A 72089-nucleotide genomic window follows, 5' to 3' on the forward strand; every position below is an offset into this window, starting at 1 on the left:
TGGAAGAGGATTGGCATGGCGGCACTTGTGAGAGTGCCTCGTGGGGAGGAGACATGTACTGCGAAAAACACAGAAGGTACACATTATTTACCTAAAAATACAGTGTATTAATACAAACAACCATATTTTCTGTGGATAGTGGTAATAGGTATGTCATTTCCTTTCCTGAGTCCTTGAGTACATGTAGGAGCTACAAAACAGAGCGTGTACTTTAGAGATAGCAATAAAATGCAGAAATAATACTCCATGTGGACTTGAAAGATCTAGTGGTTTAATCCAAACAAATAAAGCCCAAGACTACATGTGAAATACTTCGGTCTTAGTTTTGTAGGCCTTCCATAACAAAAACACAACAAAACAGGAGGCTTTAAAGAAGAGAAATTAATTTTCTCACAGGTATGGAGGGTGGAAGTCCAAATTCAGGATGTCAGCAGAATCATGCTTTCTCTCTGTCTGCTCTGGGGGAAGCCCCTTCTTGCCTCCACCAGCCTCTGGTAGCACTGGGTGTTTCCTGACTTGTAGATGTATCTTGACGTGGCATCTGTCTCCTCACTGTGTGTGACTCTCTGTCCATTTCTGTTTCCCCTTTTATAAGACACCCTCACAAGGCATTAGGACCCACCCTACTCTGGCACGATCTCATAACTGACAACAAAAGAAAGATGCTATTTCCAGACAAGGTCACATTTATTGGTATAGGGGTAAAGAACTTCAACATCCTCTGGGGCGGACACGGTTCAATCCATAACACCCTCCAAACCTAACCCAACTCGGGAAGCGATTTAAAAAATGGTAACTGAGAAAGAGGACTTTACATGTTAACTTGCAAAAGCATCACAGAAGCCAGATTAGAACCCAACAATCCCGACGTGTGGTATGTTCTCCACACGCTCTGAAGAATGTCACATTGCGGGAGGTATGGGTGGTGCTCTAATCAATTTCTAGGGGACAGTGTGCTTTAATGATGTGCCCTTTTATGCAGTAAAAATTATGCTTCTGGAGCTGTAATGGAAGTTTAGTCACTTGGACCCCTGGGGTCGAGGGCTACAAGTACATGTGGCTCCTGTGGAATTATTGTGAGATCCCCACCAGCAATGATGACAGAGAGTAGGAGGAAGAGAAGGAGGAGGAGAAATTAACGGCAGTATTTGCCCCCTGCTGGGAAATGGGCTGTCTTAGAGGGCAAAAAGACCCAAATAGACCTTCATCCATGACTCAGAACTGGCCTTGCCCTGGCTGCAGTGGCTTAATTTGCCTGCAGAAAGGTACGGTGTCCGGCACTCTGAGCTTGATGTTGTTGTCCGCTCCTCCTGTTGAGTTGATCCCATGTGTTACAAAGTAGAACTGGTCCATACGGTTTTCTTGGACTTCATGGCACACAATAACAACACAACAAATCTTTTCTGAGGGAGCTTTGATGGCACAAATGGTTAAGTCCTCAACTGCTTACTGAAAGGTTGGTGGTGGAGCCCACCCAGTGGCTCCATGGGAGAAAGAATTGGTGACCTACCCCTGTAAAAATTACAGCCTAGAAAATCCCATGGATCAGTTCTGCTCTGTTACATACAGTTGCTATGAGCTGGAATCGACTAGACGACCTAACAACAACACAACCACCATCTTTATGGAAGCAGATTGCCAGGACTTTCTTCCTGGGTATAAACCACCAACCTTTCAGTTACCAGCCCAGCACAAACTATTCCTGCCACCCAGGGATCCGGTGATCCGAGCCCCTTAATAGGTGGAGGCCGAAGCCCTCAAAAAGTCCACTCTACTTTGCCAAGCAATTGTGGCGCCTGCATATCCTTCCCTTTTTCCTCGTGCACTTTGCCAGTGGGCGGCGAACAACAGACTTGTGTCTTATCTCAGGGCATCCACTCATAGCATGGCGGGGGTGGGGACCGGCAGCCTACACCCTGGGGGAGCCCGAACAGGGGCACCAGGACCCCTGATGCGTGCGCTTCTCACGGCAGCTCCCTCCGCATTTCGAGCCTATACGTTCCCAAGCGCCAGGCGACAAAGTTATTATTTTTTTCACATTAGAAACGTCAAGCTGATCAAAGAAACAAACACTTTTAATGAAACATATGTGGGACACTTAGAAGGAGAAGATTTACAATGTGTCTGCTGTGAAACCAGAAGGCTTATGGAAAGTGTGAAGGAGGAGGAGAAAGATAACTGGGCTCTGATGCCAGAGGAGACATGGCCTAAATATTAAACAGAAGGAAAAATAATCCCCTTTCATAAAATCACAATTCATTTCCGTATCTAACATAAATCATCAATACACGTCTATGATATTTTCATCAAACTGCAGTCAGTCCTTTCTACATGGACCACAATATTGTACACTTTGATCTTGTGGAAGGAAATGAAACTCAGACATTTAGATATAAAATTGCCAGCATTGTTCCAAACCAACCTCTAAGACCCTCCTCCATTACAGTGGAATTTTGAGAGTTAATAATAATATTTGTCTAGTTTTTTTTTTTTTTTTTTTAACGAGACGATGTCTTAATTCCCTTTTGCCACAACTGCGGGTCTAAGAAGAAATTCTGCCTAAAGACAGGCTGTTACTGTATGGAAAGTCAGTGAAGGACTCCACTGTGCAATGCTTGCACAACCAACATTGCACTGTGCATGACCATGTATTTCAAATAGCATGAAAAATGGTTTTTGACTAAATAGTAAATTAATGTTAATTGTATTTCTATAATGTTAATTATATTTCTACAGGCTCTCACAAAATATGTGTGAGATTTGTCAACCTGGGTTTCTGGGGGGTAATAAATGCATTTTTATTGTATATGGATATGAACAGTACGTTATTCCACTAGTAATATTTGTAAAAATCTTGCCAGGCATGCTTTAAAGTTAACTTGGAAATACCCCCAAAACTGTTGTCTGTCTTCTTAAACATTTAGATATTGCTTTTCTGTTGGCACGTTCAAAGCTTGGAGTGAACTCTAGGAATTAAAGGAAGGGCAAAGCCTGGCCTGGCTCTCCTCTCCATTCTTTTTCCTCTCTCTCAGGTGGATCCCCAGGAGAGGAGTCTCTAATCTTCTCCAAGAAGAAACTTTTCCTTTTTTCTTCCTAAAAGGAGTCCTTGGGGCGTACAAAAAGTGAACGCACTCAACTGTTAACCAAAAGGTTGATAGGTCCATTCTACCCAGAGGAAACTTGGAAGAAAGGCCTGGTAACCTACTTCAGGAAAATCAGCCGTTGAAAATCCTATGGAGCCCACTTCTACTCTGACACACATGGGGTTGCTATGAGTCAGAACTGACTTGACAGCAGTTGGTTTTATAAAAGGACTAAGATCACCAGAGAGTAGGGTCCTGAGTGTAGAGCCAAAGATGAAGTAGTGTGTGTGTTTGTGTGTGTTGGGGAAAGGATGGAAAAGAGGCACAGGAAGAATTCATTGTCCTTCTCTGTGGGCCCAGATGAGGACAGGTTGGAGGTCAGATGGGAAGGGAGGCTGAAACGTTGGTGTCTCATGATTCCTGCCCAACCAGCAGCCCTGTGAAGGAGCAACCTCAGGTACAATGACAGTCTGCCTACCCCAGCCAAGTCAACCCTTCTTTCTTAACATCTTTATTTTTACTTGAAACTATCAATGTCAGTTATTCCCAGCTTGTGGTCCTCATATCTCTAGGGTCACAGACATACTTAAAAAAGGCTGTTCAGCTGTCAAGGCACTAAGTGTGATTCTTCAGCAGAAAAAGCTGACCTGGACACATGCTTGAATTTGTCAAATGTATGTGGGCCCTTCTTATGATAAAATGGAATTTATTGTAAAGCGTTGCTAAATTCAGGGTAATTTTTTTGGCCATTATCTATTTTCCAATTAACATGTACTAAAACATAACTACTATAATTTGGAAGTCTGGAATTTCATTTTATTTTTTTAGCTTCAGAAGAGACCTCTTGACTCAAGGGATTATCTCAGATTCTTTCCAGACACGACGTGCTTTACTCTGCTTGTAAAATTTTGGTTTTGTGATTACAACTTCAAACCCAGCTAGCCTCTGGTTTACCGTTTAATGAGAACATGACCAGTGTCAGAGACATGATGCACTGGACAATTGAGGGAATGATTTTATCCAGGTTACTGTAATAGGGAAAAGTTCATTAATAAAGACTCTGCCCCAAAAATAAATAAATAAGAATGGGGGTCTAGGGTTTTAGAAACCAGTTGCTGTGGAGTTGGTTCTGAGGTAAGGCCACCCCATGTGTGTCAGCGTAGACCTGTGCTCCGTAGTGTGTTCAACAGCTAATTTTTCGGAAGTAGATCACCAAGTCTTTCTTCCGAGGCACCTCTGTATGGACTCAAACTGCCAACCTGTCAGTTAGTAGCCAAACGTGTTAACTGTGTGCACAAGCCGGGGACTCTGTGAGGTTCTGTAGAGGCAGGAAAACAAGAGAGAAAACAAGGCAGGCCTTATGGGAATCATGAGGAAGGACAGGGTTGAGTCTTACCTGGAACATGTAAGAGCAGAGTGGTCCTTCGCAGTTAGTCGTTTCCAGAAACACAGAAGTGTTGGGTGAATTTCTTAACAATCGTTGTTGTTGTGGTGCACAGGGCTCAGGGAAAATCCAGCATTGTCACCAGCAAGGTGTTAAGTTGAGTTGGCCCAGCTACTTTGGCAGAATATTCTCTTTGATCCATTTCCTAGGCCTCACTTTTACAGTCATTAGCTAATCAGCTGTGCAAAGATTAGCCTTTTTCTGTAGCTGAATTAAACTTAGATCTCAATCCCTTCCTTCCCACTGATGTTGGGAAACTAAATGTCGGTTGCTTCCACATCAACTTAATCATTTTAAGATATTGGTCATGTCAGTGTTTAAGCTCATTCAATTCAGAGGTCTTCCATCCTTCTCTCCTCCTTGGGTCTTGATCAAAGTACCCAGAGTGTCTTAGTCATCTAGGGCTGCCATAACAGAAATACCACAAGAGGACGTCTTTAACAAAGATAAGTTTATTTTCTCACAGTCTAGTAGGCTAGAAGTCCAAATTCAAGGTGTCAGCTCCAGGGGAAGGCTTTCTCTGTCAGCTCTGGAGGAAGGTCCTTCTCTTCAATCCTCCCCTGAACTAGGAGCTTCTCTGCACAGGAACCTTGGGTCCAAAGGATGTGCTCTGTTCCTGACACAGCTTTCTTGGTGGTATGAGTTCCTCCCCTCTCTGCTCACTTACTCTTCCTTTTATCTCTTGTAACATAAAAGGTGGAGCAGACCACACCCCAGGGAAACTCCCTTTACATTGGATCAAGGATGTAACCTGAATAAGGGTGTTACATCCCACCCTAATCCTCTTTAACATAGTCTAACCTTTTTTTTTTTTAACCTTGCCTCATTAACCACAGGCAGAGATCAGGATTTACAACACATAGGAAAAGTATATCAATCACAAAATGGGGGACAACCACACAATACTGGGAATCTTAGCCTAACCAAGTTGACACATATTTTGGGGGGATGCAATTCAGCCTGTGACACAGAGGTTAGAGATTGTTCTGTAATTGAGGGAGGTATTTGGTCCTTCTGACCTTTAATCATCAGTGTCTGTCTGAATTAATGTTTTCTAGCTTCTGTAAGATGATGTTTTGATATCCACATCAAGTAACTTTTCTCCACTCATGTCTGCTATACCTAGATAAGAGGTCCCTCAGTTTCCCCTTTGGTAAATGTCTCATGCCCCAAAGTGTGTATTTCAAATACAGCTGCTGAATAAAATCCCAGTGTGCCCTCACATCTCCCTGCCACATTTCTCATTAAAACCACAATAAAAGTGTTTGCCCACAGTCCTGCTCCATCTGTACATTGTGAAAGTTCCCTGTATTTTCCCTGTCTATCCTTGCTGGTTGTGATCATTAAGGTTGTGTGTCAACTTGGCTGGGCTATGATTATAAGTGATTTGGTAGTTATGATTTAGTTTGGCAGTTGTATGTTGATGTGATCACTTCCATGATAAGATTTGATATGGTGTGATCACCTCCATGATAGGATCTACTGTGAATAGCCAGTCAGTTGAAAGGGAATTTCCTTGGGGGTGTGGCCTCCAACCAATATAAATGGACTTTCTGGCAAGGCTCCTGGGCTTTTGCTCGCTCTGTTTGTCTGACCTCCAGATCTTGGGACTTGAGCTAGTAGCTTACCTGCCATCTTGCCTGCCGATCTTGGGATTTGTCGATCTTTGCAGCCTATAAGAGCCCTGCTGTCTGACCTGCTGATCTTGGGTTCACCAAGCCCTTTTAGCTATGTGAATCAGGAAAGGCTTCTATCCTGACCCACAAACTTGGGACATTCCAGTCTCTGTAATCATGAGAGAATTTCCTTGATATAAATCTGTCTATATGTATATTTATATGCTCTAACTGGTTTTGTTTCTCTAGAGACCCCAGCCTAAGACACTGAGTGTCATGAATTCTATTATGTCCCCCCAAAAATATGTGTATCATTTGGGCTGGGCCATGATTCCCAGTATAGTGTGATTTTCCTATATGTTGTAAATTCTGCCTCTATGATGTTAATGAGGCAGGATGGGTGGCAGTTGTGTTAGTAAGGCAAGTCTCAACCTACAAGATTGGATTGTGGCTTGAGGTAATCTCTTGAGCTAGCAGCTTACCTGTCCATCTTGGGATTCACTGATCTTCATGGTCTGTGAGCAAGAGTCCTGCTCCCTGACGTGCCTATCTTGGGTTCCCCAGCCCCTGCAGCTAAGTGACTCAGGAGAAACCTTGTGGTCTTGCCTGCTAACCTTGGGGATTTCCTTGACCTTCACTACCTGCGAGTGAGATCCCTGCTATCCAACCTGCTCACCTTCGGTTCACCGGCATCTGCAGCTCCATGAATTGGAAAAGGACTCTATTCTGATCCAAGGACTTGGGACGTTCCAGTCCCTACAATCGCATGAACTGTTTACTTAATATAAATCTCTCTATATATACCAAAAAGAATTAGTCGCTATTCAACCATTTCAAGAGGTAGCATATGATCAGGAACCGATGGTACTGAAGGAAGAAGTCCAAGCTGCTCTGAAGCCATTGGTGAAAAACAAGACTTCAGGAATTGTTGGACTATCAACTGAGATGTTTCAACAAACAGATGCAGTGCTGGAGGTGCTCACTTGTCTATGCCAAGAAATATGAAAGACAGCTTCCTGGCCAACTGATTGGAAGAGATCAGTATTTATGCCTATTCCCAAGAAAGGTGATCCAACTGAATGAGGAAATTATAGAACAATATCATTAATATCACACGCAAGCAAAATTTTGCTGAAGATCATTCAAATCGGCTGCAGCAGTGTATCGACAGGGAACAGCCAGAAATTCAGGCCAGTTTCAGAAGAGAACGTGGAACTAGGGATATCATGGCCGATGTCAGATGGATCCTGGCTGAAAGCAGAGGATACCAGAAGAATGTTTACCTGTGTTTTATTGACCATGCAAAGGCATCCGACTGTGTGGATCATAACAAATTATGGACAACATTATGAAGAATAAGAATTCCAGAACGCTTGCTCATGAGGAACCTTTACATAGATCAAGAGGCAGTTGTTCAGACAGAACAAAGGGATACTGATGGTTTTAAAGTCAGGAGAGGTGTGGATCAGGGTCGTATTCTTTCACCATACCTATTCAATCTGTATGCTGAGCGAATAATACGAGAAGCTGGACTACATGAAGAAGAATGGGGCATCAGGATTGAAGGAAGACTCATTAACAACCTGCATTATGCAGATGACACAACCTTGCTTGCCGAAAGTAAAGAGGACTTGAAGCACTTACTAATGAAGATCAAAGACCACAGCCTTCAGTATGGATTGCACCTCAACATAAAGAAAACAAAAATCCTCACAACTGGACCAATGAGCAACATCATGATAAACAGAGAAAAGATTGAAGTTGTCAAGGATTTCATTTTACTTGGATCCACAATCAACAGCCATGGAAGCAGCAGTCAAGAAATCAAAAGATGCATTGCATTGGGTAAATCTGCTGCAAAGGACCTCTTTAAAGTGTTGAAGAGCAAAAATGTCACCTTGAAGACTAACGTATACCTGACCCAAGCCATGGTATTTTCAATCACATCATATGCATGTGAAAGCTGGACAGTGAATAAGGAAGTCCAAAGAAGAATTGATGCCTTTGAATTGTGGTGTTGGTGAAGAATATTGACTATACCAGGGACTGCCAAAAGAATGAACAAATCTGTCTTAGAAGAAGTACAACCAGAATGCTCCTTAGAAGCAAGGGTGGTGAGACTGCATCTTAGATGCTTTGGACATGTTGTTAGGAGGGATCAGTCCCTGGAGAAGGACATCATGGCTGGCAGAGTACAGGGTCAGCTGAAAAGAGAAAGACCCTGAACGAAGTGGATTGACACAGTGGCTGCAACAATGAACTCAAGCATAACAGCGATTGTAAGGATGGCTCAGGACTGGGCAGTGTTTCGTTCTGTTGTGCATAGGATCGCTATGAGCTGGAACCGACTGGACAGCACCTAACAACAACAACATATATATTTATATGCATAACTGGTTTTGCTTCTCTAGAGAACCCAGCCTAAGGCACTGAGTATGCAGAAAATACCAGGGACTGTGAGTATAACACATCCTTAAATGTTTCCAGCCTCCCTCTCTTGATTTGCATTAAACCTTACCATATCTACGCATTACTGTTATGTCATGTTAAAACGCTCTCTTTTCTGTGTTTATGGCTGACACGTGTTAAGGACCCACCTTCTCTCTGTCCAAGGAGCCCTGGTGGTGCAGTGTTAACTGAAAGGTTGGTGGTTGGAACCCACCAGCTGCTCCACAGGAGAAAGATGTGGCAGTCTGCTTCCATAAAGACTGCAGCCTTGGAAACTCTATGGGGCAGTTCTACTCTGTACTATAGGGTCACTGTGAGTCGGTATCGACTTGACAGCAATGGTCTGTGGATAGAAAGTTAGTTTAATTTGTGGAGAGCTACCTTTAAGAAACAGAATATAAAATTATGATTTTGTTAAGTTGAGTTTTTTACTCAGTCTATTTCCTGACAAGAACAAACTTCCTTTTTGACTAGGCATCAATGAAAATGAAATGCTTCACTTACAGTTTCACACTTCTAATGACTGGAAGAATTTTCCATGGGCCAGCATCTGGCTCCATACTTTGAAAACTTTTTTCCTCCACTCTCCATGTAGCTCTGCTTTTTGGTGCTGTAGGATATGTTCATGTCATATTACAACTCCTGGATTTGCAACTTTGTGTCATGACTCTGGATGAGCTGGCACAGCGGATGCTAGAAAGATTTTTGGAACCCATTTCTATACTTGAATGGCTAGCAAAAACAACTATTCACAGAAGTAGCTGGGAACCATGTGAATATACCCACTAACTGAAATATAGATGTATTCTCAAATCCACTTTCCCTTTCCTGTATCTCAAATATGCCCATGACTACTCCAACACCATGTGATACAGAGAAAAGTGTAACAGAAAGGAAGATGGAATGGAAAGACAGATCTCAACCAATTGTTGTTAATTTTGCAAAACCATGAGACCATGTGAAGACATTGCCAGGGTCCCTCCTGGGGCCTTAGAAGGGGGCCATGCAAAGGAGGGTCCCAAAGCTTAAACTGTGATAAATCCTCCTCTTTGTGCATGGGAAAATTCCAATGGTCTTCCTGCCTCATGGATGCCATGGAAGACTCAGGGTATTGTCTTAAATCCTCTCTGTAAACATGGCCCACTGCCTTCTCCACTTGGTGGTTGCAAAGCTATGTTGGAACAAGGGTTTTCTCCATAAGACTTGCTGATTACATGAGCTTCAGCCTCTGCTTTGAGAATACCTAAACCAATTTGGAGTTCCTAGAACTTTTCCCCATCCCTAGGTGTCTTAGTTATCTAGGGCTGCTGTAACAGAAATACCACAAGTGGATGGCTTTAATAAAGAAAAATTTATTCTCTCATTGTCTAGTAGGTTACAAGTCCAGATTCAGGGCATCGGCTCCAGGGGAAGGCTTTGTGTCTCTTTCGGCTCTGGACGAAGGTCCTTGTCCTCAATCTTCCTCTGGTCGAGGAGTTTCTCAGGCCCAGGGACCCCAGGTCCAAAGGACATGCTCTGCTCCTGTGCTGCTTTCTTGGTGGTATGAGATCCACAACTCTCTGCTTGCTTCCCTTTCCTTTTTATCTCTTGAGTAAAAGGTGATGCAGGCCACACCCCAGGGAAACTCCCTTCACATTGGATCAGGGAGATGACCTGGGTAAGGGTGGCGTTACAACCCCACTCTGATCCTTTTAACATAAAATTACAATCACAAAATTACAATCACAAAATGGAGGACAACCACACAATACTGGGAATCATGGCCTAACCAAGTTGATACACATGTTTTTGGGGAGACATAATTCAATCCATGACACACTAGGGTTTTTTCAAAATAATATTCATGCCATCTAAACATACCAGCATCTAAACCCCTGAGCATCTAAACTCTTCTTGTGTTTTCTTTTGCTTTCCTCTTTGTTGCATCATCAGGCATTCTCCCCTTCTCTCTGGTTTAGGTGTACATTCTATGTCCTGAGATCTTCAGACTGTTCTCTTTGAGAAGGTCAAGACCACTTTTTTTTGTTCCAAAAAGCTGATTCTTGCAAAGGAAAGTCTCAATTTTCAAGACTCATGTCTCCTTGGTGAATTCAAAACATCTCTTTCTATACCTAGTTGAATTTGTTTTTAGCTGATTTATTGAATGCCGCTGATTCAATGAGTGGAAGACTTCGGGGCAATAAGAGAATGATGGGAAAAAGAAAACTCAGTTATCATCTTTATGTTTTATCCTGTGACATTCATTTTGGTGCTTTAGAATGTCCAATTCTTGATTAATAATTTTCTTAAGAAAACATGGTAGATGGGATTATCAAAATCTTATCAGGTATGGCATTAGTGACTAAATTTTGAAATGATATATAGGGTGTTTTCTGTTTGTTAATTTATTCAAAAATAATTTACCAATTACATACTACATTGGAGGTACATATATTACTGTTTGGGGATACAGGTGTGAAAAGACAGCATGGTTTCTATCCTCGTTTGGCTTACCATTGAGTTGATAATTTCCAGAATATATACGTGTAATATATGCTGCAAAGGGAAGTACAAGTTGCCATGAAGGAGAGTACAGAGAGATTTAACTGACATAATCTCAAAAAAGTAGTTCGATACTTAGTATTTGTGCAATAATTATTTGTTGAATGCCCAGTTAGATGAATGGATAATAGAAGGGAATGGGGTCTCTAAGTCTTTCCTTCATGCTTTCCAGAGCTTTTTCTATTTCTTGCTTAAGAGACAGATTATTTTTGCTTTCTTAACCTAAATACCCACTTGATAGGAACATGGGTTTGAGGATATGCTGTTAAAATGTGTTTTGAGAGATACAATGTCAAGATTTATGCCAAGGAGAGACTATGGCTTCCAGAACAGCTTTGTAAGTGATACTATAATTCCTAGTAAGCCCAACTCAACCAAAACGTTTTCATTTCCCCAAACAGAAACTCTACCCATTAAGTGTTAACTCCTCATTCCCTTCTCTCAGCCCATGGTAACCACAAACCTATTTTCTGTCTCTATGCATTTGCCTATTCTATATATTTTATATAAGTTTGATCATATAATATTTGTCCTTTTATATGTCCTTGGCATAATGTTCTCAGGATTCATTCATGTGGTAGCATGTACGAGAACGTTATTCCTTTTTATGGTCGAATAATATTTCATTGTATGGATAGATCATATTTTGTTTGTCCATTCATCTGTTGATGGACATTTGGGTTGTTTCCAATTTTGGCTATTGTAAATAATGCTGTGATGAACACTGGCTTACATGTATCTGTTTGAGTCCTTGCTTTCAAGTTTTGGGGTATATGCCCAGGAGTGGAATTGCTGGGTCACATGGGGATTCTATGTTTATCTTTTCAAGGAATTGCCAAACTGTCTTCCATAGTGGCTGTGCCATTTTACATTCCCATCCCCAATGGTAGTAGTTGCCGAGAGAGATGGTAAGGTCCTGGAATAGGACATGGTTTTGGCGAAAGGAAAAATGTCCTAATTGCAAGGTTGGACCCAGGCCTAGAAAGTCTCCCACTATACGTAATTCAAAATAACGACAATGTAAAACCATAAAACACAAAGAAATGCACACTGAAATTAAAGTGTGTCTTTTCAGATATTTTGGTTATAACATTCTGGATAAGTTCTTTGAAGTTGATGTTTTCTCCTTTTCTGGTTGCTCCTCTTCTCTGGTGCTCTTGGCATGAGTTACCGTGCCCTTTGGGTAATCCAGTGTAAAAATGACTTGAGGGCAGTGTCTGACCTTCTCCAACCCCACAAGGGGGAAGGGAGAACCAAGATCATATGAGGCAGAATTCAGACATGCCTCCACTCTTGGCCATCTTTACCAATTCTGATACCAACTGTCTCTCCCACAGCATTCTCTACTTCTCTGCTGAGTTTGATAATTCATTGCAATGGCCATATGGAACTCACAGACCATACTCACAATTATGGGGTTTATTATGGAAGTACCAGGTTACAATTCAGGCTCCGGAACACTCAAGGATACAGTTCTTTTATCAGGACAGCCTCCCCCCAGCCATGCCTCTCCCTGGCCTTAGGCCTCTGCCCAAAGCACTCAGCTTTCTCTGTTCATGGGCCAGGAAGCCCACCTCCCCATCTCCTGCTGCTGGGTCTCTCCTGCTACTCCTTACCATCTTCAGGGTTACAGGTTTCTCTCTCTCTGTCTCCTGGTCCCAGGAGCCTCCCAGTGCAGGGATCCCAGGTCTAAAGGATGTGCGGGCTCCTGGCTGGTCTTCCTTGGTGGTGGTGAGATCTTCCTCTTTGCTCTGGAACTGGCTCACTTTGAAGGCAAAACTGACCAGTTCCCTTGTTGGGCCACAATTACCTTATCATGTAGTCCTGCCCAATTGCTTGGGTGGGAGTTACAAGACCCTGGCTAGAAAGGCCACACGCAAAAGTAGTTAATCCACTGCATCCAGCTTTGCATGTCAGCAGTGACTGCTGGTGGCAGTTCCAGTACTCCAACTAAAGGCCTCATCATTGAGGAGCTGACCTCATTGTCATCTATAACATTGATTACAGTATTCTGACACCAGTCTCCCAAATTACAAGGACACATCTCTACAAACTAGGCCCCAGAAGCAGAGTGTGTGTTGTAGCGATCAAGGAATTTGAAGCCAGACTGCCTCAGTTTGTGTTCCAGCTGTACCACTTACTATCTTCGTGAACTTGGACAAGATATATAACCTCTCTGTGCCTCAGTTTCTCTGTCTGTAAAACGAGTTCAATGACAGTATCTGCCTCCTGTTTGGTTGTAAGGATTAAGGGATTAATGCGTGTACAGTAATGCATGGTGCCTGGCACATAGTAAGGATTCAATAAATAGTAGCTCCACCCTCTTTTCTTCTCCATCCTAGAACTCAACCAATCCCCAGGCTTTAATGTTGATGATTCCCAAATATTTATCTCCAACCCTCATGCTCCTCTGAGTTCCAGACTCAAATGTCTAGGATGTCTAATTGTTTACTTAACACCTGCCAATTTCATGACGACCTTGAAAGACGATAAAATGAGATAACGGCGTAGGGAAAGAACTATGGGTCATGACCTCAGTTCTCATCCGGCTTTGCCACTCATTGGAAGTGTGACTCAGGCCATCTTAGTTTTGTCACTTTGACTGGATTGTCTATGAACTACCTCCCAATTCTGCACTTCTAAAGGTAAAAATTGTTTGCAAAGAATTGGAAGAATGATACAAAGACATTTGGTATTTTTACTCTGCCCAATCATCCCTTCACTGGTGCTCCGAGTCCTAACCAGTTTTGCCCAGTTGGTGAGCACTGTCATGATGGCTTACTGGTACAGCAATAAAAGCTGAAGTTTTACAGTCAGATGGGGTTTCAGTTCTAGTTCTACCACCTATCTGACTCACATAGGTATTTAAGCTTTCTAACCCTCCATTTCCTCATATTAAATAATCCTGTGTTGTTTGGCTACAAGTAACTGACTGAAGTGGCTTAAAGAGTAAGGACATTTCTTATCTCAACACAACACTTGATGAGAAGCTTGGGCATAGTTGGTTCCAGGGCTGGTCAGAGAAACCAGCTTGGCTTCTCTGTAATTCTCTTGGCTTTTTCCTTTTGTTTACAAGACAACTGCTGTGAAATGATGTCAGAAGACAGGAAGAAAGGAAGGGAGTTTCTCCTTGTCCAACTGCTTCCTCATTCCTAAAGCAAGAAAATCTTCCCAAAAGACCCCAACAAAAATGTTCTCAGATTCTGTTGGCCGGAATTGGATCACATGTTCATGCCTCAGCTGCAAGGAATGCTGGGAATGCCAGCATATGGCATTTGCAGCCTCTATCGAGTGGAGGTGGGAAGACCCACAAGGATGTGGGAGAAGGAGTGGCTTTTGAGGAGGCAACCAATGAGGTCAAAGGATTATGAGGATCAAATGGAATTGTTTATTTATTTATATTGTTTATTTTTTTAGACTTACCAAAGGCTTAAATAAAGGCTTACATCAGGCTTATTATATGCCAGGGCCTACTTAATATCAACTCATGTTCTCCTCTCAGCTCCATGAGGGAGGTGCTATATTGATTCCCATTTCACAGATGAGGAAACTGAGGCACTGAGTGATTAAAATAATTTGCTAAGGGCTCAGAGTAAGTGGTTGAGGCAGCATCAAACCAGGGTCAAGAGCCTGTGCTCTTAACCCCTGCACTCCATCACACTGCCTTTCCAAAATGTATGTTAGAGTGTTGCACACAGCACGCTGTGTGGGGATGCTGGTTCTCCATCCCTTCTCTCATTCTGCCACAAAAAAAGATATCGATGGAAAGGGCAACAGTAAAGGCAGAATACACCATTCAGATGCCCTCCTTCCCTCACCTACCCTTGTTTCCTGGTTTTGGTTTTTCTTCTTTGGTGGGTTTCCATCCGTTTCAAAAGATCTTATAAAATCTGGGCCAAAATTCTGTATCCTACTTATTTTATTAGTTTCAAGATATATATTTAAAGGGTGATTTTGTTTTCCACACTTGATTTTTGAAAGTCAAGACCAGTGGAGAACAAATACTAGTTGCTTCTAAGAAAGAGTAGAAATGGGTTGATTGAGAGCCATTTGGACATGTGGGGAGTGGCCTTTGAGCATTCTGTTCTCCTGGGAAGAGGCAGCTCAGGGTCAAGGAAGACAATGACATTGTCTTATGGCGAGACTGACAGTTAACAATGTAGTTAACAATTGTTAACTATCCTGATTTGGATGGAATTCTTGTGAAGGCTTCCGCCTTCACACAATTAGGGAGGCAGAGTGGAGACTTATTTTGGAAGCTCTCCAGTCCTAAGGGCAAGAAGGATGTGAGCCAAACACTTGTGACACAAGGCAGTGACTCAAGAAGGAACAGGAAAGGACCATCACAAGTTTCCTAGCTTGTGACACTGAAAACACAAAGACAAGATCACGTGTCTGCACAACGAAGAAAGGGGCCTCTGGAAAGGGAGGAAAAAACAACCAAATATAACTCCACATAGAGAGGATCAGAAAAACATCCTCACTAGTTTGACAATCAACCAAGAATAACATATGAGTTCATCAAGCCCCAAAAGGAGGAAGAAAGATAGAAGCATTAGCCAGCTAATTTAAAAATTAAGAAGTGTATTTCTCATCTTCATGCGGAAGAATGTTCCCGGAGCAGATTCTCAGCGTAGAGCTAGTCCCCCTAAAGCGGGGTTTCCTGTAGAGACGAAGCAGCTGCACCTTTGATGACTCCTTGGATATTAGCAAAACACTTGCTAAATATAGATGAATGTCAACAAGTCATAAATAAGGGAACAGGAGTGGGGAACTCCATACAAAAGGTGAGTGGGCAAGAACAAAGACATTCTTTTCTGCCAAGGCAATTATCACGTGCAGTATCTGAAGCACTAATCACTGAGTCATTTAAAAATACAAATGCCAAATAAGAATAAAAGTCCCATGCAGGAAATTGTCATGTAACAGGGCACTGGAAGCAAACTACTCCGGAGTATCTGTTTCCAGTACTTTATTCCATGGAGTAGAAAGAAAGCATGACATTGGCAGGAACTCCAAGGGTGTTATGATGGCCAGGTGGCAAAGTGCTGCTCAGGCTGCCAGGCTGGTGTTTTATCTACGTTCTTTCCTTCTCTGTCAAATTTTCCTTCACTGTAAGGGAGGCTGTAAAAATCATTATCTTGATTTCCCTTATGGGTGTGGGTGACCAGCTGTCTAGGCCTTGAGTGTAAGCAAGTTGGACCACATCAGTCTGGACCAGGCTGGGTCAGATAAACCTTGTTTTCTCAAAATAAAGCCAAACCTGGGCTGATCGATTTCTGCTCTTTCCCTCTACTCAGATTAAATCCGTTTAAACTCTGAACAGTCTGTACTTACTAGGTGCCGTGTGTACATGATATTGGGCTTGGCTCTACATACAATATGTCAAACTAAATAAGCATGACCTGCCTTCCAGCGGGAGGCCCTGGCTGGTGCAAACGACTAACATGCGCAGCTGCTAACCAAGAGGTTGGAGGTTGGAGTCCACCCAGAGACACCTCGGAACAAAGGCCTGGTGATCTACTTCTGAAAAATCAGCCACTGAAAACCCTATGGAGCAGTTTTACTCTGACACACATGGGGTTGCTGTGAGTTCGAATTGACTTGATGGCGGCTGGCTGCTGGTTGCCTTCTAGTGAGTCTTTGTCTAAGGAGACTTTGACAAGGGCAGATGAAAAACTGTTGATGTACTCCCACAAGTTTAGGTAATCCCTGCTGAAGACAGAAAGAATCTCATCTTGTTATTCCAAAGAAAATGTGCTCAGCACCGCAGATACAGCACATAACACCTAAACTGCAACCCATCACAGAGCTCTTTAAAGCTCAAAGGCCCTGTAGAAACAAATAACTTTTTAAGAAAGCTTACATATAAACAAATATATTCATATCTTTTGATGAATCCTCTATCTAGTGACTAAGTTACTGAAATGAAACAATTAAGCCAAGGTAGTATTAGCTAAACCCGTTGCCACTGAGTTGATTCCAACTCATAGAGACCCTATAAGACAGAGAAGAACTGCCCTATAGGGTTTCCGAGGCTGTAACCTTTATGGGGAAACTCTGGTGACATTGCGATTAAGAGCTACGGCTGCTAACGAAAAGGTCAACAGTTTGAATCCACCAGATTTCTTGGAAATCCTATGGGTCGCTATGAGTCAGAATCGACTTGACGGCAATGGGTTATGGGTTAATCTTTACGGAAGCAGACCGCCACATCTTTCTCCTGTGGAGCAGCTGGTGGGTTTGAGCCGATGACCTTTCTGTTAGCAGCCGAGTGCTTTAGCCACTGTGCCACCAGGGTTTCTTTCTATATATACAGACTTTCCTAAACAATATATTATTTAGTTTTGTCTGTTTAGAACTTTAGGTAAAAAAAATCATGCTGCATGTATTTTTCTAAAACTTGCTTTTTTATTGTTCAATGTTACATTTTTTAGATTCAACCATGTTCATGCATGCAGCCATATTGGATTTCACTGTATGACTGTCATAATTAATTCATACATTCTCCTATTTATGGATAGCTGGGTTGTTTTGCTCTGAAGAACAATGCTGCCATGAATATTCCTATACACGTTGCCTGGTAAACACGCGTACTAGTTTCTCTGGGCCCTGTATCTGGGAGTGAAATTGCTGGGTTGTGGGGTGTGCACATTTTCTGTTGTACCAGGTGATGCTAAACTGTAACCAGCAGTATATGGGAATACTGGTTATTCCAAATCCTTACTCCACATCTTACCATCACTTGATACTGTCAGACTTTGAACATTTTTGCGTACCTGGGTGGGGTGAATGGTACCTCATTGTGGCTTTATTTTGCATTTTCCTGATTATTAATGAACATTTCCCCATATGTTTACTGGGTATTCATGTTGCCTCTGTAAAATAAATTCCTTTTCATGTCTTTTGCTCAAGGATTGTATGTCCCCTTTTGGGTTGTTTGTCTTTTTCTTATTGAATCATAGGAATTCTTTATCTCCTAGTTATTAATCCTTTGTTAGTCATGGGTATGCAGATATCTCTCCCCTGTTTGTCTATTGTCTCTTTATTCCCCTTTTGGTGTTTTCTGATGAATAGATGTTCATGCGGTTGAATCTAGCACTGTATTTTCTTTATAGTTCTTTTTATGACTTGTGTAAGCATACTTCCCTATCTGGATGTCACAAAAAAGTTTTCCTATTTTTCCCCCAATAATTGTAAAGTTTTCCCTTCCGTATGTCACTGATCTATCTGGAATTGATTTTAGTGAATAGTGTGTGTGGGGGAACCCATTTTTATTTTTTGCACATTGATAGCTCATTGTCCCAAACCATTACTGAACAGTCCCTTTTTACCCACTTACTGCTGTGTCAGATCCTCCGTATAGGTGTGGTCTTTTCAGGTCTCTCCATTCTGGCCCATTAGCCTACTTGTCTGTCCCTGTACCAATACCACTCACTTTCTTATTTATTATAACTTTCTAATTAGTCTTTGTATCTGGTAGGGCACCTCACGGTTTTAAAGTCTGACTGGAATTCGAATTTAGTTAGGACAAGGCTATAGATAACCTGTTTATAGGAGCCCTGGTGGTACAGTGGTTAAGAGCTCAACTGCTAACCAAAAGACTGGCAGTTTGAATCCACCAGCTGCTCCTTGGAAATCCTATGCGGGCAGTTCTACTCTGTCCTATACGGTCACTATGAGTTGGAATCGACTTGGTGGCAACGGGTTTGCTTCTTCTTTTTTTTTTTTGGTTTAGGCTCTAGATATGGAGTCCCTGGGTGGCAAAAATGGTTAAGTGCTTGGCTACATAACTGAAAGGGTGGTGGTTGGAACCCACCCACAGGTGCCTTGGAAGAAAGGCCTGGCAATCTACTTCTGGAAGATTACAGTCAGTGAAAACCCTATGGAGCACAATTCTACTTTGAAACACATGAAGTTGCTATGAATCAGAATCATTTTGATGGCAATAGGTTTTGTTTGGCTTTTTTAGGCTATAGGTAAATGAATGATTTTACTTAAACCCAAAAACCTCAGGAATTTTAGTTCTAAAATGTGCTGCTATTTATGCAGTGCTATAGGAATTTTTTTTTTTATAGGAAAGTGAAAGGCTAAGAAAGCCTTCCTCCAATGGCCCCTTCTGAGCCAAATGTGCATTCTTTCTTTGCATATATCTGACAGAGAGCTAAGATATACTTTGCCGACAGCTGGTGATGATTACCTATTTTTATCCTTACATAGGTGTGAAGATAGGTTTGGGTTCTCTTAGAGGAACCGGAAGTCAAGTGGTTGAAAGGTGAAGTGTTGCTGACACATAGACTTGTACTTTTTTCGATGTTCACACACAAGGACCTTCCTTTTTCTCTCCCCTTGTATTCACTCAAGTTTTCAAAGGCCCACCTGGGTGAGGAAATCCTGCCTTTAGAGAGAGCTCTAGCTCACCCAACTTGATCTCATTTTATTTGAATGAAAGAAAAAAATATATATATGAGGAAATTGATAACAGACTTCTCCTTTGGCTCTTCCAAAGATGCTGTCTTTAGAGTTATCTAAAGTTTATCAGCAAAATAACTTTGACTAAGTTAAATGGCGGTGTGTCACACACCCAAAACGTGTGAAGCAATTTGAAAAAATATTTTAAATATGCCATGGATTTGTAAATTAATGCAGGGCTCACTGTGCTTGAATTTCCATTTCTAAACTGCTTCATTTGCATGCAAAGAGTGGGCAATTTTTGTGTGTGTGAAAATTTAGCCTTAAGAAATGAAAATCAAAAACTCAGCAACTTGAAAAGAGCTGTTAGGCATAGAAATTGTTTAATCGGTTTCCAGCAGGGCCAATGGTGTTGGCATTTTGAAATACCAGATTGGATTGGCATCCCAGAAAAAAAAAAAAAATCCTCAGCTCAGAAAAAGTCGCCTAAAAAAGCCACCATCTACAAAGTGGTGAAAGAAGATAGCCGAGATATGACAAATGCCAATGAAACAAATTCTGCGATCAAGAGAGAGTCTGAGGTGTGAAATGAACAAATGTTAAATGTGATAAAATTTCTGTCAGTGCTACCACAATCGTCTATGCTGACAAATACAATGCTTGATCGAGAAATCAGGTGCTTCTGGCCAATGGTTTGTTCCTCATGGATGTTGTAAGAGGTCCCAGCACTGTGGATGCATCTATAACTCGATGTGGCTCTCAAAAAAAAACAAAAAAAAAAATTAAAAAGGCACCTAATAAATTTCCTTTTTAACAAGGTTGAGATTCCTAGCTTAGATTTCATTCCAGAGTTTTAAAATGCAAGTTTAAAATAAGATTTCATTTAAGCACAGCTCTACATTTTGGTGGTGTTTTTGTAGCTCAGATCTTATAAATGAGCCTGGAATACCATATTTTATTAAAGACTGTAAAGAGGCCTGGTGGCGCAATGGTTAAGCACTAGACTGCAGAGCAAGAGATTGGCCTTTTAAACCCATCTTGTGGGTCTGCAGGAGAAAGACCTGGCTATCTGCTCCCATAAAGAATACAGCCTAGAAAACCCTATGACACAGTTCTACTTTGTCACATGAGGTCGCTATGAGTTGAAATCAACTGGACAGCACCTAACAACAGTTAGAGACCACATTTCCTTAGCTAACTCGTTGCCTTCAAGTTGATTCTGACTCATAGCGACCCTTTAGGACAGAGTAGGTCTGCCCCATAGGGTTTCTAAGGCTGTAACCTTTATGGAAGCAAACTGCAGCAGACTGCCACATCTTTCTCTCGTGGAACAGCTGGTGGGTTTAAGCCACCAACTTTTAACCACTTGACCACAGCACCTCCAGGGCTCCTTTTCTTTACCCACAGTGTCCCAGATGAAAGGTAAAAAGTTCCATCTACCTGTATATAATAATGATGATATGCTGGCTGAATTTGACAGGCCAGGAGACTTGGACTCTGTTCACAATCCAATCCACTTCCTGATAAATGCTGAATAAGCTTGTGATTTACCGATCCGTGGTGAATATATGACTTTTTATATGACTACACATATGTAGAGTATGTATCCCTATAACTAAATTTTATCATCAAAAACCAGGAATTATTTTCCCTAAGGCTTAGTTAAAAGTCCATTCTCCAAATGATAGCAGATTAGGGTGCGGCAAATGCCTCAAGATCTATGTTAAATGCTCCTGAGCATAAAACTTTAGTATGACTCTAGCTAGTACTACAAAGATGGAGGCATGCGGCATGGTGTTGGGCAGCCACCCTCAAACTATACATCTCTGAACTAACAGCTCATATAGGTTAGGAATTCTTTGGACTTCCAGAAATAGAAAACCTGATTAATGGTGGCCTAGGCAATATTTTTTTCTTTTTTTTTTTTTAGGCAATAGACATTTAACTTTGAAAAACAGAATGAAATATGAAGGTTGGAGCAATGAATTAGCATTATCTTCAAATATCTTGGAGCCAGGCTTTTTCTAACAGCCTTGTTCTTTCATCCTTATCATCCTCATTATATGGTTTTTTTTTTTGTCCTCATGGTTGTTACCTCATGTTTGCAATGCAGCTGCCTCAGCTCCAGGCATCACGTGCTCATACTAACATCCTAAGCAGAAACTGAAGGCCAGAGTCTAAAGGTCTTATCCTCTGAAGCTTTGTCTTTTCAGACAGTAAAGCAAGTCTTGAGAAGTCTTCTTTTTTATATCACGTTGGCCTACACCAGTTATTGGGGCAGGGGAATGGGATGATTATGACTTGTTAGATCTGTCACTCTATACTTCCTGGGGTTAGGGAGAGGACCACCTTCCCTGAGATCTAGTTATACCTGCTTGCTACCCGAACACATGGTCAGAGTTCTGTGGTCAGGGAACAAGGTCATGGGCAGCATCTGTCCAAGTCTGTGGTATGTGCCGGGGTCAGGCATTGGAGACTTGGGAGAAGCATTATAAGAGACAGGCTAAGGGAGTGGGCTACGGAGACAGAAGACCTGAGACTGAATTCTGGCTCTGCTGCTTACCAGCTTTATGACCTTGGGCAAGTTACTTAACTCTCCGTTTCACACTTTAGTTATTTGTAGTAATACCCTTCTCAGAGGCTTGATGTAAAAATTAGATGAGATAATGTGGGCAAGGCACTTAATGCAGATCTGGGTGCATGGTGAAGGCTCAGTCAGTGGGAGCTTCTTTTATTATAACAGATTCTATAGGTGCAGAATGGGGGCTCCTCTGCCACTACATTCAGATGAAGTTTTGAGGCTCATTTTCAGAAAAAGCACTGTCCTGAAAGTCAGGAGGCCCGGGCTGTAATCCTGCTTGGCTGTTAACTTGTCAAGAGCATATGACTAAGTAATTTCCCATTCCTGGGCCTCAGTTGCCTCAAGTATAACATGAGGATCAGGGTTGGGTGGTCTCCAAGTTCCATTCAGCAATGACATTCTGATTTAACGGTGTGCTTTTTGTCATGGACAGCTGGTGGCATGGGTCCTGGAGGGTCTTTAGGGGCCACTGTCGCCATTCTCAGGGCAATGGCTGGAGGCTTCCAGTGCTTCCACTAATGGCATGTTTGCTGGTGTTCATATGACGATGGAGATAATTGAGGGGCTCATACATTCCCCATGGTCCATATTGGACTGGGGTTCCATCTTGTTTTTAAAATCAGCCCCTGGAGTAATGTAGATGCAGCCTGACTGCTAAAATGACCCGAGACCTCACCCCCAGGTGACCCCCTGGATCTGAAATCCCACTGGGGGTTCATACTGTCTATCAAGATTTAAGTTTACATTCGGAGCTCAATAGAATATTCAGAAATATTCTGAGTTAACTTTGTACTTAGTTTCAATCAAAACAAAGCAAGAGCATAATTAGCATTTTAACAATAAATAAATTAGAACTTGAGATCGCTATAACAATATACACTGTTAGAAGAAGAATTGAATAGCACAGTCTAAAAATAAAGGCAAAACCATGAACACAGTCTCCTTTCTCTCTGGAAATCAAAAACACACTAATGGTTTCATGACAAAGGAAGAATAATGAAAAGAACTGAAAACTCCTTTTCCCACCTAATAGTGGGACAGTAGTTCCTTAGAGTTAGATGGCGAACAGTTGTATCCAAAACAATAAACTTGCACTAAAAAGCTTGATCATTAGTTCCACTTAAAAAACAACAACAAGGATAAATGTAAAACTGCTGTTAAGGGATTTAAAAAAGCTGCAACCTATGAAAACTAAATAAGCATTTGCAAACTAGTGTCCCAATCAACAGAATTGTTCCCTTCAGAGATGCTGTCGGGTGCTTGCCGTATTAGACCCTGGCATCTCCTGGAAATCGGTCTTCCTACCCCTGGGATGGGGAGCTGTTCAAATGCTTCATAAAGCCTATCATGCCTTGAAAAAGTCTGAGTGTCATCCTGGAGTAATCAGCCTCAGATTTAATGTTATAAGTTTTCCAAGGCCTGTTGCAATGAAGGGAAATTTGGGGCTAGTGAGGAAAGGCTATGAGCCTGGGTGGAGTCCAAGCGTCCTCAGAGCAATGGAGGTCCATGGAAGAATGCAGCCCACAGCTTCCACCTACCCTTTGCCCTGGGTCAGATATTTTGAACTCAGGATACTTATTACAGATTGAATTGTGCCTTCTCAAAATATATGTTGGAATCCTAACCCCTGTACCCGTGGATGTAATTAGTCCTTTGTGGGAACAGGGTTTCCTTTGTTATGTGGATGAGGCCATACCAGGGTAGGGAGTGTCCTAAACGTAATCACTTCTGAGTTATGAAGAGCAGCACGGAAGAGATTAGAAAAGAAAGCTCAAGTGAGGGAAGATAGATGCCAGGTGAAGATTGTCAAGAAAACGAGAAACGCTGGGGGTACAGAAGTTTAAAGAGACAAGCACCTTCCCTTAGAGAGCCAGAGTCACCAGAGAGAGAGCCTTCCCTTAGAGCCAGTGGCCTGAATGCAGACTTTGAGCCTTCTAAACTGTGAGGAAATAAAATTCTCTTCTCTAAAGCCACCCACTTGTGGTGTTTCTTTTACAGCAGAACTACCTAACTAAGAAAAAAAAAAAAAAAACCCAACCAAAAACCCACTACTGTCAAGTCGATTCCCTAGGCGACAAGTCAAACTGCCCCATGGTGTTTCCAAGGCTGTAAATCTTTACGGAAGCAGACTGCCACATCTTTCTCCCATGGCGCGGCTGGTGGGTTCCAACTGCCAACCTTTTTGATTAGCAGCCGAGCGCTTTAACTACTGCACCACCAGGGCTTCTTGCTAACTGGTACAGCACTCCACAAATTTAAATTTAGGTATAGAATAAGATGAGGGCAAATACTAACCCATGCTTTGGGCTTCTCTAGATTGCTTCATGGTGAGGCCTATACACTGGTGAAACCAACAAACCCACAAACTCAAATAAGTAAAAGAATTCCATGAAGTGAAATGACCCATATTCTGAAAATTATTCTGCTATGTTAAAATTTTTGTAGGAGTGTAGTGGTTAACACGGATGGGTAGGAGGGGGGAAGGGGGAGCTATTATTGCTTAGGGGGTACTGAGTTTCTGTCAAGGATGGTGAACAAAACTGGCAACTGGAAGTGTAATGGTTGCTCAACATGGTGTGCATTATTAATGTCATGGAATTGTACCTGTAGAAATAGCTGAAATGGCAAATGTTTGGTTATATATATTTCACCACAACAAAAATTCATAGAAATAAGTTTATAGGAGAAAATGAATCCAGAGCAGAGACATTGAAAGTATTTTGATATTTGGAAGCACAAGTGTGTATGTGTGTGTGCGTGTGTGTGTGTGTCTGCATTTGCCCAGATGCATTTTGGAGTGAATATGATAATGGTATTTGTCCTAAAACAAACTTGCTTCTTTTCTATGCTCTGTTGTCTTCCCACTTCTACTGGCTGGGCCCTGGTCCCTACTTTGGGAGTTTAAGAATACGATTTTGCTCAATTAAGTTCCCTGGCAGGCACACTCGTTGACTTGGGTGGATTAAAGGAGTTTTGATAGCCTGCAGTTAACTGGAGTTGGGTAAAAAAGTAGAAGCGAAATAGTAATGAAGAAAAAAAAAAAGTGTTCCCATGGTGAAAAACAAGCTGGGGACTTAGAAGGAGGCCAAGAACATAGGGGAGGGGGCATGGAAGGCAGGGCACACTCAGCTCATTAAATAGAAAAGGAGCTGATGGGAAGAAGGAAGCAAATGAGTTGGAAATGTGGAGGGGCTGTTCGTCCACAGGGCTTTGCAGCCAGCTCTCAGCCTTTGGAGCCTGATCACAGGGATTGAGAGTTGGAAGGGAGTTTAGTGGTCCCTGAATCCAACGTCTCCACGCCACAGATGTGGAAACCACGGGCGAGGGCATTGTCTAAGGTCTCTGCTCAATCAGAGCACAAGCAGGGCTGGGCCCCAAAATTCCCCATTCTCCAACGTGGGAGCTCCCCGTCACTGGGCAGTGACCTGCTTCCTCATAGATTTAGTCTGTCCTGCTCATTGAAATTTCACTAGGAAATGATAAAGGAAATGTAGGAGACCAGATTTGAAAAAACATCTGTAGAAGTGACAAGGGAATAACAGCAAACAAACGTTATGAATTACCCAACATTAAGGGTTTCTCAATGTTAGCTGCACAGTAGAAACAGAAAACAATAAATGTTGATGACATAATGGAGGAATTATAATCCTCATCCATTGCTTGTGGGAATGCAAAATGGTACAGCCCCTGTGGTAAACAGTTTGGCAGTTCTCCAAAGAGTTAAATATAGAACTACCATATGACCCAGCTCCTAGGTATACATACCCATTGCTAGGTATATACCCTGGAAACCCTGGTGGCATAGTGGTTAAGAGCTATGGCTGTTAAACAAAAGGTCAGCAGTTTGAATCCACCAAGTGCTCCTTGAAAACCCTATTGGGCAGTCCTACTCTGTCCTTTGGAAACCCTGGTGGCTTAGTGGTTAAGTGCTACGACTGCTAACCAAACTGTATGGGGCAGTTCTACTCTGTCCTATAGGGTCGCTATGATTTGGAATCGACTTGACGGCACTAGGCTAGGTACTCTGTCCTTTAGGGTCACTATAAGTTGGAATTGACTTGACGGCAATGGGTTTGGTTTGGGTTTTAGGTATATACCCAAGAGACTTGAAAGTAGCAATGTAAACAGATACATCCATACCAGTGTTCACTGCCTCACTATCCACTACGGCCAAAAGGTGGAAACAACTGGATTGTGTACCAACAGATGAATGGATAAACAGAGCGGTACATACATACAATGAATACCGCTCAGTCATAAAGAGAAATGAAGTCTTGATTCATGCTACACCATGGATGTAACTTGAGAACATGTTAGGTGAAGTAATTCAATCATGAAAGGACAAATATTGTTTGATCTCACTTATATGGTCACTATGAGTTGGAACTGACCTGATGGCAACAGGCTTGGTTTTTTTGGTTTACATGAAATATCTAGAATAGGCAAATATGTAGAGACTGAAGTTTATTACTGGTTACTAGGGACAGGAAGGGGGGGAAGAAGGAAGAATTGTTTAAGAAGCATTGAGTTTCTGTTTACAGTGATGGGAAGTTTCGCAACGGATGTTAGTGAGGGTTGCACAACATAATTAATGTAATTAGTGTCACAAAACTGTACACATGGAAAATCCTTGAATTGGCAAATGTTGTGTTACATATTTTAGAACAATAATAATAATAATAAAAAAGTACCATGACACAGCTCCCAGATCAGTCTAATTAAATTAGAATCCATGTAAGTGAGGCTCTGACACTGGTCGTTATAAAAAATCACCAGGTGATTCTAATGAGCAGCCAGGGCTGGCATAAAAGATCTGGATTTAAATCCACTTACTATTTGTGTGACTTGAGGTAAGTAAATTAACCTCTCTGGACCTCAGTTTCCTCGTGTGTGAAATGGAGCCAATAATGCCTGCCTTCTACGCTTGCTGTGAAATTAGATGGTATAAAGCTTATGTCTTTCCTGGTACATAGTAGGTATTTGTCCTTAAATGTTTATTTCCTTTTAAGAATCTAAAAATCAGTGATTATAGTGATGGATTTGGTTTTTATTTTGTAAAGATATTATTGAGTATGGTGCTAACCCCCTGAGTACATTCTCAATAATTCTCACCTAAAATTTACATATGGTTCTCGAGTTTAAAAAGAAGGTGATAAAAAAGTACATGTAGCCACCAAGAAACTGATACTTAATTCACTGACAAGGGCTACTCCCTCTGCAATCGCCTGGAGGAGGCAACTCTTGGCTGGTGTCAGGGAGTAGGACAAGGCTTTCCAGAGTATGACTGGATGACAGTTGATACACAAATACAACCTTAAATGGCATTGAGTCACATGCTGAGAAAGCCATTCCCTTTTCAATTCTCTCTCAGTGCTTCTTAAGGTGTCAAGGACTTTTCACTTGTTGGATTTGACTTATAGTGTTGGCGAAGAGTGTTGGATATACCATGGACTGCTAGAAGCATGAACAAATTTGTCTTGGAGGAAGTACAGCCAGAATGTTCCTTAGAAGTGAAAATGGCAAGGCTTCGTCTCACTTACTTTGGATATGTTATCAGGAGGGAGCAAGCCCTGGAGAAGGCATCACGCCTGATAGAGAGTCAGCAAAAAAGAGGATGAACCTCAGTGAGATGAATCGACACAGTGGTTGCAACAATGGGCTCAAACATACCTACTACTGTGAGGATCGCCCAGAACAAGGCAATGTTTCCTTCTGTTATATATAGGGTTGCTATGAGGCGAAGTTGGCTAGACAGCAGCTAACAGCAACACTAACAATATCACTATTTAAATAGAAGTGGTCTCAAAGCCACTTAGAATTTAGCATTGTTTCACTTTAATTCTGTTCGTGCTTATCATTACCTTTTATTTTGTGATAAAATCAAGTGATACTGGTTTTCCATTTATAGAAGTGAACTGTAAGGAAAACATGGACTGACTTAAAGAGAACTTATAAGTAAACAATGTACAGGTGGTAAGCAGATAGGACAAAAATCATGAACGTGGGAGATTCCTGGGTTCCTGTTTTGACCCATCTGTGAGACTTTGGGCAAGACCAGTGTCTTAACTACCTAGTGCTGTTATAACAGAAATACCACAAGTAGATGGCTATAACGAAGAAAAATGTATTCTCTCACAGCTTAGGAGGCTAGAAGTCCAAATTTAGTGTGCCAGTTCCAGGGGAATACTTTATGTCTCTGTTGGCTCTGGAGGAAAGTGCTCGTCATCGATCTTTCCCAGGTCTAGGAGCTTCTTAGTGTAGGAACCCTAGGTCCAAAGGACACTCTCTGCTTTTGGCTCTTCTTTCATGGTGGTAGGAGGTCTCTCTCCTCTCTGCTTGATTCTCTCTTTTATATCTCAAAAGAGATTGAGTCAAGATACAACCTAAGCCTGCAGATGGAGTCTTGCCTCATTAACATAACTGCCTCTAATCGTGCCCCATTAACATCATAGAGGCTAGAATTTACAACATATAGGATAATACCATTAGATCACAAAATGGTGGACCCCACACAATACTGGAAATCATGGCCTAGACGAGCTGACCCACATTTTGGGGGGACACAATTCAATCCTTAACAGCTGGTGACACACCCTTTCTGGGCCTCAGTTTCCTAATATAACAACTCTAATATAAAGTTGTTAGACTTGACAATGCCCAAGATGGGTTCCAATTTAAGCATATCTGATATACAAATTCATCACAATTTGACATTTTAAAGGTAGTCTCACTAATCAAAGTTCTGTAGAATTAACCAATGATGCAAAGGGTATGGGAGGGAAATGAAATTTCTCTATTTTCATATCCCCATGGAGAAGCTTGTGTGTTACTGGTTCTTAATAAAACCATTCTTTATTGGGAGCTACGCTCTTCTAGGAGAGTTTTCTTCTCTTGCTGATCGCTCCTATTCATTATTTTTAAAGACTGTTGTGATCTGGGTGATTACATACATTCAGGTGTACCACCCAAGCCAGGTGCGTCTTTTCATGAATTTCCCAGGTAATTAGTTCTGTGGCTTATTGCTGGCTTAGCGCATTTCCCCCTTTTTTAGCACTCCGGCGAAATCTGAAATACCGAATGATACTCTCACTGCAGAGTTGTAGTAAAACGTTAATAGTGTCCAGAATAGGGGATCCCAGGCTAAGAGCCCTATGTGAGGGGGCGTGAAGCCAGGAGAGGGAGTTGTCAAAATCTCTGTATGCCCTGACACCTCACACCCTGACACCTCACAACTTTTCCTCTTCAGCCCTTTCTCAAGAGACTTTAACCTCTTTTACACCTTGACAGGGCCACGATACACACAGCAATAAGGAAACATGGGTACGACAGTGCGTGAGCTTGCGCTAATGCCGCGCTCCTGTGGCATTCTTCCGGGAGGCCAGTCTTGTCGACTGTGGTGTGCTTTAAACTGAAGCATTTGAAGTTATGATTTTATTTGAGGTCAAAACAAATAAGGGAGCCATATCTAAGTGCGCTCAGCTGTGAGCAGAGCAGCAGCTTTGCAGACGACGCGTGTGCCAGGACCAACCACGGCCTTGCTGAACCCTCGTGGGAGAAGAAATGACGATTCCCTTTGGTGCAATCATGACAATACCAAGAGACTAACGTTCTTTCTTCTGAGAATAATTACAATAACATTTGTACAACCCTTGAGAGTTTACAAAGTGCGTCCATGGGTGTTACCTTACTGGTTTTACTTTAGGGTGGAGTGGTGGACCACTCAGGGGAGAAGCCCTCAAATTCTTGAGCAGCAGCTTGCTAAGTCTCTCTGTCTCCTTCCCAAAGTGGAGCCCTGGAAACTGTGGTAGCCCCTTGAGACGTGGCATCCTACTTTAACTGTCTTGCTTCCAAGTAATCTCACAAATGAAAAATCCTGACTCTGAACCATGAGATTATGAGAGATTTTCTCTTTTTTCCTTTTTTGTTTTTGGAGTTTCCCAAATATTCTGTCCTAAGTATGGACTACTTTTTAATTAGGAAAAAAAAAGTTATTGAAAAAATCAGAGGACTCTCTGGACTTGGAACTAGTTTGCAGCGACAGGACTCGATGCACCAAGAGGTGGAAATAGTTGGTAAATACAGCACCGGTTATGGCACCTCCCTCAGGAAAATGGTGAAGAAAGTTGAAATCAGCCAGGATGACCAAGTACACATGCTCCTTCTGTTGTGAAACCAAAATGAAGAGACAAGCTGACACTGTGGTTACTGCCTGAAAGCAGTAGCTAGTGATGCCTGAACCTATACCACCATCCCTGCAGTCATGGTGAGATCAGCCATCAGAAAACTGAAGGAATTGAAAGATCAGTAGAAGCTCCACCACTTGAAATATTTCTAACCAGTTGCTGTGGGGTTGACTCCAACTCATGGTGACCCCCTGTGTGTCAGAGTAAAATCTGGTGCACTCTAGAGTTTTCAATGGCTGATTTTTTAGAAGTAGATCCCCAGGCCTTCCTTCTGAGGCACCTCGGATAGATTTGAACCTCTAACCTTTCAATTAGCAGCTGAGTGTGTTAGCCATTTGTACCTCCCAGGGACTCCAAAACATCTAGGGACTTCAAAACATCTCTAGTCTATAATAAATGGGTTAAAACTTATATAATAACAACAGCGACGACAAATTAGAGGAAGCAATCTTCTGAAATACACCACAGTCAAGGAGATGTGCCTTCCAGAGCAAGCTTGACCAGAGGGATTGGCCCTGTTTTGGCCAAGTTTCCCAAATCAGAGTTGTCACTGCATTTTTGAATAAGGGCCCAGGAGATCATCTAGTCACCCCTCTTCACACACCGTTCAGTCTGCAGAGAACACAGCCAGCCAGAGCAGTGTCCTACTTCTTTAAAATAGATACTTGGAAAGCTTTAACACCAGCAGAATGAAGCCAAAGATATTGATCCTTCTAGATGAAGTGGGATGAATTCTAAAAGTGCTATTTTCTGTTTTAAGTAGTTTATTTTTTTAAGTATATTAAATATGAGCTTATTAAAGGAAATGTGGTAAATAAAAAAAATAAAAATAAAAAACTCCATCCAAGGCAACCACAAAATTATTTTCCCTGAGTCTTTTTTTGGGGGGGGTTGATAGGTTGTTTTTTTTTTTTTTTTTTTCCATAATAGTACTTACATTTATTTGAATTTCTGATTTCCTCTTCCAGAATGATTTCATGATATGAATAATTAAGCTAACAATTCATATAAAATTGTGTTTTAAGGTTTATCCAGAGTGAGAGAAAGGCTGCCTGCGTCAGCCTCCAACAATTCTTGTAGGTTCGTTAGTTCATTTGGCTGTGGTTCTCTGAGGTAGCATCCCATAAGACAGTCCTTTTGTAGTGTGACTTCCCCTGAGTTGAGTTCTTCACTTTAATTCTGATTTAAAAGAAATGCAGTCGGTGATACATTACCAGACCCTTTGCCTCTCTAAGATCTCTCCATTCCATTACTCCATTGCCTGGGTAGAATATTCTTGGTTTACAACTTTGTTCTCCTAAAGTGTGTTAGTTGTTGCTTCATTGTCTTGTAGCATTTTTGACAAAGTATGAGGCTAGCTTGGCTTCTTCCTTCATTGTTGCAGTTAGGTGCCCTTGGGTCAATTCTGACTCATAACGACGCCATGGGACAGAACAGAACTCTTCCATAGGGTTTTCTCGGCTGTAATCTTTACCGGAGCAAATCGCCCGGTCTCTCTCCCGAAAAGCTGCTAAGTGGGTTACAAACCATCAACTTTTTGGTTAGCAGCTGAGCGCTTAACCATTGCACCACCAGAATTCCTTTCTTTCTGTCTATAAATGTGTAATATTTTAAACTTTATCTTGTTTATACATTTTTGGGGTGAGTTCACGTGGTTTTTTTCTTCTCCGTTGATTTTCTTGGAACAAGGTGAGCTGTTTGGTCTACATACTCTGGCTTTTTTTCTCTGAAGGAAAGTTTTCTTAACTATCACTTTGGATATTGTGCTTATGCCAATTGTTCTGTTTTCTTAAGTTTGATCTCTATTACGTTTTTATATTTTCTCCTATCATTTTTATCTTTGCCTAAATTCTAGGATAACTACTAAAATTTGTCTTCCATATTACTAACTTGATTTGTGTCAATTATACTCTTTAATACCTCTGATGTAGTCTTATATTCTGTTATTAGTTTTCTGACTTTCCTGAAACCTTCTCTGTCTGACCTATATCACTTTTAATCTCATTCTGCTGACATTTTACCTTGACTAGTTACCTCCTTAGTGATGTTCATTTTTTGCATCATGGAGGCCAGGTTGTCCTCTATTTAAATGAGAATTCCATACCATTTTTCCAGATTCTAGTTTTTATAACACATATTTTTCAGAACTCTGTTCATCCTCTGAGTTTTTGTAATGATCACCCCCCCCACCCCAAATTTCACCTTGTACTCAACCAAAAGCTTAGGGACAGAGTAGCAGGGGTGAGGGTCTTGGGGCCATGGTTTCAGGGAACTTCTAGGTCATTTGGCATAACAAAGTGTATTAACAAAAACTTCTGCATCCCACTTTGGTGAGTGGTGTTTGGGGTCTTAAAATCTAGCAAACGGCTTTTTAAGATGCATCAATTGGTCCCAAACTACCTGGAGCAAAGGCGAATGAAGAGCACCAAAGACACAAGGAAAATGTGAGTGCAGGAGAAAGAAAGGGCCACATAAACCAGAGGCTCCATCAGCCTGAGACTGGAAGACCTAGATGTGCCCAGCTACCACCAATGACCGCCCTGACAGGGAACACAACAGACAGCCTCTGATGGAGCCAGGGAGAAATGGGGTACAGACCTCAAATTCTAGTAAAAAGACCGGACTTAATGGTCTGACTGAGACTGGAGGGACCCCGGGAGACATGGCCTCTGGACTCTCTGTTAGCCCAGAACTGAAACCATTCCTGAAGCTAACTCTTCAGACAAAGATTAGACTGGACCATAAGACATAAAATGACACTCGTGAAGAGAGTGCTTCTTAGATCAAGTAGACACATGAGACTAAATGGGCACCTCCTGTCCAGAGGTGGGATGAGAAGCAAAAAGGGACAGGAGCTGGTTGAATGGACACGAGAAATCCGGGGTGGAAAGGAGGAGTGTGCTGTCACATTATAGGGAGAACAGCTAGGGTCACATAACAACGTGTGTATAAATTTTTGTATGAGAAACTAACTTGAACTGTAAACGTTCATTTAAAGCACAATAAAAAAATTGCCCCTCGTTTTTCATGTTTGTTTTCTGATTTGTCCTCAAATAGAAAAGTTGCATTATTTACTCTTGGCTTTGCTCTCTGCTGCTGGTTACATCTCTTAGAGATATAGCCAGATTTCATTTACGGGGTGACTCTTCTGGGTTGAGATGGAAACGTTTTTCCATATTTCCTAGTTCTGACATTCTGAGCAGATAGAGTGTACAGAGGTGAAAACAGAAATTCCCAGCAGGCACTGCTAAATGGAAACTCCCAGTATGCAACGCTACTAGAGCACTCAATTTCTCTGTCCACGCCTCCTCATATAGCATATCATTTAGAGGGGTGATATTTCCCATGATGCTAAGTGCTACTCCCAGCTTCTCTGAAGTTCTTGACAATTATCTTATAAGGGCTATGGTATAATCTAGAGCCTTGGAATCTGAGTTCACACCCTAGTTCTACATCTAACCAGGTTTATGAACTTTGGCAAGCTATTTTATATCTTTAAAACTCATTTTCCTAAAACTAAAATAATAATAGCACTGTTTTCTTGGAGTGTTGTTAGCTTCGAATGAGGTAATATTTCTATAGCACTGAGCGCAGTGCATAGTAAAGTTTAAATATTAGCTGCTGTTATCATTAATATTACCATTGCTGTTTCAAACGGAGGTGTAAAGAGAGGTATTGATTGGCATGGAGGGCAGGTGCTTCAAAAAGAAGCACCCTCATGGTGGACAGGCAGCTGTCCAGTTTTGTGATTGGCACAGACGTCGAATTGCTGAATCTTGGTGGACAATGAGGGCGTATTTTTCAAGGAGGTACAGAACTGGTGGGTCGTGAAATGTGTTTTCCAATCTGGTTTGACCTGCTTCTTATTTAGTAGCACTTCCTCCAGGGTTCTGGTAAGAGTTTGACTGCAAATCCCAGGTTTCTTACAGCTGTGATACTTCCTCTTCTGGGTCTTCACTGGTGCTTCTGTGGGAAGGCTGATAGTGTTGTTATCTCCTCCTGAGGCTGACAGAGTTGTTCTTCAGGTTTGTTTCTCAATTACTGTTTTCAAACACAATTTTCTAAATTTAACCAGTTCGATACATGAAAACAAAATATGTTGCATGAGTGATTTTTTTAATTCTCTAGAGCTGCTATAAACAGTTATATTTTTATCCAGATTTCATTTGTTACATGTGTTCTCTAGACCAGGGATGATGGAACCTCCTCTGTTGTTTCATTATCGTGTTGATATCCTATCACTCTCATTTCATAGCTTAATGAAATGATATGTTTTGCATTCTTATGGACCTTTTTAACCACTTCTTTGCCTTTCCCCCAAGCCTTCTTTAGGATCAAACACTGAGATTAATTCAGTGTCCTTGGCATTGAGATTCAAATATATTTGAAAAGGATGCTTGAACTCTACCTTATGATCCAGCACTCCTACTGAAATCACTGTTTTTCTTAAAAAAAAAAAAAAAAACTTGGGATATGGGTTGTCCATGTCGTGGAAAGATATTTTCTGTCGCGATATTTTTGAGATAACTTCGATCTGGCTCATCGGAGTTCAGATTTGACACTGCTTACTTTCCTGCTGACAGAGAATGCTGGGAGAAGCCTATATGGTAGTGAGGAAAAGAATAATATCCCCCTGGGTTGGGGCAGTATTGTCCAGCATAAGCTCTGTGAAAGCTGGATCCAATTACCCACTAATAAATTTAGAAGTGACATGGCAGTAAATTGTAAAATGTTTTCAGTTCTCTGAAAAACTCCTCTCAGATGTAGGTTATTACCATCATCACCCATTGTCCACAGAATCTAGTGTAATTCCGTATGTCCCATGGGTTTTTGGTTTCTTTAGTTAATTCATTTCCATTAGTATTTACTGAGGTGACATTTGGTTGCTTGCCTCATGGCAAATGGTGTGGTTAGAATGCCTTGTTCTGTGGTCAAGATGTTGGGACATCGAGACATGAACATGATGTCTTTCTTTTGAGCATAAGAAATACAAGCAAACAAGCCAATTAGCCCTTCAAGTGAGTGCAGAAGATGCCAAGGGTGTGTGGTTAAGTTACATAATGATGAGAAAGTCAAAAAGAGGTACCTTCCTAAGCCCAGAGAAACGGGGTCACTGCCTTGGAGATTTGACCTTATCTTCAACGTTGCTGCTGTTCATGGGGGCTGTATAAGCTCTAGTTTCTCATGTATCTGTCTCCAATGATCAATCAGTCAGTGGAAAGTTAGGCACTAACCTGAACTAAGGAGCCCTAGTGACACAATGGTTAAGTGCCTGGCTGCTAACTAAAGCTCTGCAATTGGAACACACCAACCACTCTGTGGGAGAAAGGACTTGGTAATCTGCTTCTGTAGAGGTTTCAGCCTAGAAAACCCTATGGGGCAGTTTTACTCTGCCCTATTAGGTCATACTGAGTTGGAATCAACCCGATGGCACCCAACAACAACAACCTGAATTAGAAAAACTCAATATGGCCAAGAAACCCTAGTGGCACAGTGGTTAAGAACTATGGTGAGCTACAGCTACTAACGAAAAGGTCGGCAGTTCAAGTCTACCAGTCACTCCTTGGAAACCTCGTGGGGCAGTTCTAAAGTGTCCTGTAGGGTTGCTATGAGTAGGAACCGACTCAACGGCAATGGGTTTGGTTTGGTAATATGGCCAAGGATTTTTCCAGCAAAACTATCCTGAAAACTGCCAGTACATTCTGCTACTTTGTCTCTCCCAGTTGGATCTGAGGGTTCAGACAGCTACCTGAGAGTGGTCTGGTTACAGGAGTCCCTTCTGGTAAAGTCCATAGGACAAAGCAAAATCCATCCTCAGTTTAAGTTAGAGCCATGTCTCAGGAGTCAAAGGCTTCACTGAATTGGAAGCTGTGAGTCTGAGGAGTGAGAGAGGAAGTAAAAGGGATCAATATTTACTGCAAAGCTGCAGTGTGAGAGATCATGCCCTGGGTGCTTTACAAACATTGTTTTGTTTAATCCTCACAACAAACCTTTGGTGAGGGCTTATTATTATATCCTCCTTTTCAAGGATAAGGAAACCGAGGGCAGGAGATATGTCTAACTGGCCCAACGTCACGTGATTTGTGTGAGCGTGGAGTCAGTCGCAGCATACCAGTGGGTCTTAAAGTTTATCAGAATCACCTGGAGGGCTTGGTGAAACACAGATTGCTTGGTTTCAAAGGAGCAGGAAATGACTTGAAGAAGAGGCATCAAAAGGTTTTTTGAGGAGAAGAAACAACATGAGTGAAAATTCAGAGTACGAGCAAATAGCTGTTTCAGGGAGAAGGAGCAGTTTGCTTCACCAGAGCAAACATGGGGACTGGTATGGGCAGAAAAATGGAGACCAATGAGTGCAGAGGTATGTTAGTCCGGGCTATATAGAGAAACAGAATCAGTAAGAAAGACAGCTTGAGGAATTGGCTCATGAGATTATAGGGGCTGGTCAGTCCAACAGCCTGGGAGTTTCAGCTGTCTTGACTATTTAGTCTTGAAACAGAACCCTTCTTCCTCAGGAAACCTCACTTTTTGCTCTTAAGGTTTTCAACTGATTGGGTGAAGCCCACCCACGTTATGGAGGGTCTTCTGCTTAGCTTAAGATCAACTGATTTAAATGCTAATTACATGTGATACTTCATAGCAACATCTTGACTAGGATTTGCCCAAACAACTGGGCACCATAGCCTAGCCAAGTGCCATAAAATTAACTATCACAAGATGGAAAGCAGCTAAACAATATCTCTAAGTTCCTGATGAGGGATTTTAATCAGGAGACAGTTGGACATCATGGTAGGGCTATATAGAGGGCCATAGTATGACCAGAGTGGAAGTTGAGGGTGGGAGGATTTTTACTGCTATGTGTAGGGCAGACTAAGTTGGGAGCTTGGACACCAACAGCCCTAAATTCAAGGCTAAGACATTAGGGAGTTTTAGAGTTCTCACTAAGACTGGAAGAGAAGAGCATTAAAACAGAGAAATATCATGGAGAGCCTAGTGAAGTGGGTGACGAAGAGTGCCTTGTACAGAATACTTAAAGACCATGATTTTCTTCCTATGGCAGACATGAGGATATTACAGATAGTAACATCTATTTGGCATTCCCTATTTGATTAACCAATCAAGCCTTCTCCTTGAGGATGACTCCCCGATCTTACACAGCACAGTGCTTAACGATGGAAACAGTTGATAAATGCCTTTGTTTGGGTTCCCCCAGGAGACTGTGACATGGATTTGAGAACAAGTCATCTATTTAGGAGGTGATCCTAGGCAACATGATAGATGAGTTGGGAAGTGACAGGGATGACAGGGAAGGGAAGAAAATCAACAAAGCTCGGTCTTGCCGGGGAACTCTGGGAGACAGTGTAGAACACACCTCAGAATTATTCCAACTGAGGGGCAAAGAAAGTGGGGTATTTATCCACCAAACTCCACCTTCCTCCCCAACTCTCCATTGGTTGAGGGCTCTTTCAGGGGCTTCAACTTTCCTGTGGCCAGAATAAAGCCCTCAGGCAGAATCGGAGGGCAGCTTCAAGGTTTGTAGAAGCAAAAACTACCGAGTAGTGTTGCCAGGCATCAACAGTGTCCGCTTCAATAAACATGGAGAGGATGAAAATGCAAATGAACAAAGGAGCAAGTGAACAAAAACACACATACACAGGGCTTTTACAACTTCTTGCCCACCATTTCCTTCTAGAATACACACATATGCTTGTGGCTTTTTCTCTTCAGGCCCATCCTTCCAGCCTCTCAAGGTGCCTTCATGCTACTTCTCTGTCCTTGAGCATGTTTACAACATCTTCCAATTTAGTCTCATTTGCAAATTTAATTAACAGGCTATTTACCCGTCTTCCGGATCATTAATGAAGATATTAAATAAGACCAGATCAAACATCAATCCTCGAAGCACCCTTCTTCTTCCTCCCTGTGCCGTCCCTTCCCCCTCGCATTCTCTCACAATCAGTGACCATTTACTGTCACTTTGGGCCGCCAGGGGCCTTCAAGCCATTTCTTGGTCCTTGTCACTAGTCATAACCAAGATAATCTGAGTGAATTTATCAAAGAACATTGAATGAGACGCTGTGTTAAACGTGCCACTGTAATCACACAGTATTAGCTGCATTTCCTTTGCCCAACTAATTTTTCAGTTCTCTCAGCAAGTAGTTTCCTGAGGCAAGCATTCAAACAAATTTTAGTAAATCCCAACAGTCGTAGAGCTTTATTATGTAAACAAACTAAAAAAAATCAAAACAAAACCCTAAACATTTCTATGAATATCGCTTTATTTTGTAACCACGACATTTCGATGAAGGGCATGAAAACATATAGGTTGTTGTTGTTGTTAGGTGCTGTTGAGTCAGGTCCAACTCATAGAGACCCCATGTACAACTGAAGGAAACACTACCGGGTCCTGCACCATCCTCACCATCATCATTATGCTTCAGCCCATCGTTGTAGCCACTGTGCCAATGCAGCTCACTGGGGGTCTCCCTCTTTTTTGATGACCCTCTGCTTTACCAAGCATGATGTCTTCTCCAGGGACTGATCCCTCCTGATAAAATGTCCAAAGATGGTGAGACAGAGCCTCACCATTCTTGCTTCTAAGGAGCATTCTGATATCCTTCTCCAGGGACTGATACCTGTATAAAATATAACAAACATAGTTAAATTTTATATTGTTGTTAGGTGTCATCAAGTCGATTTCAACTCATAGTGACCCATGTGACAGAGTAGAACTGCCCCGTGGATTTTCCTAGGCTGCAATCTTTATGGGAGCAGATTGCCAGCCAAGTCTTTCTCCCATGGATCCGCTGGGTGGGTTCAAACCACCAACCTTTTGTTTAGCAGCTGAACACTTAACTGTTACACCAATTGGGCTCCTTGATATATTTTATAGGTGGGGTTAAGTGAATCACCTGATGTAATTGAACAGGACATTTGGGTCCTTTTCAAGTCCTGGCTCTATCACTGACTTATTCTCAGCCTGGTGGAAAAACTACACCATGAGAACTTTCTCAGCCTACTTGACTGCAGAGATAACCCTCTATGCTATCCAGCAGGGGCTGGTATCTTGATTTTGCCCCACAGAAGAATGAGCCACACCTGTCTAACTAATTGTAACTCATCAAACATTTCTTCTCACTCTCCCCATAAATGGCACAAAAAATTGTAAAAACTATGTTTTATTAAAGAAACCCTGGTGGCATAATGGTTAAGTGCTATCTATGGCTGCTAACCAAAAGTTTGGCAGTTCAAATCTACCAGGCACTCCTTGAAAACCCTATGGGGCAGTTCTAATCTGTCCCATAGGGTTGTTATGAGTCAGAATCGACTTGACAGCAATGGGTCTTATGCTTGAAATTTATGGAATTACGAGTCTGAGAGTTGGAAAGGACTTTAGAAGTCATCGGTATGGAGCTTCTTAATTTGGGGTCTGGAATCCCTGGGTAGTACAAATGGTTAGTGTACTTGGCTGTTAACAGAAAGGTTGAAAGTTCGAGTATATCCACAGGTGCCTTGGAAGAAAGGCCTGGAGATCTACTTCTGAAAAATCAGTTGTTGAGAACCCTGTGGAGCCCAGTTCTACTCTGCCACACATGAGGGGTTGTCATGAGTCAAAATCGATTCAAAGGCAACTGGAACTGGAGTCTGGACTCCATTTTCATCTTGAAATTGTGGATACATATTTTTGCATAAATGCGCATGTACTTCCATTGCTTCCAGCAGCATCTCCCAGGGTACCATGATCCAACCCCTGCCCTCAAAAGGGATGAGAATCACTCAGAGGTGAAACTCTTCCATGGTTATGCAACCTACTCAGAGTTGACAGCTATGGTCTACCTCTGCACACAGATCTATTCCTCCAGGCAGAGGTGGAGATGAGCAGATATACTGTGGTGAAATTTGTGAGGTCTCCAAAGTGAACCTTCTGCAAACGGGCTTTTCTATGCCCCTTCTCATGTTGCTATCTCAGTTCCCCTTTTTATATCTCAGTATCTTCCAGCTTCTTTCTGTTGAGCATGTTGATTGCCACTCCCAATATAACGCTTTCCATTGGTGGACGGAGAAAATTTTAGGAAATCTTATAGTTCAATTAAAATGTTGAATTGAAGTGATCTTTTTATAACTTGCACTTTCTGCTCCTTCTCTGGCCTCCCGGGGCTACAAAGGAGTCATCTAATCTCTTTCCCACACAATTCTTCTGATATTTGAAAGCAGCCTGTCTGTCCTCCCAAGAGATTTTTTGCCTGAACAACCTTAGTTCTTGCAACATACTAACAGGATGTGGCTTTAGACCTTCCACTAACTCAGACAACCTCTTCTGGACACGCTTCTATTTTCCAGCATCCTCCTTACTAAGTCAGTTATTGGAACTCTCAAGCCAGGTGTAGTCTAATCCGTAAATGTGCAGTTGATTTTTAAAACTTTTAAAAAATCAGTCAAGCAATCAGCAAGTGTTTATATCCCTTAAATACTTCATATAACTACTTGAACATAAACTGGAAAGTCAATACGAGCTCTGGAGAGACTTGATGTATCAGTGTGTGTGAGTGCAAGGCGAGAGAAGCAATGTTATTAAAGCTCGGTTCTTTAAGCTCTCATCAAGAGGGGAAGGTGTGTTATTAAAAAGTGTGCAGACACAAAGTAAAGGATATTACCTGTATGATCAGTGCTCTGCTTAAAAAACATCAGTAGGAGACCAAAAGGTTAACAATTACTTGAAAGTAAAGATGAAAACATAACAGGGCAGGATAACTAGAGAACAGAATTAAAGAGAGTGTTGACACATTGTGATAAATGTAATATCACTGGACAATTTGTGCAGAAAATGTCAAATGGGAACCGAACTTGCTGTGCAAACTTTCACCAAAAACTCAATTAAAAAAAAAAAAGAGTGTACAGAGACATATAAAACAGTAGTTTTCAGGTTTGGGAAATACTGCCGGCACTGTAGCATAAATCAAGTCAGTGGCCCCAAACTCAATGGTCATTATTGTGTTCTTCCCTGTCACACACTGGTAATAAACAAAAAACAAATGAAAAAAATTTAAAGAAATGCCAATTTCACTTAAGAATATGATTGCTGAAGCAATTGAGGTTATTAATTTCATTTAATCTCAGCCCATGAGGACATGTCATTTTTTGTATTTATGCATTTTTAAATTGTTGTAAAAATATAAGATTCCATCAGATTAAATGGGACGTATGTATAAAACTCTTCAGCTGCTTCCTGAAGTAAGGTGGTCAATCTCCAGGAAAAGTACTTGTGAGACTGAGTGGTGAACTGATCTGGCTGCTTTTTACATGGAACACCGTTTTTACTTAAAGAAGGACTGGCAGAAAAACTAGAGTTATTTGGGTTTGCGTATTTGGCAGACATTTTTCTCAAAAATGAAAAATCGAACCTGTCATTTCAAGGAAAACAACTGACAGTGTGTGCTGCCTATGATAAAAACTTGAGCTTTCAAGTGAAAATCAGAATTTTGGAAAATTTGTATCTACCACCGTGAACTTGACAGTTTCACAATGCTTAAAGACTTTAGCGATGAGGTTGGTGGTGATATTAACAAACTTGATTTTTTGATATTGTATAATTAAATGTGTCAAAACTTGGAAGGCCTACATAACTCAAGGAACCAGTGTTTTTCAAATGACTACTGCATGATGTTACAAAACCATGCGTGGGGCAATAGAGCTATCTAATATGCAAGAAACACCAGTTGGTTTTGATGTAACAATTACGAACATTTCACTGATGTTGTATCCCATCCCATATTGCAATCAACCTTTAAGAAACAACCCCTGTCCAGTGGTGGGTAGTCCTAAGAAAATTTACCATTGTTTGAAAAGGCTATGAAAATACTTCTCCATCTTCCAACTATATATCTGTGAGGCTGAATTTCTTAATTTACCCCAACCAATATAAAATATTGGAGCAAATTGAATGTAGAAGCAGATATGATAATCCAACCATCTTCCACTAAACCAGATACTAAAGAGATTTGCAAAAATGTAAAAACTATGTTACTCTTCCCACTGCTTTTGTAAAATACAATAAATTTTTATAAAGATATATTATGTTGGTTAACATGTAAAGAATTTATTATTGTTATTTTAAAATGAAATAATAAATAAATATGTTAAAATTTTTCAGTTTTAATTTCTAATGCAATAAATACCAAGCGATATAACCCACATAAACAAAAGCTTGTTGACATCCTTAATGATTTTTTAAAAGAAGCAAGGGGTCCACTGAAGTAAGACAACTGTGAAAGATGAATGAAAAGCAGGAGACGAGTAGGAGAAGGGGATGCACAAACTGGAAATTTGTGTTGAATGTTGTTAAAAGTGCAGGCCATGGAGAGCGTATAAAGAGAAAAAGAGTGCAACAGGTGGGCTTAGAGTGAGACTGATCTGCAAAGAGTTTAGGAAGGACAGAAAGAATTTAAACAGAGTCCAGAAAAGAGACCAAAAGGATTGAAAAAAGAATCTATGGTAAGAGTTGAAAGAACTTGTGTTATGAGTTTTGCAGATAGGAAAATATTAATTTAACTGTTAGACTACTTATGCCCCTTTGTGCTGATGATTGAATGAGCTTAACCAGCAGCTCTCAGCCCTGTTTTCCTAGACCTGTCTGAAGAAGCCTTAGTGAGAGCTTCTCTGCCTAAGAGGTGTCTTTCCTTGACAAAAAGTTAGATGACTTTTTCTGACTCTTCCAGATTTGGTACTTGGCCTCCTGTCCCTATGTTAGTGGCATATTTCCTTTACTTCTTTTCCTTGACTAAAGCATAAGAAAGTTTTTTAAATCTTACTGTTCTTTTTCCTTGTTATTGACAGATCCATAAACTCTGATTCTTTAGGATCATGTACTCAGTACTTCACAAAAGCTACTTTACAATGGCCTTATATCATTTTTTTTTTTTTTCCAGCTAAAGAAATTGAGCCGCAAAGAGGTCAAACAACTTTTCCAAAAATTCAAAGAGAACCAACAGCAGAGCTGGGATTTGAACCTAGAAATGTCTGACACCAGACCCTGCATTCTCTACTTTCTCTGTGGATATTTTAAATATAGAATAAAATCTCAACTTCTGCATGTTTAGGCAATGCTAGTCTAGTTTTAGCCTTATGAATTTTCATGCTATGAGCTTGAGATTACATATATGAAAATAAGAAATTGCCAATTAAAAATGATGGATAAAAATAAATTCAACATAATTATCCTGCAAGTTCTTCTCTTACCGCATCTCAATTGCTTTTAAACTTTCTATTGAGTGCCAGAAAAGTGGCTTGGAGTCATGGATACAGCACTGGAGGCCTTATTTCAGTTGCCTCATCCTTAGAAGGAGGAAGTTGCCATAGAACTACTTAAATTTCTTCTCTGGTTTCAGTCTTCTATAAAAGAATTCATCTTTATTTTCTTGGCTCAAGATACAAAGTTAAGTCCATCACCTACTAACCAACATTTCTGCTCAGTGACTCTTATGGACTCCAATTGAAATTATGTTCACATGTTTCAATGGGAGACCCAACTTCTTGATTTGTATTTGATGTTAATAAAGGTTGTATAATCCATTTACTTTAAATGGTATCTGGGATTATACGTGATTATCAAGTAGAAAATCCACATTTTCAAAAGCATACACAGTAAAGAATTTATACCAGGTTAAAAGAAAGAAAAGAAGAAAAAAAGAGAAAATAAACCCCAAACCTCACATACCCAAATCTTCTCTAAGACACACATGGAATCTCTTAAATTACATTTGTATCAAATTAACTTGGGTGGTCTGAACGTCATCAAGCATGCAGAAAGGGTTCCCATAAAAAGCTAATTTAAGAAAGTCGTTAGGGCATTGACAATAGAAGCAACCTGTTCCGTTGTTGTCAATGTGTTTTCCTTTAGGGAAACTTGCTCTTTCCTGCCCATGCTGAAAATATCTGTAGCTCTCTAAGAATCAGCCTTAACATCTTCATGGGTGGCTCCAAATGGCTGCCATTTTTACCATGTGCAGAGTGATATCTTCTCTTTATCCTTTTTCAAATAGTATAATGATTAAAATACTGTTGGGTAGACTCAAATATGTGCCCTAAAATTGAGAAGTTCTCAAAACTTACCAACTTTGTTTTGTAGTCAAATTGGATTTTAGTGATTCAATTACTCATTAGAAAATGAAGAATAACTCTGGAAAATTTTGTTCCTTGCATTGCTCTCTAAAATATCCAAGGGATGGTGCTGTACTAGGAAGACATAAACAGCCCAGGTTGCTGGTGAATGGCGGCCTGCTGTTAGCGGAGGGGAGAGGGAAGAAGGAAAACATAGGGCAGGGTGGCGGTAGAAGGGTGAAATGTATATTTACAAAGGACAATCACATCTCAGAAGGGCGACCCACATATTTTGCCTTCCAAAAGGCTAATGGTGCTGATCTCAGCTAGAATTTGCATGAAGTCTTATTAAAACAAAACAAAAGTCACAAAATATAGTTTACTTCATCCCAGAACAGACTTCAAAGACCTTGAGAATTGGGTTAGTCTCTAGGACCAAAGCCTACATTCTTGATTCCATCTGGTTTCATTTCTAAATTGCCCATCCAAGTAAAATGTTGGACTTGCCACCATTTTGACATTCATTGAATATGTATTGAATACTTACTATACTAAATATTTAATTCTGTGTATTTCCCCAGGTGTTTGCAATCTCATCAGCCTGGGTTTCTGTATCAACTATTAGCAGTACGTGTCATTTCAAAGATCTGTATTAAGAAAAGGAAGCCTTTTGTTTATTAATATCCAGCACTGTTTCAAAGGAGAAATGGTTAACACAGTAGTTAAGTGTTTGGCTGCTAACCCAAGGATTGGCAGTTTGAACCACTCCATGGAGAAAGATGTGGCAGTCTGCTTTTGTAAAGGTTACAGCTTTGAAAACCCTATGGGAAAGTTCTACCCTGTTCTGTAGGGTTGCTGTAAGTCAGCATTGGCAAACAACACCACCAACACTCAACAATTACCATATACTAGACTATTCTAAGTGCTTTACTTTCACTGGTCTCGTTGAATCTCACTCAAAACTCTCTGAGCTATAATAATAAGCCTGTTATTATCCCCATTTTACAAATGAGAAAACTGAGACACGGGGAAGTTAAGTGACTTGCCCGTGGTCACTTTATAAGTGGTGGGACTGGAGTTTGAACTCAGGCAGTTTGTCTCCAGTGTTTCTAAACTTCTGAGGTATTTTGTCCACAGGGGAAGCTCCCTATTACTTGGCTTGGAAGGTTGATGAATAGGAGGACCTCGATGCTGCCCTGATTGATGGGCTGCCTCTCAGAATGACAGGTGCTTCCTGAGGCCCCCAGCTCTCCCATTCAATGGCATGCATTTATGGGGTCCAGCTCTGACCTCGTTTCTCTGTAGTGTTCCTTAAGGTAACTCCTGTTCAGATGGTGACTAGCTCTTCACAGGCTCTGTCTAGGTTGGAGAGTATTAGAGTCACTTGGGGTATTAGTTAAAATGCTAATCCTGATTTGTATGCCGAGGCAAGGCCCGGGAATATGCATTTGTGATGAGTGGCTCCTCATGGCTGTTGCAGGCAATATGCAGGCCACACTGGAGAGACATGGACAGCGTTTTAAAGGCAAGTTCCAGAAGCTGGATATCTTACAAGAGTCTTTCACTGGGGCATTCTGCATGGTGCACGGACCAGGTCCACCATGGGCCAAGAATTGCATTCTCTTCTTTGTTTTGCCTCATTCATTTAACCCTTCTAAACAGAAGTGTTTTACATGCAAAATGGGAAAATAATACCCCTTTTGCCTGCCTCCACAGAGAGCTATGACAGCACGTTGCAAACTCCAACGTGCTATACAAATATAAGACATTAGTATTCATTGTTGTCTTTCCTGTGTATCACAAGTACTGTTAACTTCACATATGCACTGTTAATAGCCCGATTCCAAATTGTGTTGACATTTTAGGTGATTCTTAATGGACTTGGGTGTATGTCATGTCGGGGCTCTGTATGGGGTTCTAAACCATGAAGAGGTCTGCTGCATCTGGTCGGACTGTGGGAGTAACAAGGCAAGGGAGAAAGGGAACTGGCAACTGCTGAACTCACTAAGGAGGTCAGGCCCAGGTGTGGGGCCAAGGTAGATTTTAGGGTGCCCAGACCAGAACCTTGCCAACAAGTACTCCAGGTCTAGTACTGGGGTTTGCAGTTCAGAGGAAGGAGCCTGTAGTTTCTGGAAGTCTGGGGCCCCTGTACAAGCCCTCTGCTCAGGGCCTGTGCCACCACTGGGGTCAGCAGGCATAACATGGGAGGAACACAAAGCAGTACCTGATGTTCACTTTGGAAAGGGGCTGCTTTTGGCACTCCCACTTCAATTGAGCCTGCCTAGAAGGAAATTGCTGACAGGCTGATAGTGGAGTTTTACTCAGCCAAAAAGAGACATGAAATCCCGATACATGTTACAACATGGATAAACCTTGAAAACGTCACGCTGAGTGAAATAAGTCAGTCACAAAAGGACAACTATTGTATAATATCACATACGTAAAGTATCTAGAATAACCAAGTGCATAGACATCAAAGTTTATTAGTGGTTACCAGGGGTGGGCAGTAGGGAGACTCATTGGTTAGGGGGGCACTGAACTTCTGTTAAGGGCAATAGAAACATTTAGAAACAGACAATGGTGATGGTTGAAAAACATGATGAGTGTAATTAATGTCTTTGAATTGTGCATGTGAAGAATGTTGAAATGGCAAAAGCTTTGTTGTATATATGTACTACAATAAAAAAAAAATTCCTTTTGATTGCTTTAAAATAGTGGAAACCAGCCTAAAGCCATGTTGTATAAGTAGAAATTATTGAGATCATCCATGCATAGATAAGAACGAGCAAAGTCGTCCACATAATAGTAAAACTTGAAGTCATTATATGCTTCTGAACAGCTATAAAGTATCTGGGGAACATTTGTTCTCAAGTATTTTTGAGGACTTTGTCTACTTTCTTTATGTAATAGCAGAATAAAGAAAGAGTTAATATTAGCAGAGATTATAGAGGGAAAGTTCAGGGCAGTCTTTGTCCAATTTTTATATTCAGAAATAGCTGAATTTCCGTTGCTTCTTGAAAGAGACCCTGCTCTGAATAGCAACAGTTGTATTTAGGGTGGATGGAAAAAAAAAAAAATCTAAATGATTGTGGACAAGGGAAATGTTAATTTATAAATAAATTATTTTATAAAAGCTACACCGCCCTCAAGAAGCAGAAAGCCAGTCCCAAGCTGGATTGGTATGTGACTGTGTGCTCTGCAGGTGACAGGTCGCAGAATGTTCAGTTTCTTCAACAGGTCCATAATGGGTGTGTTCAAGGCTGTGGAGAAGGGGCTGCTGCCCTAGAAACATCACACCCCACAGGCCTGGAGGGTTTTTCCTGTGGTCTTTTTTTTTTTTTTTTCGTGCCTTAAGTGAAAATTTACAAATCAAGTCAGCCTCTCATGCAAAAATTTATATACACCTTGGTATATACTCCTAGTTGCTCTCCCCCTAATGAGACAGCACACTCCTTCTGTCCACCCTCTATTCCCCATGTCCATTCAGCCAGCTTCTGTCCTACTCTGCCTTCTCATCTCCCCTCCAGACAGGAGCTGTCCACATAGCTTCATGAGTCTACTTGAGCCAAGAAGCTCACTCCTCAAAAGTATCATTTCCTGTCTTATAGTCCAGTCCAATCCCTGTCTGAAGAGTTGGCTTTGGGAATGGTTTCAGTCTTGGGCTAACAGAAGGTCTGGGGACCATGACCTCCAGAGTCCTTCTAGTCTCAGTCAGACCATTAAGTCTGATCTTTTTACGAGAGCTTGAGGTCTGCATCCCACTGCTCTCCTGCTCCCTCAGGGGTTCTCTGTTCTGTTCCCTGTCGGGGCAGTCATTGGTTGTAGCTGGGCACCATCTAGTTCTTCTGGTCTTAGGCTGATGTAGTCTCTAATTTATGCGGCCCTTTCTGTCTCTTGGGCTTATAATTACCTTGTGTCTTTGGTGTTCTTCATTCTCCTTTGCTCCAGGTGGGTTGAGACCAATTGATGCATCTTAGATGGCCACTTGCTAGTGTTTAAGAACCCAGACACCACTCTCCAAGGTGAGATGCAGGATGTTTTCTTAATAGATTTTATTATGCCAATTGGCCTAGATGTCCCCTGAAACCATGGTCCCCAGACCCCGCCCCTGCTACGCTAGCCTTCGAAAAACTAGTTTAGGAAATGTCTTTGCTTTTGGTTTAGTCCTATTGTGCTGACCTCTCCCGTATTGTGTGTTGTCCTTCCCTTCACCTAAAGTAGTTCTTATCTACTATCTGATTAGTGAATACACCTCTCCCTCTTTCACTCAGCATAATGCCTTCCAGATTCCTTCATGTTATGAAATGTTTCACAGGTTCATCATTGTTCTTTATTGATGCTTAATATCCCACTATGTGAATATACCATAATTTATTTATCCATTCATCAGTTGATATGCACATTGGTTGGTTCCATCTTTTTGCTATTGTAAAGAGTGCTGCAGTGAACATGGGTGTGCATATATCTGTTCGTGTAAAGATTCTTATTTCTCTAGGGTATATTCCAAGGAGTGGGATTGCTGGATTATATGGTAGTTCTAACTTCTTAGAAAAAAAAAAAAAAATTTTTTTTAAGGAAGTGCCAAATCGATTTCCAAAGTGGTTGTACTATTTTAGATTCCCACTAGCAGTGTATAAGTGTTCCAGTCTCTCCATAACCTCTTCAACATTTATTATTTTGCGTTTTTTGTGCTAATGCCAGCCTTGTTGGAGTGAGATGGTACCTCACTGCAGTTTTGATTAATGTTTCTCTAATGGTTAATGATCGTAAGCATATCCTCATGTATCTGTTAGCTGCCTGAGAGTCTTCTTTGGTGAAGTGCCTGTTCATATCCTTTGCCCATTTTTTAATTGGATTATTTGTCCTTTTGTTGTTGAATTTTTGCAGTATCATGTAGATTTCAGACATCAGATGCTGATCAGAAGTGTCATAGCTAAGAATTTTTTCCCAGTCTGTAGGTAATCTTTTCACTCTTTTGGTGAAGTCTTTAGATGAGCACAGGTGTCTGATTTTTAGGAGCTCCCAGTTATCTAGTTTCTCTTCTGGAGTTTATGCATTGTCAGTGATGTTTTGTATACTGTTTATGCCATGTATTAGGGCTCCTAGCGTTGTCCCTACTTCTTCTTCCATGATCTTTATCATTTTAGATTTTATATTTAGGTCTTTGATCCATTTTGAGTTAGTTTTTGTCCATGGTGTGAGGTATGGGTCTTGTTTCATTTTTTGCAGATGGATATCCACTTATGCCAGTGCCATTTGTTAAAGAGACTGTCTTTTCCCCATTTAACTGCTTTGGGGCCTTTGTCAAATATCAGCTGCTCGTATGTGGATGGATTTATGTCTGGATTCTCAATTCTCTTCCATTGGTCTATGTGTCTGTTGTTGTACCAATACCAGGCTGTTTTGACTACTGTGGCGGCATAATAGATTCTAAAATCAGCTAGTGCGAGGCTTCCCACTTTGTTCTTCTTTTTCTGTATTCCTTTACTTATCCAGGGCCTCTTTCCCTTCCATATGAAGTTGGTGATTTGTTTCTCCATCTCATTAAAAAATGGCACTGGTATTTGGATCTGGAATGCATTGTATTTGTAGATCGCTTTGGGTAGAATAGATATTTTTTTACAGTGTCGAGTTTTCCTATCCATGAGCAAGGCATGTTCTTCCACTTATGTAGGTCTCCTTTGGTTTCTTGCAGTAGTGTCTTGTAGTTTTCTTTGTATAGATTTTTACATCTCTGTTTAGGTTTATTCTTAAGTATTTTATCTTCTTAGGGGCTATTGTGAATGGTATTGATTTGGTGATTTCCTCTTTGAAGTTCTCTTTACTGGTGTCAAGGAATCCAACTTATTTTTGTGTGTTTATCTTGTATCCTGATCCTTTGCTGAAATTGTCTATTAGTTCCAGGCATTTTCTTGTAGATTCTTTGGGGTTTGGTCTTTGGGGTTTTCTGTGTATAAGATCATATTATTTGCAAATAGGGATACGTTTACTTCTTCCTTACCAATTTGGATGCCCCTTATTTCTTTTTCTAGCCTAATGCTAAATAAGAGTTGTGATAAAGCACATCCTGGACTGGTTCCCACTCTCAAGGGGAATGCTTTCAGACTGTCTCCATTTGGGAGAATATTGGCTGTTGGTTTTGTATAAATGCTCTTTATTATGGTGAGGAATCTTCCTTCTATTCCTATTTTGCTGAGAGTTTTTATCATTAATGGGTGTTGGACTTTGTCAAATGCCTTTTCTGTATCAATTGATAAGACCATGTTGTTCTTGTCTTTTGTTTTATTTATATGATGGATTACATTGATTGTTTTTCTAATGTTGAACCATCCCTTACATTAAAAAAAAAAAAAATCACTTACATACCTGGTATAAATCCCACTTGGTCATGGTGGATTATTTTTTTGATATGTTGTTGAATTCTACTGGCTAGAATTTTGTTGAGGATTTTTGCATCTGTGTTCATGAGGGATATAGGCCTGTAATTTTCTTTTTTTTATGGTGTCTTTACCTGGTTTAGGTATCAGGATATGCTGGCTTTGTAGAATGAGTTTGGGAGTATTTCATCCTTTTCTGTGCTCTGAAATACCTTTAGTAGTGGTGGTGCTAACTCTTCTCTGAAAGTTTGGTAGAACTCTCCAGTGAAGCTGTCAGGGCTAGGGCTTTTTTTTTGTTGGGAGTTTTTTAATTACCTTTTCAGTCTCTTCTTTTGTTATAGGTTTATTTAGTTGTTCTACCTCTGTTTGTGTTAGTTTAGGTAGGTAGTGTGTTTCTAGAAATTCATCCATTTCTTCTAGATTTTCAAATTTGTTACAGTACAATTTTTTTGTAGTAATCTGAATAATCTGATATAATTCTTTTAATTTCAGTTGGGTCTGTTGTGATATCGCCCATCTTATTTCTTATTCGGGTTTTTGCTTCCTTTTCTGTTTTTCTTTTGTCAGTTTGGCCAGTGGTTTATCAATTTTGTTAGTTTTTTCAAAGAACCAGCTTTTGGTCCTGTTAACTCTTTCAATTGTTTTTCTGTTCTCTATTTCATTTAACTCTGCTCTAATTTTTATTATTTGCTTTATTCTTGTGCCTGAGCATTTCTTTTGTTGCTCTCTTTCCTGTGGTCTTAAAGGTAGAATGCTGAGGAATGGGAGCTTGGACTCAGTGTCCTTTGCTGGGAGCAGCCTGCCTTCAAAGAGGGGATGTAAAAAGCCATATGAGTAAATGGCCACAGGATTGGAGCACAGTCACCAGACAGCTACCCAGCTCTGGTCTTGTCTGCTACTTATGGGAAACAAAGGCCCTCTCCTACAATCTGTGGTCAGTTGGGGTAGCAAAGGGGAAATATGACACCCCATAATATCCACATCATTATAAATATTTATACAATTTAGGTAAAAACATGTTTGCCATGCAAATCTGCTTCCAGACAGGGCCTGGGAGTTTGTACCCAAAGTTCTAACTGCTTCTGGTGGGACTTCTTCTCTGCAGAGCATCAGGACAAACCAGAGGTGAGATCGATAAGGAAGTGCAGTTCTCTGCTCCCTGTTCTGTGTCCTTCCTGCGGTATCTGCCATCTCTCACCACAACTGCCCATTGCCCTCAAACCAACCATCCAGGCTTGCTTTTCTTCAAGGGGGTTCCCAATTCCTAACACTAGCCTTCTTTTTTCCTAGATGATTGCTTTCTTCCCTCAGCTCTCAGGTCTCAGCTAGATGTCTCTAGAGCAAAGGCCACAAAGAATTCACAGTAAAGCACCAATACCCACTAACAGTGTGATGTGCTGTCTCTGTCCAGAAGTATTCACTGTTAGAAACAAGATACTTGGGCAACCAAAGTGAGTGCATCTCCAGTGGCCCTATTGCAGCTACTAGAAGTGTGTGTGTGTGTGGGCATGCGTGTGTGCGCATGTGTGTGAGGAAGAAAGAGGGAGAGAGAGAGAGAGATGAGAGAGACGGAGAGAGAGAGAGACACAGAGAGAAACTGAATATGAGAGAAAAAGAGTTAGTTTTAAAGGAGCTTCTCATGGAGCCGATAAGTAAGACTGCCATTAACTCTGCATTATTTACTCAACTATTTAATTCATTTTTATATTTTATGTATCTTAATTCAGTTGTACAGTGAAACCCATAAGAGCTGGAACTCAATAGGACTACCTTGTTTTTCCGGGTCTCACAGGTTTTCCGCCTTTAACAGGGTGCAGTCACCACTTTTCTATTGCTCTCTGTTAGTGGCAAATATTTGTGTTTTCTTTCTCTGACAGGTTTCTGCCTTATACAGCTTCCAGCTTTTCCAGGTTTTATTGTATTTCCTTAAGATGTATTAATTATGTGTGCTATAGATATACCTGAAGCTAGGACTCTATGATGCTGCTGGATCAATGGTTTTGCAGAGAAACCTTGTTATCTCAGTGAAATAATCAGCCATTTCAGTTAGTAATTGCTTTGATCACTCCCAAAACTAGATTATTTTGTGGTATAAACTCTGTAAGCATGTACAGTCTAAGAAGGCAGTTAACTCCCTCTTTAAGTGTTCCTAGCACCACTTAAGGTATAAAGAAGAACATAGCTAGCTAAGCATACGCTTTTTCTGGTGATGAAAATGACTTTTGAGACAACTACCCAAAATATTTTAGGTGAAATTGGTATTATTTTGTGAGCGTGTGTGATGTGTCTTTAATGGCAAATAGCTGAGATTTCCTAATTTATTGGGAAGTCAATCTTACAGCCCCCAAAACATTTTTTTTCAATGTCATTAAACGTGTTTCCTTAGAACATTGAGTAAAATCTGTAGAATTTAGAATTGATTATAGAGCTTTATGGCAACAAACTTTATGATTTTACCTTTTGATGCTTTCATATGAAGTAACCAACCCCAAAACAAAACCAAACCAGTTACCATCAAGTTGATTCTGACCCAAGGGCTCCCAAATGGAATTATATGCTTAGTTCATCCACTAAGTCTTTCAGGAAAGAATGTGGATTTTGTGGTATGCCCTGCTTTAGGATTCTCCATGGGAGAGGAAAAGATTCACAAAACCTACCCAGTCCTTCCCACCCAAGTGCTAATCAATGGTATGATTATATTCAGGTCATAATTAAAACAAACAAATGAGAAAACTAAAAAAAAACAAATGAACAATAAAGATTTGTGCAAAATACTAATAGTTTTCAATATCTATAATCTAAGGGGTGGTATATTTTATATAAATATTAGTGCCATTATTTATTTCAGTTTTTTCACAGTCACCCCTTTTTTATTATTTTTATGATCTTTCAAAACCGGAGATGGTCTTAGGAACAGAAAATTTCTTCACATGTTGAAACTCTTTGGTAATTTCCTGCCTTTTAACACTTTCTTTCAGATGAATATTAAAATGCCAAATGAAAGAAAGGGATGGAGAAGCTATAGACTATAGCATTATAGAGCTAAGGAAAGAAAGATGCCATTCCAGAATTCAATAGTCTAAACTTCAGTCAATTAAGTTAATACTAGAGTGGAATGAAGTGAAAACTAAATTGGTTACGCTAGTTTCATCCAGTCAAATTCCTCCCAGAATTCCTCTTCCCATGAATATTTAACTTTCCTAGACTCAGGAATGAATCTGATATTTTTCTTGAGGAAACACACCCCATATAAGTCCTGAAAAACAAATGCAAATTAAATGAGCCCCCCCTAATATTGAACCTACCTATATTGAATCCCTGTGTATAGCAATCAAATTGGGAACCCAGGTCTATTACATGCACATGTAATATTTCTAGAGTATATCAAATTTCATCCTATATCGAATTTTTACCTCAGGTTCCTAGAAATTTAATATAAGCAAGTTTCACTCTATTTGAAAAGGACATGATGCAATATAATGTGTTTTTCAATGAATAGAATTCTTGGTAATTCAATTTATGTTTTCAGGACTTCTTAAAGGCAACTCGCTTCCTAGTGGCCTCAAATCTGAGTTCAATCCCAACAACCTTGTTCAGAGAACATTCCTTTTGGCTTGAAAGACTGTGGAGGAAAACAGAAATAATTTAGGTGATGTCATACACAGTCAGGGATTTTAAAAATAACCATGCCACAGCACAGTCATATAGAGAGGGGATGTATTTGGGAGACCAGGAAAGCCCTCTATCCAGGTTGATAAGGTATGACTGTACTCCACTGGTGGGTACTTGTGCCTTATTCCTCTTGGTAGCCCCAGCACTGGGCCCACATATAGTATGTGCTTTGGAAGAGATGGCTGAATTAATAAATTAATGGAAATCAGGGCCATGGTCATTGGCACATAGTAAAATTTAAAATTCATCACCTCCTACTGCTTTCATGAGGCCAGTTTTTATTTTTTTTTCATTTATACCTGTAATTTGAAGTTTTCTTCAATAATCCAAAGTTATTTTCTATTGCTTTGCCTTTTCTGCCAATGCTTCCTTAAAAACAATTTTTTTTTATTATGAAACTCTGATTCTAGTTGGTTCTCATTTTTTTATGCACACATCTATAGAGCACATAATTATGATTATGGTTATTGTTAAATAAAATATGCTGTTATAGCCTGTGTTCAGCATCCCCTGAGTGGTAAACTGGGCCTGTTAAAAATGAGAGCACTCATTTGAGAAATTCCATTTCAAATCTTGGAAAGCCCACATTAAGAATGCTTTCTCGTATTGCTCTGTCAATCTTTCCTGCACCTGTTAGCATGTTTAGAAAATGACTTTTTATAATTCACTCATCTTACTGCAAGAGGAAAAAAAAAAATCACAAAATTCTGATTATTCAAGTTGTTTTGTAAAACATAAAATTAAGAACATATCCTATAATAAGCACTAATAAACTTAGCAACTCGATATAAATAAAATATAGGTTATTAAAGTACTTTAATGGGATGGGAAAGAGTTATAGGCTCATGTAATTACCCTTGCTAAATGTAAACAGTTTCTGAGATAGTTTTAACTATTTTTAGTGCTTGAGATCTTGAAGCTTTCTTGGGTATACCAATAGGATTGGTATGGTCTGCATCATTACAGCTCTTGTTTTTTGACTTCCCAGTGCATAAAAGGAGCTCTGGCCATGCAGTGGTTAAGAGCTCAGCTGCTAACCTGAAGGCTGGCTGTTCACATCCACTAGCTGCTCCTTGGAAACCCTGTGGGGCAGTTCTGCTCTGCCCTATGGGGTCGCTGTAAGCCGGAATCAACTCGATGGCAATATATATGCATAATAAACCTATGAACTTCATTAACTGTAATCAGCATGCCTGCAAGGATGTAAAGTCCTCTCCTCGGCCCTCTCACTGCCTCGGACAAGAAGCCAAAATGAGTATGACGCCAAATCCCATGCAAGTAATCACATACGTCATTTTGCATTTGGAAAAAAGTCCTCTCCAATAATAGAAATGCTGAGAGAGGTGATTACAATAACAAATGAGTTGGCAGGGTGATTTATGCTAGAAATAAATGTATCTTCTGATGGAACCCTCTTTAATTCCTTATAATTCCTGGACTTGGTGGACAGGGGCAGAGTCTGGGAATCAGTCAATTGAATGCTCTCAGTACTTTGAATTCACTTGGTTCGTTTCTTATGGACCCAACAGCTGTTTTTGATAGTCTTCCCGGCAGGTATCTGTTGGGGGATTAGTAATGCTTCACATGGTTGTACATCACAAGGAATGGAAGTGTAATTACATTAAATATGCTTCGTCTCTTTGGACTCACTTATCCCAAATCACTGGTATTGGAACCACTCAACATCTCTCCATAAAATTGTTTACTTTTTAACAGCACCAACATCTTCTATTAATGCAGTGGTTTTAACTCTTCAAAATGTTTCTGAAAGTGACCTCCTTAGATCTGGTTGGTTAGTTTGTCTTTCAGTGTGCTTAAGTGTCTTTATCTGAACTTGTTGTCCCCGAGAGAGAAGATCCCTCCTGAGTCCACCACAAAAGAGAATTAGGTGTGCACATACCTAGGATACGGATTAAATTCTGAGGAAAACTTAGAACCATGCAGGGTCATGGGCTTTCAAGCTGCTATGGACTCTAGGGGTATAGTCAGAACACATATAGTCACAGAGAAAGTCTTATGAAAATACCTTGCAAGGAATGCTGTCATTCCTGCCTGTCTTAGTAGTCTAGTGCTCCTGTAACAACAGAACTACCACAAGCGGATGGCTTTTACAAACAGAAGTTTATTCTCGCACAGTCCAGTAGGCTAGAAGTCCAAATTCAGGGTGTCAGCTCCAGAGGAAGGCTTTCTCTGCTGATTCTGGAGGAAGGTCCTTGTCATCAATCTTTCCCTGGAGTGGGGGGCCTGTCCGTGCAGGAACCCTGGGTCCAAAGGATGTGCTCTGTTCTTTGTGCTGCTTTCTTGGTTGTATGAGGTCCCCATATGTCTCATTAACAGCATAGTGTTGGGATTTACAACACATTGGAAAATCACATTAGATGACAAAATATTGGACAATCACACAATAGTGGGAATCATGGCCTAGCCAAGTTGACAAACATTTTGGGGGGACACATGACACTGCCTATTCATCTTTATCATTTCTTTTTGTTTTTAATAATTTATTTTATTGTTGTTGAAAATGTACACAGAAGAACACACACCAATTCAGCAATTTATACATGTACAACTCAGTGACATTGATCACATTCTTCAAGTTGTACAGCTGTTTTCACCCTCCTTTACTGAATTGTTCCTCCCCTGTTAACATAAGCCCATTGTCCCCTAGGTTTCCTGTCTAACTTTTTGAGTTGCTGTTGTCAGTTTGATCCCGTAGAGATAGTTCTTTAAAGGAGCACAGTGTTCAGCGTATACATTTTTTACTTATTAAGCTAAACTATTATTTGGTTTAAAGAAATCTTCAGGAGATATTTTTGGCTTAAGGTTTAAGGTTTAAAATTATCTCAGGGCAATAGTTTCAGGGATTCATCCAGCCTCAATGGTCCCCGAAAGTCTAGATTCCATGAGAATTTGGAATTTCATCTTTGTCATGTTTTACCTCCACTTGGCCTATCTGGTTGTCAAAATCCAAGTGCATTCTTCTAGAGTTAATTTCAAAAGTCCAAGTTTAGTTCAAAGAGTCTACCCAGACCCTTCCCCTAGAGGAATTTCCCTTAATGTCCTTAGAAATAGTGTCGTGTTTCGTATCCTAATAACAGTACTTTGGTTTATTTATCTGTCGTATCACCTCTCCATAGCCTCAAAAGACTCAAAATTATTAGTTTTATGTCAAACTAATTTTTATATTCAAGAATATCCCCTCTATTTCTGGATATCTCTTGCCCTATCCATTCCAGGGGGCAGGAATTATAACAGTATTTTACTTTCGCATTATCCAAAGCATCTACAGTAGTGACTTGCACATAGTAGGTGCTTTATAACTTTGTGTTAAATTAAATTACATTTAATTTAGTGACATAATTGATGATTGGAAAAATCATTTTGTTGAGTCTAAAACAACTATCTTGGTTAGGACTATGCTTAGAAATTGTTGCATTATAAAATACTATTAGTTAATTGGTAAATTTTATTCGCTCATTCAATGAATATTTATTGGGTGTGTACTGCGTGCTGGCCATTGTTCTAGGCACTGGGGATACAGTGGTGAGCAGACAGATAAAATGCCTGCTCTCATTCTAGTGGGAGAACATAGAATAAACAAGGAAACAGATAAATATAATAATTTTAGACAGTAACAAATGCTATGAAGAAAATCAAGTCAGTTAATTGTGTAGAGAGTGCCTGCACTAGAGAGGGAGAAGGGCCTTCTTGGATTGACATTTAGTCTGATACCTGAATCATAAGAAGTTCTAATATGACAAAAAGCATGACAGGATTTTGGAACACACGGGAAGACCAATGTGACTGTAACAAAGTGAACTAGGGGGAGAAGTGTGGAAGGTAAGAATGAAATGGTAGGAAGGGACCACAGGAAGCAAAGCCTTCTAATAAGATGTTTTGAATTCTATTCTTAGTGTGACGGGAAGCCTTTGGGGGGTTTGGAGCAGGGAAGAGAGATGGACTGACTTATACTTTGAGACTATCATCTTGGCTGATTTGTGGAGAAAAATTTATTGAGGAGCATGTCTTAGTTGCCTAGTGTTGCCATAATAAAAATACCACAAATGGGTGACTTTAAAGAACAGAAAATTATTGTCTCACAGTTTTGGAGGCTAGAAGTTCAAATCAAGGCATCAGCTCTGGGGGAGGGTCCTTCTTTGTTGGTAACCCTTCGTGTTTGTTGGTGTTCCTTGGCTTAGGAATGGTTCACATGGTCTCTTCCTCTGTGCTTCTTTTGGTGTCTGTTTTCTCTTTTTAAAAGACACCACTCAGAAGGGATTAGATTTAGGACCCCTTGGTGACGCAGTGGTTAAAGAGCTTGGTTGCTATCCAAAAGGTCAGCAGTTTGAATCCACCAGCTGCTTCTTGGAAACCCTATGAGACAGATCTACTCTCTGCTACAGGGTCACCTTTCTTTTTGGTTTCTAGTCCAGTATGACTTCATTAAAATAACAGAAGAAAAACTCTATTTCCAAACAGGGTCACATTCACAGATACATAACTTTTTGGAGGACACAATTCAATCCATAACAGGGCAAGAATTGGGAATATAGTTAAGGGACCAAAGCAGTAGTTTAGGGAGGGATAATTTCAGGAGGGCAGTCCACGCGAAGGCAGGAACACAAGTACCAGCCAGAGGAATGGGGCAGAGATGTTGTGATAGGAGGGAAGGGAGAGGGTGGGTTCTTATATCTGCTGGTGGGACTGTGAGTCAGATACAGTTGATTCACATTTATTTTCTCAGAGGAGCATGAGGAATGACCATCAACTGAGAGTGGGAAAGGGGAGCAGGTTTAGGCAGTTTGAGGAGAAAGGAACAAGTATGAAATGATCTTTTGGGACAATTGGGGAGCAAATTTACCAAAAAGGTATAGTAAGATTGTCTGGAATAGTTGACATATGGCACTGGTCATTGTGTATGGTTTATTTTGTGGTTCACACATTTGAATGGAGTTATTAAGAGAGTCCTGAAAATGGGACTAAGTTGAAAAAGGCCTGAGAAATGTGGCATAAAAGGAAGGCCTGAAGGAACTGGGCTTAAAGAATGTTTGCTTAAAGGACATGTTTAGAAATAAAGTATAGTGGTTAATGACATGGGCTGTGGAGTCTGGCAGACTTGAGTTTGATCCTTGGTTCTTTTATTATTAGCCATGTGACCTTGGACAGATGACCTACCCTCTCTGAGCCTCAGTTCTTTCATCTGTGTGTGTAGTAAATAAACCCACTACACTGGGTTTCTGTGATGTTTTGGTGAGGTAACAGATAATTCCTCTATCGCAATGCCTGGCACGCAGCAGGTATCCAACAATACCTGCTATTCATTGGGTGTGTATATGTGTTTGTGTGTATAGTGGATATTGGTTTTAAATAATCAAAGGGCTGTCATGTGGAATAGAGATCAGGCCTTTCTGTATAGCACTACAGAATAGGACTAGAACCCGAGGAAGTAAAAAGGGTGCAGCAAAAACAACTTTTAGTAGCTGGAATGGGTCTGCTTGTGACGGGGTGGGCTTCCTGCCACCGTAAGTGTTCACACTATGGTGGGAAAGCCACCTGGAAGGGGTTTGTGGGGACCATTTCTGCCTCAATTAGAAGGTTAGATTACGATGCTGTAAGTCATTTGGTATTTTTGTGCATGGGTACGTTCTGTATATTTGCATGTACAACTTCTCATTGTGAATAATTTATATCACAAGTTTGTTTGGGTGTATACAAACATTTTGGTTCTTGCGAAGCCTGAGAAATCAATGGTATTATATTTTTACACATGTAAAATTGGATAATTTCAAGGACCCTATTAACCAGTGAACCAGTTACCATTGAATCGATTCTAACTCATGGCGACTTCATGTCTGTCAGAGTAGAACTGTGCTCCATCGGGCTTTCAATGGCTGATTTTTCAGAAGTAGATTGCCAGGTTTTTCTTCCAGAGTACCTCTAAGTGGACTCAAACCTCCAACCTTTTGGTTAGCAGCCAAATATGTTAACCGTTTCTACCACCCAGCGATTCCAAGGATCCTATTAGGCAGATATTATTATTCTGTTTTATAGACTAGGGGATGAAAGTGAAGAGAGGTGAAGTTATTTGCCCATGAGCTTATAGGAGATTAGTGTAAGAATCAAGACTCGGTCTTCTGGTTTGTCCAATAATTCCCACCCCAATCCCTTCAAATTGAGCCTCTTAAAGACAGTTTATAAACTATCTGCTAAGCATTGTTTAAAGTCAGCTCTCTTTATTAAATGTGAAAAAAATGGATGCTCTATTGGAAAGATTTTTCCTGGCTTTAATAATTCATTTTTTATTATGGCCAATTATTTAAACTATCTTATCTCATCAGTTCTATGCTGATGAAAGTCTTAGACTAAATTTGTAGGGAACTATTGTAATTTGCTAGTATTGTAGTATTTCTATAAAACAGCACTAAGGTACACAGTTTTTTTACATCTAAATTCTGTGAAGAAGAGGGGAAATGGCTGGAGACATTCATGGAAGATATAGGCAAACTTTAAAAAGCAATTCATGTTATTAACTAAACAGAAAGGCTTCAGCTAATAGAGTCACATAAATCCGAATGGATTAGAGTTTTTGTTGAGAGAAAGACTAGTTCTTATAAGACTTCCTCCATAATTGAAGGCTTTTGCCAATTACGCTCAAATATTGTGTGAAAGGAAGAGATTTTCCATCACTATTTCTGGGTAGATGGGGAAAATATTTCGCTCTGGTGAGAATCAGAGTAGCATTCAGCTTTTTTTTTTTTAATTCAATGCAAGCTGGCTAATGGCTCTTTCTAAACTGAAGAGGCAATATGACAAAGCTCACTTTCTTAGAGAGGAAAAATAATACTATTCTTTAGAGGAAAAATGAATAAATTGTTAAGCAGATCAACTTCTGAGTTTTCTGGAAAATTATGTAATCTAAGGAAAATAGCTGAGACTTCAGCAGCATTTGCTAGAAACTGGAATGTATCAAAGGTGGTTGAAAGGGGGAAATGAGAGGAAATGGAGGAGAAAGCCACGCAGGGGATGGAATTCAGTTGTGGAGGATTAGATGTGATGGTAAACAGATCTTTTATTCAGCAATCAGCCTGATACTAAATATCTTCAGAGTATAATGACTTACAGAAGAACTGTCTGGCTTTTTTTTTTTTTTTCCTACCAACAAGAATATAAGGTGAAAATAAGGAAACGTTCTTGCAGTTTGGAACAAGAATGGACTTTTACCTAGTGATGTAAAAACAAGGTTTCTCAGCAGTGCCAACAGTTTGGTCTACTAACCTAAATGTTGGTGGTTGAAACCCACACAGTAGTGCATGGAAGAAAGGGCTGGCGACCTGCTTCCATGAAGATCACAGCCAAGAAAACCCCACAGAGCTCCTGAGTATTCTGGGCATACTTATGACATCTTCTCAACCAGATTTTGAGCTACTCCTGGCCAGGGACCATTTCTTTCCCCACTCCCATAGAGCCTGGCACACAGGGGTAGTCAATGAAGTGATAATTGAAACTGCAAAATGTTACTCACTTCCAAATGGGGATTCTCTTTGCGGTTTAGCTCCTCTAATCCACGTGTTTCTTAAAAAATGATAGTCTTCAAATGATAATCCACGTTTTCAGAGAATCTCATATTACTTTGTTAGTAGTATCGGATGAATCCTTAGAACACCCTGGGAGCCCATAAAGCAGGCATGATAACCTCCCTGATTTTATGAATGACAACATTTTGTGTTGTGATTCTATGCCAAACCCAACCAACCCCATTGCTGTCCGGTCAATTCCAACTCCTAGCGACTCTATAGGACACAGTAGAACTGCCCCATAGGGTTTCCAAGGAGCCACTGGTGGATTTGAACTCCTTCCCGATTCTATGCCAAGATCATGTAATTTTTAAGGAAGTACAAACTTAAAGCTACAGAAGAATTGATGTGATTTGTCCTGTTGTGGAAACCAGTGAAAGAGCTGGGCTTTGTGTTCAGATTGGCTTAGGGCTAAAACAGATTAGGACAAGTGGACAAGTGGCAGCCAAACGTGGATGACACACCCTGTAAGGCTGTTTAGGAGATAAAATGTAGTAACATATTTAAAACTTAAGGAGTAAATGAATAAAAAAAATAAGAACTATTAATTATCATTAAATATACCACAGATTGCCAGAAGAACAAACAAATCTGTCTTCGAAGAAGTACAGCTAGAATGCTACTTAGAAGCAAGGATGGTGAGACATCGTCTTGGGTGCTTTGGACATGTTATCAGGAAGGACATCATGCTTGGTAAAGGAGAGGGTCATCGAAAGAGTAGAAGACCCTCAATGAGATGGATTGGCACAGTGGCTGCAATGATGGGGTCAAGCATAGCAAAGAGTGTGAGGATGGCACAGGAATGGGCAGTGTTTCATTCTATTATACGTAGGGTCACTATGAGATGAAATTGACTCGATGGTCCCTAATGACAGTAACAAAATCAGCGTGTTTGTCTTCATCAAGTTTCGTTGCTTTGTTCAACAGCACCTAACAACAACCACCAAGGTGCTAAGGAACAAAGGCTTTCCTTTTCTTCTCTCGAGACTTTGCACTTCTTCATATTACCCCAAAGGAGTCCTGGTGGGGCACTGATTAAGTGCTTGGCTGCTAACCAAAAGGTTGGTGGTTTGAGCTCGCCCAGAGGCTCCGCAGAGAAAGACCTGGTGATCTACTTCCATAAAGATTGCATCCTAGGAAACCCTCTGGGGGCAGTTCTACTCTGTCACGTGTGGGCTTGCTATGAGTAAACATAGGCTTGATGGCACCCAGCGACAAAAGCATATCACCCCAAAGCTTGTCTCTGTGATAAATTATTTATTTTTTCTTTCACCATAGAGGGAAAGTTTCCTCTGCTGCCCATGCCCTGTCACTTCTCTTCCAATGTCCACTTTCTGTTTGTTCTCTTTGCATTGTCAAAACCAGGAGCCTTTAGGTTCACTGTTGCTGGAGAATACTGGGCAAGCGGCCATGCATCAACGTTTGTAGACAACCAGTGTGTCAGTGTCCTTTACCTGGGCGTGAGAGGATGGGTGGATTTTCACATCATCCTTCTCTACTTTGTTCAGTCACTCGGACAAATGATCCCCAAGTTTTAGGATAGTGGTGGCCTACATAGAGGGCTCTCTTGATTTATGGAAGCAAAAACATTGGTATTTTGGAATCAGAATGACTGGTTGGAATGCTGCTTCTGGTGCTAATTTCAGAAGTGAGCTGTGTGAACTTGGTCAGTTTCTTCAAATCTAATCTGTTAAATTGGGATAAGAACATCTACCTTGAAAGGACGACAAGAGACAAAGCATGTGAAATACCTCACACAAAGTTTGGCATAGGACAGGCATTTAATAAATGAAAATTATTATGTAACTGTCGTAAAACCAAAACCAAACCCATTGCCATTGAGTTGATTCCAACTCACAGCGACCCTATAAGACAGAGTAGGGTTTCCAAGGGGAGGCTGGTGGCATAGTGGTTAAGAACTCGGCTGCTAACCAAATGGTTGGCAGTTTGAATCCACCAGCCGCTCCTTGGAAACCCTGTGGGGCAGTCCTGCTCTGTCCTATAGGGTCACTATGAGTCGGAATCGATTCAACGGCAATTGGTTTGGTTATTTTTAACTATTGCAGTAGTATAATAATTTGCCCAAACCAACTTTGAAATATCCCAACTGCCCCTGATGAAGACTAGGTCTCCAGCATAGCTGGAATATTCTAGAAGACCCATTTAGATGAGTCTGGCATTACTGAGTAGAGGTAAACCCACTGTTGTTGTGTGTTGTGTAACAGTGTCTCTGGAGCAGAGGTAGAGACGCTACCAGGTAGAGCCAACTTTTAATTTGGCATATCCAGGACTAGGTGTTACTTGGATCCACACATTCCTCTGGGTTAAAACTGTCATTTCCATATGGAGGAATTAGCATGTGGGGTACTTAGAGGGATATGACCAGACTCATCCCTATATAAAAAAATTGGTGCAGACCACACATTTTGGTGGATTCAGGACTTGGCAGATTCTCAGGGAGGCAGCTGGTGGGCGGTTGGGAGGGGATGCTGCCAGGGGGCTAAAAATGACCTGAAGCTTCACTGCTACTGCATAAGGAGCCACTGTAGCCTCATTCTCTCAGGCCACTGAGGCACAGCCAGGTTAATCTTCTCTCTTTTCACATTTGCCCCTCAGGCGGCCCATATGGATTCTTTCTACCTTTAAGGCTGCCCTTGGTGTTCCCCTCTAACACCAAGGAGGAGATAGGCTGGACGGGGAGTGGAGGAAAAGTCCAATTTCCCTAGACCCTGCACTCCTGTCTGAGCACCATAGGAGGCCTGGCTCTACGGTGAAGCCTGCATTATTTCCTGGCATGTGATCATTTATTCAGTCATTCCTTAGTGGCTATTGTGTGCTGAGTTCTATGTGCTTGGGAATATGGTGGTGTACAAAACGGATAAAGCCTCTGACATCATGGAGTTTGCATTCTGTCTGAGAGGCAGAAAACAAACAAATGTATAAGAGAACACCAGGTTGGGATTAGGTCGCTGAAGAAAACAAAAGCAGGGTAAAGGGGTTCTACTATAAAAGAGTTCCTGGGTGCTGCAAAGGAGCCTGGGTGGTGTAGGCAGTTTGTGATCGACTGCTAACCTAAAGGTTGGTGGTTCAAACCCACTCAGCTGCTCCACAGGAGAAAAACCTGGTGATCTGCTTCCATAAAGATTGCAGCCAAGAAATTTCATGGAGCAGTCCTACTGTGTAAACACATGGGGTCACCATGAGTCAGAATCAACTCGATAGAACAGGTTTGATTTGGCTTGGTTTGGTTTTGAGTGGTACAAATGGTTAGCACTCTTGGCCACTAACCAAAAGGTTGGAGGTTCAAGTCCACCCAAAGACACCTTGTAAAAAAGACCTGGTGATCTACTTCCGAACAATCAGCCATTGCAAACCTTACGAAGCGCAGTTCTCCACTGACACACATGGGTCACCATGCATTGGAATCCACTCAAAGACAACTGGTTACTATAAATATAGCCGTCCCTGGGTATCTGCGGAGGATTGGTTCCGGGTTGGATTCCAAAATTTGCAGGTGCTCAAGTCCGTTATATAAAATGGTGTAGTGTTTGCATATAACCTATGTACATCCTCCTGTATACTTTAAATCGTCTCTAGATTACTTGCAATACCTGATATAATGTAAATGCTACGTAAATGTTATTATACTGTATTGTTTATGAAATAGGGACAAGATAAAAAAAAGTGTGTACATGTTCAGTATAGATGCAACCATGTAGAAACTTTTTTCCCCCCCAAATATTTTTGATCTGCAATTGGTTGACTCCATGGATGTGGAACCCATGGGTATGGAGGGCCGACTGTAGACAGGATATCCTCTTTGAGGAGGTGACAATGAAACAGACATTTGAGTGAAGTGTAGAAATAGCAAAGTGACTACCTGGAATAAGAATGTCCCAGGAAGACCCTCGTGCAGAGGCCTGGAGGAGGGAGCAGACTTGGTGCTCTTGAACAACTCAGGGAGCGATTGAGGCTGGGGTGTGGTGAGCCAGGAGAGAGGGAAGGGGATGTGGCTGCAGTCATGAGGGGCTACTTAGGTGACCCTACTGGGCCACCTAAGACCTAGTAAGGTTTATTGATTCTAAGTGGGTTGTGAAGCCATTTAGATGGGGTTGCGACATTTCATCTTAAAGAGATCAGCTGGTGGTGAGTGAGAGTGTAAACAGAGGGACCAGGTGGAAAGCGATGGCAATAGGCCAGCAAGAAATAGCAATGAGAGCTTGGGCTGCAGTGGTAGAGGAGAGAGGGGAGAAGCAGTAAATTCCTGATCAACGTTGAGGGTGACGCTGAGGAGATTGCCTAATGGATTTGATGTGGGATGTGTGAGGAAGAGAGGGACCAAGCATGGCTTCGAGGCTTTTGTTTTAAGCAACTGACAGAATGGACGTGACATTTATTAACTAGATAGATAGATATTCATATACATACATATGCCATGGAATTAGACACCATTGAAATAGATATTTTAACTTCCTGAAGTGTGTCTTCCCCCGAGACTCATAGAATTGGTCATTTTGGCTGAATGGTCCCCAGGAAACTGAAATAATGGAATCTTCTGGTGGCATGAGTTGACCCTGTGCCTGCAGACTGAACCTAAACGCCAGATTGAGGAATAAATTCTAATCCCTTGATTGTAAAGCCTTTTTCCTGAGCTCAGCACCTCACCATCTGTCTTTTTAATCTCTGCAAGGAAAAACCCCGGTCTGATTCCAAACTCTCGCTCTCCATAATGGTAAATCTCTCTGTGTTTGATGAACCTAAGTGAAAAATGCAGCCTCATATCCATGTATTTATTAAATCTCTGGTTGCATAAAGGCCTCACTCCAAAGTAATGTTCAAAATAAATTGCTTCCATGATTGTATTGTTAGAATGCACATGTATGATTTCTTCTCTCTGCATTCTAAGATGACAGTGTATCTTGTGGCACGTTAATGATGCAAATTCACACGACCAGGGCAATCAACCACAGACAGATCAGAAAATTGTAGCGATTGGACTAAGGACTCCTTCCAGGTTCTTCTTAGTGCAGGAGGGCTCAGAGGCCTCCTGGAGGACATTTGTATCACTTTTTCTTCCCCTTGTAGAGATTCCTCCAAGTTAAAAAAAAATGACTCTGCTCAGGGCACAGCAGTATTCCCTGTGCGTGGGGGTTCACCTGAGTGCTTCTTCCAGGTGGTTTGGTACCTTCCAGATCTGCCATTGCAGCAAATAAAACTTTCACAGTGACACAAAATCACTGACACTCTTCACTCTTCCAGCAATATATGTGGGAGTCTGGCTTCTAGGAACAATGGCTCATCATGTCAATTCAGCGTGGTGATTGCTACACCCACTACTCTGATCTACTGAATAGACTTGGACGCCAGCAGTGCTCTTGTCAGGTGCTTGCTGTCTCAGATCGTGAGCATTGGAGGATTCAGAAATACTCAGACATGGCCAATATTTATCTGGTGCTTCTTAGGCTCTAGGCACCCAGTTAAGAGCTTTGTTTACATATCTCATTCAATTTTCATGTTAATTCTCTAAGGGGGGGACATTTATTGGCTCATTTTAGAGATGAGGAAACTGAGGTTTAGCAAGCGTCTTAGTCTGTGTTCTTTAGAGGAACAAAACCAGTGAACTGTATAGAAATGTATATATAGAGAGAAATTTACTTCAAGGAGAAGGCTCACACAATTCCCAAATCTGTGGATCAGGCGACAGGCTGAAGGCTTCTGGCAGGCTGGAATCTTCTGCTGGTTCACGTGGTCACAAAAGCTGGCAAACCCAAAATCTGCCGGTCAAGTGGCAGGCTGAATGAAGGCTTTTCAGGGCCCCAGAGCCAGAGGTCAAGTGAAGAGCAGAATGCAGAATTGAAAAAAAGCGAGCTTTTCAGAACATCCGTTTATATATTGGGGGTAGGCCCCCCTTTCAACTGATTGGCTGCTTACATCAGATCACAAAATGGAGGATGATTACATAGTGTCGCCAAACCACTGAATATCAGCCTAGGTAAGCTGACTCACAGCGTTAACCATCACAGCAAGGCTGAGAATCATGCAGATGCTTACTGTTGTTAGTTGTCATAAGGCCATCTCTGACACACGGTGGCCCCATGTGTAACAGAATGAAACATTGCCTAATCCTGCACCATCTTCACAATTGTTAATACGTTTGAATCCATTATTGAGTGCCTTCCAATCTAGGGAAACCATCTTCCAGCACTGTATCAGATAATATTCTGTTGTGATGCATAGGGTATTTACTGGCTAGTTCCCAGAAGTAGATTGCCAGGACCTTCTTCCTAGTCTGTCTTGGTTTAGATGCTCTGCTGAAACCTGTTTACCATGGGTGACCTTGTTGGTATTTGAAATATGCAAGCACACACAAGCCACCACATATGACAAGCTGACAGATGAGTGGTGGATGTTTACGTAGTTAAGAAGTAGTAAAGTTGGCTTTTTCTCCGAGAAAACACCAAATGGCGGATGACGCCGGTGCAGCGGAAGGGCCCAGAGGCCCCGGGGGCCTGGAGGCCCCAGGGGCCCGGGGACGAGAACCCGTGGCGGTTTCTGCGGAGGCTTTGGCAGTGGCCTGCGGGGCCGGGGTCGCGGCTGGGGCCGGGGCCGAGCCCGGGGTCGCGGAGATCGCGGAGGCAAAGCCGAAGACAAAGAATGGCTTCCGGTTACCAAGCTGGGCCGCCTGGTCAAGGATATGAAGATCAAGTCCCTGGAGGAGATCTATCTCTTCTCCCTGCCCATCAAGGAGTCTGAGATCATTGACTTCTTCTTGGGGATGGCCCTAAAGGATGATGTTTTGAAAATCATGCCTGTGCAGAAGCAGACGCGTGCTGGCCAGCGGACCAGATTCAAGGCATTTGTTGCCATTGGGGACTACAACGGCCATGTTGGCCTAGGTGTGAAGTGTTCCAAGGAAGTGGCCACCGCCATCCGTGGGGCCATCATTCTGGCCAAGCTCTCCATTGTCCCTGTGCGGCGAGGCTGCTGGGGAAACAAGATCGGCAAGCCCCATACTGTTCCCTGAAAGGTGACTGGGCGCTGTGGTTCTGTGCTGGTGCGCCTCATCCCTGCACCCAGGGGCACTGGCATAGTCTCAGCCCCTGTGCCCAAGAAACTGTTGATGATGACTGGTATCGACGACTGCTACACCTCGGCCAGGGGCTGCACTGCCACCCTGGGCAACTTTGCTAAGGCCACCTTTGATGCTATCTCCAAGACCTACAGCTATCTCACCCCTGACCTCTGGAACAAGACTGCGTTCATCAAGTCTCCCTACCAGGAATTTACTGACGACCTGGTAAAGAATCACGCCAGAGTCTCCATGCAGAGGACCCAAGCTCCAGCTGTGACCACCTCATAGTGGTTTTTATACAAGAAAAATAAAGTGAATTAAGCCTGAAAAAAAAAAAAAAAGAAGTAGTAAAGTTGGTCTTTGAACTCAGGCAGGCTGACACCGAATCTTGCCACACCTATTGAGACAGCACAGGGGTGGTTAGCAGTCCTGCTGTCTGGAACCGAAGGCCAGCTCAGCTCTGCTGCTCTCTCCTCATGCAATCTCAGGCAGGTTTCTACACCTCCCTGAGCTGTGGCCTCCTCCTTGTGAATTGAAGCTAATAGGGCTCTGTTGCACAGGGCTGTTGAGGGAATTACAGGAAATAATGTCACATAACATGCTCAGCACAGTGCCTGGCACTTCATGTGTCCCATAAATGTTTGCTGTTCTTATTGTAACTGTATCCTACAATTACATGGGTATCTGTCTTTAACTCTCTAGTTTAAGGGCTATCCCTGCTGTTTCTTCCCATTGAGAATGGAAGGTCATTAGGTCAATCGTGTGAAGGGAATCTATTGGAGAAATCCTAACTCGTGAAACAGAGTGAGGTGTTGACTCCATGTGCTCACTGGCCTTGAAGGTCGAAAGTAAAGAGAAGTCATGCTCTTGTTTCTGGAGGGCTTCAGCATAGCTTGTTTCCAGGACTGGTATAGCTCCAGTCATCTGACCTCCCAACAGAGGGAATAGTGGGGAGTGGAGCTCAGAGTCCTAGTCTGGGAGCCCTGAGACCTGGATTTTCACAGAGTGAGTAGAATTTTCTTATAGCTGGTACTCAGAGTTCTTATTCATAAAATGGGAGAACAAAGCTAGGTATTTTCTGAGGTTCTTTCTGTTCCTGATGGATATAAATTGAGTTCTGCATCTTTCCCAAATGCCTGTTTCTTCTTTACATTTATCATGGGTTACATGCTTGGATTATGGGAAAGGAGTGGTGGGGTGGGAATACATAAGAAAATGAGGGCAGTAATGATAATGCAGATGGGTGGGTCTTGGCTAAGGCAGATGAGCAGAAAAAAAGAGAGAATGAAAAGCCAAAGAAAAAGGCCAAATATAAGAGATGTAAAGCAAAGACGAAAAGGCTTGGAAAAATTGACTACTTTTTATTTTATCAAAAATAGTGTAATACGATGCTTGTACTTGAACTTGACTGGGGATGCCTCGTATTTGCCTCATGAAAACTAAGATGCTACGGTGCTGGAGTTGTTTTAATCAAAAGAAATGCATATGACACAAACAGAGGTGAGAGAATTCTTCAACTGACTCAGTGTTCTTTGGAAATTCAATCCAATAATTTTAGTATGTTATTTTAAGAAGATGAATTTAAAGTAGAGTCAGGAACAAAGTTCTTAAGATCTATGTTTAATAAAACATAATAACTAATCCAGGAACAGACTAAATTTTAGATAAAAGTTATTATGTAACAGAGGTAGTATTTCAAATCGATGAGAAAATAATGTTTTCAGTAACTGACATTGGAACAATAGGCTAATTATTTGAAAAAAAAATTTACATTTCTAGCTCACATCTTTTACCCAAATTAAATTATGGCTGAATTAAAGAATTTCATTGTAAAAAAAAAAAAAATGAAAACATAAAATAACTGGACTAAAATTTAAGGGAATATTTTGTAATATTTGGATGGGAAAGACCTTTCTACTACACCTGATACCAAGGTCAGAAATCATAAAAAAGAAAGATTAATAGATTTGACCTTATAAAGTCAAAACAAAACTACAATACCAGAAACGAAATCTTTATATGACAAAAAATATCATTTAAAAGACAAAAAAAGGACATGATGGGAAATATATTTAAAACATACATGTCAAATGGACCTTTACCTTTAAATTATATTGAAGCCTGGCAAGTCAATAAGAAAGGCAAATGCTCCAAAAAGAAAGTGAGAAAAAAGGATACAATGGGAAATGTACACATTTTAGATTAAAAGTTCAAAATTAATCAAGAAATAAAATGTTAATATGTTATTTTGAAAAATGACTAGATCGTTCAAGATGAAAAAAAGATCAATTCTACTCTTGGTGAAGATGTCAGGAATAAAGGATCTCCTACTCTGTTGAGGGGGTAAGCTACGCAGTCACTCTGAATGATAATTAGGCAGGTACTCTTTCGTACATTCATTTACATTATGATTTTTTCTATGAAAATAATCAATACAGTGTGTAAAACATTGATAATCATTTTAATTGTAAGGAAAACAACCCAAATGAGTATCAGTAAAGATTTATTTAAACCAGTTACGTTATACCTGTGGAATGGAATACCATGTAGCCATTGCAATGATCAGGTAGATCTCTCTTTAAATTATGTGGGAAGGTGTCCACAATATACACGCTGATGTAAAAAGACAGATTTCACAGCAGTTTGTATAGATGGGAAGAATCAATTTTTATAGTAAAACATGTAAATTTATATATAAAAAGTATCAGATGACATATGCTAAAATATTAAAAATGATATATTTATGTGATAGATTATATTTCAACATTTTATAATTTTCTTAAATTATTCATGGGGCATGGACTACTTCTATAATAAAAATTAAATGTATTTCATTTGACATATAAATATATGAAGAAAATAATAGGTATTATCAAACATGGTTTAGTATTTTTTGTACATTATAGAATAAAATAGAAGATGAATGATTTGTTGGTAGTATGGTGTTGGAACTTAAAAAGGAATAGGAACTAATATTTTTTGAATACTGACT

General features: G+C 41.0%; 2 pseudogenes; both read left to right on the forward strand.

Moving 5' to 3' along the window:
• The first annotated feature begins 2818 nt into the window (after positions 1–2818).
• Positions 2819–31138, forward strand: LOC135232850 (large ribosomal subunit protein eL43-like; annotated as a pseudogene).
• A 37348-nt stretch (positions 31139–68486) lies between these two features.
• Positions 68487–69441, forward strand: LOC100657416 (small ribosomal subunit protein uS5-like; annotated as a pseudogene).
• Positions 69442–72089: the final 2648 nt, after the last annotated feature.

This window comes from Loxodonta africana, chromosome 11 (assembly GCF_030014295.1).
Source record: "Loxodonta africana isolate mLoxAfr1 chromosome 11, mLoxAfr1.hap2, whole genome shotgun sequence".
Classification (NCBI taxonomy): domain Eukaryota; kingdom Metazoa; phylum Chordata; class Mammalia; order Proboscidea; family Elephantidae; genus Loxodonta; species Loxodonta africana.